Source organism: Phaenicophaeus curvirostris, chromosome 13, assembly GCF_032191515.1.
Source record: "Phaenicophaeus curvirostris isolate KB17595 chromosome 13, BPBGC_Pcur_1.0, whole genome shotgun sequence".
In the NCBI taxonomy this organism is placed as follows: Eukaryota; Metazoa; Chordata; class Aves; order Cuculiformes; family Cuculidae; genus Phaenicophaeus; species Phaenicophaeus curvirostris.
The window spans coordinates 5,542,059-5,598,769 of record NC_091404.1 but is presented as its reverse complement, the minus strand read 5'-3'; the positions used below and the strand labels follow the sequence as shown (position 1 = coordinate 5,598,769).

General features: G+C 43.3%; 2 protein-coding genes and 1 long non-coding RNA gene across 9 annotated transcripts; 2 read left to right on the top strand and 1 right to left on the bottom strand.

Annotated features, from left to right (window-relative positions):
• Window positions 1–326: 326 nt before the first annotated feature.
• On the top strand, window positions 327–40,243 carry VBP1 (VHL binding protein 1). 6 transcript variants are annotated; one of them, XM_069867716.1, is made up of 26 exons: window positions 328–658; window positions 7,502–7,644; window positions 10,273–10,348; window positions 11,194–11,296; window positions 11,487–11,580; window positions 11,677–11,788; window positions 12,820–12,926; window positions 13,471–13,512; window positions 17,274–17,359; window positions 18,429–18,552; window positions 19,077–19,213; window positions 19,498–19,601; window positions 20,437–20,583; window positions 21,043–21,102; window positions 21,195–21,305; window positions 22,177–22,293; window positions 22,381–22,411; window positions 22,871–22,991; window positions 24,899–24,922; window positions 25,047–25,103; window positions 25,421–25,528; window positions 35,245–35,369; window positions 35,915–35,981; window positions 36,445–36,543; window positions 38,294–38,432; window positions 39,034–40,243. In XM_069867716.1, the coding sequence occupies exons 1-26, from the start codon at window positions 526–528 to the stop codon at window positions 39,102–39,104; spliced, it is 2,538 nt and encodes an 845-aa protein (XP_069723817.1). In that variant the 5' UTR covers window positions 328–525; the 3' UTR covers window positions 39,105–40,243. The 6 variants fall into 6 exon arrangements, with proteins under 6 accessions (XP_069723812.1, XP_069723817.1, XP_069723813.1 ...); XM_069867711.1 differs by lacking the exons at window positions 35,245–35,369; window positions 35,915–35,981; window positions 36,445–36,543; window positions 38,294–38,432; window positions 39,034–40,243 and adding an exon at window positions 25,922–30,340 and having other exon boundaries at window positions 327–658; XM_069867712.1 differs by lacking the exons at window positions 24,899–24,922; window positions 35,245–35,369; window positions 35,915–35,981; ... (1 more) ...; window positions 38,294–38,432; window positions 39,034–40,243 and adding an exon at window positions 25,922–30,340 and having other exon boundaries at window positions 330–658.
• A 1,238-nt stretch (window positions 40,244–41,481) lies between these two features.
• Window positions 41,482–50,696, bottom strand: RAB39B (RAB39B, member RAS oncogene family). Its single transcript, XM_069867717.1, has 2 exons — window positions 50,436–50,696; window positions 41,482–45,009 (listed from the first exon to the last, which is right to left on the bottom strand). The coding sequence occupies exons 1-2, from the start codon at window positions 50,648–50,650 to the stop codon at window positions 44,583–44,585; spliced, it is 642 nt and encodes a 213-aa protein (XP_069723818.1). The 5' UTR covers window positions 50,651–50,696; the 3' UTR covers window positions 41,482–44,582.
• A 181-nt stretch (window positions 50,697–50,877) lies between these two features.
• On the top strand, window positions 50,878–52,622 carry LOC138726307 (uncharacterized). 2 transcript variants are annotated; one of them, XR_011338412.1, is made up of 3 exons: window positions 50,878–51,023; window positions 51,978–52,140; window positions 52,318–52,622. It is a non-coding gene; the product is annotated as an uncharacterized lncRNA (long non-coding RNA). The 2 variants fall into 2 exon arrangements; XR_011338413.1 differs by having other exon boundaries at window positions 52,315–52,622.
• The last annotated feature ends 4,089 nt before the right edge of the window (window positions 52,623–56,711 follow it).

Genomic DNA, 56,711 nt, shown 5'->3' with positions numbered 1-56,711 from the left:
TCCCTTCCAACCCGAATTATTCTATGATTCTATGACTCTGTGACTCCAGAGCTGGACCCAGGACTCCAGATGGGGTCTCGGAGCAGGAGGTTTGATGCGTGGTTCAGCAGCGCACAGGTGCGCTTGGTCTCGATGTCCCCAAAGCCCTTTCCCACCCGAGCCGCTCCACCGCCCACCCCACGCTCGCCTCCGCCATTCCCGCCACGCGCCGCGCGCCCCCGGGGCGGGGCGGGGCGGGGCGGGCGCGCGCGCGCGGGGCGGGCGGTCACGTGACGCCGCGGCGGCCGCCGCCATTTTGTCTGGGAGCATTAAATGTGAAAGGGAAAGCCGGGAGCGCGGCCGGCGGGAGGGCAGCGCCTGAGGGGAGCAGCGGGCTCAGCGCTCGTCTCTCTCCCCCGCCCCCCCCCCCCCGCCGCTTTCCGTCGAGACCCGGTCGGCAGCGGAGGGGTGGTCGGGCGCCGTTGTGTCCCCCCACTCCGGGGAGGCCGCGCTCGCCCCCGGCCGCGGGGGGAGCCGCCAGCGCCGATGATGTCGGGGCAGTCGATCACGGACCGCATCGCGGCGGCGCAGCACAGCGTCACCGGCTCGGCCGTCGCCAAGGCTGTGTGCAAGGCGACCACCCACGAGGTGATGGGCCCCAAGAAGAAGCACCTGGACTGTGAGTGGGACCCCGGGGCTGCGGGAGAATTGGGGGGGAGGAGAAGCGCCCGGCGACGTCGCTTAAAGCCGGGTGAACCCGCCTGGGTTGCTCTCCAAAACTTCTTTTACGAGTGGAAGGAGTGAGCTTTGTAACGCCCAGCCTGGTGAGCTCTTCCCGGTGAGAGCAGCTTGGCTGGCGCGCTCTGTGTGCCATGGGGCTTTTTAATAGGCACCTGGGTAAAGGTAGGTTAAGTGGTGTGAGCCAGAAGGTAGGTTTTTAATCCGTCCTTCTGCTGGAGCGCAGCCGTATGAACGTTTCTAGCATTTCCCGGGTTATCATAGGTTTCTGTCTTGCAGCTTTTGAAACGAGGTAAAAAGACTTGGAAGTAAGGTGAAGGGAAAGGTGCAGGAGAACCAATAAATCTCCAGAATGGGAGTATGTTGCCACTGATACGTTAAAACTCCTTTCTGTATATCGGAAAGCTACCCTTGATACCCGCAAAAATATCAGTGGTGTTGCTTTGCTTCAGGTTTTAGTAACTGGATGGCGAGTGAAGTTACTGTTTGATTGCTCAGAAGTGCTTCAGACTTTGTACGTTGTGTGTGTTTCCACAGAGTGAAAGATGTGAAGCTTTGCGCTGGTTTCCTCAAAGTCAGGGGAGCAGGGTGGTGGTTTTGCAGACAAGTTGGTGGTATTGAAGGGAGTCTGCTGTCCCAGCTTTAGGGAGCAGTTTACTCGGTTACGTCGTTTGATGATAGTTTAGCACTCTGGTGCTGTGCCATTCGTCCAATACAGATTTATTGTGTGAGAGCTTTTGACGTGGATCAAAGAGTTAAAACCAACTAAATATTTGTCTTGGATAAATAAATATCTTGTTGAATAAATGGCAGTGTAACAGGAAGCCAGAAAGCTGCAACAGTTTGCTCAATAGTTTGAAAGCTTCCAGAGCTTAAAAGATGTAGTATATTGTTTGAAAACATCCTTAAAGTAGTGTCATCGACTAGAAGTTACTGCCACAAAATAAGAAAATGGAAACCTGGAAAAACTTGATTTGAGAACAACCTAAACAGAGATTGCCTTTTGACTGTCAAATTCCTTTGAATGTCTCTTGATACAAACATGTTCAAAGCTGTCAGGCTCCTGAAGGTCCCCTTCTGTGCCAGACGAGTTCTGTGTTTTGGGGTATTTCACTTTTTCAGACTTTGGTCTAGGATAAACATAAAGCTTAAAAGCTTTTTATTTTCACTTGGTAGCTGAAATAGAGGAGTACTTTGAGTTGGGAAAGAAAAATGTGAAATATGGTACAAGGGGTTTAAAAAAATCCCCATCAGCATGCTCTTCATTGAATATGCCCAAGCGCTGCTTTTCATACACCCGCAAACCTTTATGTGGCTCTTCTTATTTTGTCACTTCTGCTGAAAGCTTAATTGTATTAAATACAAGCATACTTGTTAAATACAAGATACTCGTTTAAGTACTGTAATCTCTGGAAAAATTACACAATGTGTTTTCAAAGATACAGTGCAAGTACTTTACAACTTAAGTAAATTGTGAAGGAAAACGTAGCTTGGATTTAATGCAACATTGCTAGTTGTACCTTGGTCACTATGTGTGTGTGGTTAAAAATGCTACATCACCTGGTCTTACTTGTGATTTCTGCTGAAGATAACGTTTCACCAAGAATGTGGTTTTGGGAGTTGCTGTAGTAGTATCAGGGATTGTGGAGGAGTATCAGTTTGTGCAATCTGTTCAGGTGGATTCTTGAAATCTCTGTATTGCCAAATTTTCTCAGCAAGAAAATATTACAGTATGGATATTTACAGGAAGATGTTACGCATGCAGTGTGTGAATTGATATTTAAGAGCTTTGGTTTTTGTCTGCTTATGAACAGTGAGTATTAAAATCATATCCGCTCTTGAAGAGCAAAAAAAAACCCCACACAGACAAAAAAAGAACCCAACACAACCTACACAATATCAATGGGAATACTTGGTGGTTTTTTCCTCTTAAAATAGGTCACAATGTCCTAAATAAGTCAGCAGATCTATTTCTGTTGTATTTTGTAATATTTTAGGATAACATAAAATGCCATGCCGAGGCTGATCTTTTCCCTCAGTGGAGCACCTGAAGATCCTTGTCCCCAGCATAGGTTCTCTCACTTCCTCTCAGCCTCCTGAACGTGAGTTGCAGTGGAGTGGGGCTGGATGCTGCTTTTGGTGACATATCTGTTCTTGGCTCGTTACTGAAAGGTCACAGTAAAAAAAAAAAAGAATAAATGCAGTCTGTAGCCAAGCTGATAACTGGTAAAATAGAATCATAGAATCATAGAATAACCAGGTTGGAAGAGACCCACTGGATCATAGACTTGTGTATAGGCCAAAGTTTAAAACCAAAAATCCCTACATTAATTGCATCTTGAACTTTTAAATGACCACAGTAATAAAGGTGAAACCAAATCCTGTTTAACTTGAATCCAGCCTGCTTAAGAAGCACAGGGGAGAGAAAAGGGGTTAATGTTACTCATCCGAACTTAAAACTCCTGTAAATGTACAAGCTTCAGAATTCTTATAAGAAACAATAATTCAGGTGCTGTAAAATTGTATTACGTGGCAGAATTAGGCTTTTGAGCCTTTTACTTCAGGAGAAGGTTCCAGTCTCCAACAGATCATCACAAACTTTGTTTTACCAATCACATCACATTATGACTATCACAGTTTTGGATTGGTTTTGTATTGGACTGTTCTTTTGGCAGCTAGAGCTCATGAGTGTCGGGTGAATGTGGATGCAGTGTGGTTATTGCAGAGAGATGTGAGTTGTGATACAGTATGAAGAAATAGTCTTGAACTCTTCCACAGGCACTAAGGTGACTGTCCTCAGTTGGAAGCTTTTTATTAATCAGTAGGGATTTGCAATATAGTAATTGAGGAAATTGGACTTGAGAAATACATATAGTTAACGTTTTTGTAATCTATAAATGTGGATTTTATCTAGAAATTGCTTAAAGCTTTTAAAAACTTTTTTTAGGCTATCATGTATCTTTGTTTAGTGGAGGGAGTAGGACAGTAGCTGAATTGCTTTGCTTCTGGTAAAGTAATTTTAGTCCAGATTTTAGCTATTATGTAAATTACTAAGTTTGTGATCAGGTCTGTGCTATAAGAGCATACCCATGAAAATATTTGTATCGATCAGGTGCTAACTTTAATCTTCCAGCAAGAATGTTGCATTCCTTAGGCCACCTTGAGAAAGTTTGTGAAATGACTCTTATGTTTTATAGGTTTGTAATCCATAGTTAATGGTGCAACTTCCAAAAATAAAATTTAATTTTTGTTTTACAAGACTGCTAAGATTCAGGAAAATGGTCTTAGTTCTTATGCCTGTCTTAGAGCAGTTTCAGTCTTGTGAGAAGATGGGAACACAAATACTTAACTGTTATGGTTGTCTAAGTTATATATTTGCAATTCCCTTGGACTAGACGTTCTTGAATCAAGAAAATGATGACTTTCTTGTTACTTGAAAGTTGAAAAGTGTCAGGTTTTTGATGTTGCCTGGCTGAGAATTTTCCAAAAACTTCGGGGGGAAAAAATATAAAGATATCTGGATTTAGGCATGCTGTTCTCTAAAGAGCAGTATGGTTTCATAGATGATGTGCCAGTTATTCAGATGAACTGTTCAAGAGAAATCCTCAGTAGTTTTTTAAGCAGTAAGATTTCCAGAGCTCTTCCAGGCTGCTCAAACCCCCTGTGGTACTTTTCTGGTTTAAAGCTGGGTTTTATTGGTGTTTTGTTTTTTTGGGTTTTTTTTTTTAGCATGTGTGATGTTAACGTGTTTTTAAATTCCATTCTAGAATTAGCACTGCAGTTTCACTTGCAGTTGAAATGATTCCTGTGGGTAACTGGCAGAATGCTTTGAGTTGTAAAGTGTTTATATAAGTAATTTGATAAGAAAGTGAGCTTTGCTTACCCTACACATTTCATTCCAGTTTCTGCTGCCAACATCCATGTTACAGCTGCCCTGCTGTTGGCCTCTCAGGTGCATGCATTCCTTTTTCCACCTTTGCTGCCAGATGTAACAGATCCATGCTGTTGTTTTGATGTATGTATTCGTATTACAGACTTAGCATCATTCCTTTAATGATTCTTGCTTTTTTTAGCTGTGTATCTGAGTTGCTGGAATACAAATGTGATTCTGATTTTATACTAGTAGTAATAAAATAAAAGAACTGTCTTGAGTAGCCTTTTTAAAGAGTGTATTTTAAACTTAGGGTTTTGCAATGCACTCTTAGGAAAGTCCATTTTGGGCCTAAAAAATGCACTGAGGTTTTTTTTTTTTTATCCCTGCTGTTCATTGATAATTTAGTATTTTAGAGGTGTTTCCTTTACCTAAGCATGTGTTCTTCAGTATTGGCAACTGTGGCATATGTGTTTGTGCATTCAAAGAGATCCTGAAACCAAAGGCCTCAGTCGTGCTAAGTGCCCTTAATAAAAACTCTCTTCAGTGGAGCCCGTGTATATCGTCTTCAGCACACGTCCGAAGTGCATGGCAATTGCAGCTCGCTCAGGTCTTCTTATCTTGACCACAGCTTGAATTATGAGTAATCCTGCCTATGTGAATTATTTCCTTCTAAAATAGTCAGTCTCTCATCTTACAGAAGCAACTAGCATGTGCTGGAGAACCTTGTTAGCACTTTTACAAAATTACTGGAACTGCACTTTTCAATCGCGTGGAACCAGACTCGTGGAATAAAACAACAGCATATAAACTTCTCAAGCATGCCAGAGTTCTGTCAACTTCTACTGTTACTGTTGCTTGGCAGAAGAATTCTTTTAGTCTTGTGTGCCATAGCAGAAGGCTTTTGAAGGTAGACATCTGGATAGGTTTTTGTGGTAGTAAAGCTTTCTAATGGCAGGATAAGCCAAAGTGTTTTCTATGGATGTGTGGCTTAAGGATGAGGCGGTCAGTTACAGCATTCAATATAGCTGCTAATGGTAGGATTTCTGTAACACTGTGCTGGAGTAGCACTGTAAGAACATATTTGTTATCAGTCTTAGACATAAGTATATGCAAGGGATCTCCCAGGTTCTCAGCATCACCTTAGAGTCTACTGTAGTGGAATGTCTGCTGGTAGACCTTAGCTTGAGGGTAAGTGACAAGATTGAAGTATCTTCAGAGGATGCTGTCAAAATACAAATGAAATTAGCTTTGCTACTTTGACTTGGGAGCAGAAAGTCTTTGGTTTTAACTTGGATCTTGCCTTCCAGTTCATTTGTTGCTTAATGAGCACACTTAATATTAAATCTTCAGTGAAAGTTTTGACTTGCTTCGTGATCATGTGAAGGAAAAGGACTTTGTGCAGAAATAATATTTTTTATAGGCTGTGTGGACTTTGACCTCGGCAGATCAATGGAATTTCTTTATCTGCTTCCTAGTAGTAATGCTATAAGTATTGCTCTGTATAAAATTTGTGGAGTTTTTTTGATTTTGTTTTTTATAAACTGATAATAGGTCCTCTGACAGTTCTGTTACATTTCTGTCCTGGTTACAGATACTTCAGTTAAGTGAAAAATACTGAGCATAATATAGCAGCAGTGTTTTTATTATGCTTGCTTATAAATTGGTTGGATTTAGGAAGATGTATTTGCCTTAATGTCTTTAAAGAGAATTATTTGAAAATGTCATAACGAAGTTCTCGTTCAGTTGAGGAGGCCATTGAATAAAAACAATCAGTTTTTCACTGTGTACAAATTCTGGAACTGGGGCTTGCTTCATTTTGCGAGGCATCAGTTGTCTGTAAACTGTTTGGAGTTGTAGAAATTTTAAAGTGCTTCTTAATTTGACGCAGCATCTGATGATGATACAGCTGTGAGTGGTGAGCAATATCTATCAAATGACTTGGGTTCCCAGCTTCCCAAGTGTCTGTCCTTCTTTGGGTGCATGCATTAAAAAACCACACAGGCAATAGCAGTAGTGCTGCTCTGCAGCCAACTGGCTGCTTGCAGGCTTGGCTTAAATAAGAGGCCACAAAGGAAGGTTTTCAAACTAGATGTTTTTGCTGGCCTTTCCCAATCCTTAAGGTGTACTTTGATCACACCTGAGGAGAATTCAGCTCAGAGGGAATAAATGTCTAATGTGTATGTCTTGAGGGATTTAGAATAGTCCTGGATTCAGTTCCTTGCTCTCCTCTCAGCAAGAGCCTTCACTAGCATTCTCCGGCAGGCTTTTTTCCCATGTATCTGCTGCAGCCAGGTCTAGCTCTGGACCAGTACTCAGGCTGAGACTTGAAGCTTGCCTGTCTCTGACCTCCGAAGTTAATGTTCTACTACTGAGTTTATAATCTGTAGATGCAAATTCTTGCTCTTAATTCTTAGGGAAGAGAGGCTTATTGCAGGTTTGTAGCATCTCATTTGCTATCATGTGTGTCGGTACTCAGGCTTAGGTCGGAGTTGCAGGGTATGTGTTGCCTGTTGATTTCTTGAGGTATGCAAGTCTTGGCTTATCCTTGCTTCTCTGATTTTCATTTTTTTATTGATAGATGAGTGGCTTCAGGCATCGAGCATCTAGAAAGTCTACGCTGGCTTTCAGACAACAGTTTAGTTATAGAATTCATACTGGAGCAGGTTATTTATTGGTGAGATATTGGGACTTCATGAAATTATTGAAGTGCATTTGAAGTTCGTAGTGTCTTTCAGTAAAATGCAGCGAATATGAGCAAAGAACATAAAATAGCTCAATTAGTTCTTAAGGAGCTGAAGTTAATGATTTCAGTATGAATTCTCAATGTAAAAACATAAAAAGACGTGATGATCCTCTTTGAACATACACCTCATTGTAATGCTTGGGGTTTTTTTTTCTTCTTTAATTTAGATCTAATACAGTGCACAAATGAAATGAATGTGAATATTCCACAGCTGGCAGACATGCTCTTTGAGAGAACTGCAAACAGTAGCTGGGTTGTAGTGTTCAAAGCTCTAATTACAACACACCACCTCATGATGTATGGAAACGAGGTAAGGCATGATTAGTTCTATTAAAGCCTCAATGTTTTTAAAATTGTCCCAATCTGGGAAGCGCTTGATATATACTTGAGTTTTTCAAAACTCTGTTTTTCCTCTGCTGGTGTCTATGAAGTACTTCTCCAGAGAAGAAAATATTCTTATGTTATTTCAATACCAAAATGTATCAGTATTTGCAGTTTAATTGCAGGAATCTGGGCTGGGCTGTGAGGCAGTGGGTTATTCTTCTAGAATAAAGATTTGAAAAACTTCTGATGAGCCTTACTTCATTTGGCGTTTATCAGTAAGAGCACAGCAAAAGTCTTGTTAGCATTATATGAATGTGCAGCCCACCTATTAACAGATAAGCATACTTACTAAAGAGGGGAGGAATAAGAAGACTGGAGTATTTCATCTTGCATATCATCTAATGGGCTAAGTCTTTGTATGTTGTTGCCATTATCATTCTTCCAAAAAAGGTTTCTATTGCATTTAGTTCTCTTAAACTATTTCACTGCTATTTACGAAAAGCTGCCCAGATGATAACATGGCATCAGGAGTGGTGCCTCTCTTGCATAAATCCTTCTGTTAAAAACTAAACTTGGTCTTGGTCAGGTGACGGTTTAGTCCTGAGCTTGTGTAGTCATTCTAGTAAATGACAGTTGACTACTGGTAATACTGAAGTGATGATTCTTAAACATACTGCTTCCTGCCATTAAACTGCTCTGAAAACTTAGTGTTCCACCCTCTCTAAAGCTCTGTGAACTTAATTGAAATTACCTATAAAACACTGTGCTCTTTGTTAGTGCTTCCCCAAGTTACTTCTGTGTTTAAGTTGTAGTTTAAACAGATGATAGACTGAAATTAAAGAATAAGAAGTAAAATTCACTGATTGGAATTCAGTGTGACGATAAACTGAATGCTGTAAATCAGTTTGTATATTTTTATTCTCTCTTCTTCCAGTACAGTTCATATCTACATTCTGAAACTTGAAGGAATAAAAAAGCAGAAAACTGAACCATAAGAAAAGAGAAGTCAAAACTTAAGAGTTGCGGGCTACCAGTCAGTGTCTGTTTGCCCATGCAGTGTTTTCTAGTGGCAAAAGAGTTAAATTTCTGTCTGTACCAAAACTGCTCCTCAGCTTTGAATGGGTGCATTTTACACTTGAGACTAGTTCCTTTATACCTGCTGAAATAATGTGGCTGGAACACTAGTTCTGTTCAGGTGGAACATGAATGCACTTCTCACTCTCCTAATACTTGAAGAAGCCTTTTTCTTAAACTGTTAGAAGTCAAGCACTTGATTTTTTTTTTATATTTTTTTTTTTACTTTAAGTGAAAGTAAATGCCTGTTTCTTGTGATGAAGTTTTGGTTCAAACAGGTTAAAACCCCTCTCACCTGTGTTGTGCAGTGCAAGACCCCTGACATCTGGAGGTGAGATTTAGCCTTGGCCCTTTTAAAATGAGATTCAGAACGGTAGCTGATTTTGAAATGTGTAGACACCTTTTGAATATCACTGATCGTGTTCCAACTGTTTTTCTTCTCTATCTCTGAGTGCAGTACTAAGACGTACAAAGACCAGATAAAGCGACTGGAAAACAGAATAAGAAGTGAACAGTGCTGTTGGTAGTCCAGCTGCGTGTTGTAGACTTGTGTGAACTCCATAGCTATAGGCTGAGAACACACATGGAGTTATTGATGAGTTGGTACGTGACAAGTTAGGGAATCATTTGGGCCCATTGGAAGGTGAAAATACTGCTTCCAGTTTAAGAAGTGGTTGAGAAAAGAATTTTTCCATTGCTGAAAAGCATGTTAGTTTTGCAGAGAATGGTACTCTGAACGTGGCAGGCAGGTGGATTCCCACCACAAAGGTGGAAGGAACACGCCCATGTGCTGTGGCAGCAGAGGGATTTGGATGAAAGATGTAAGAAGTCCCTTAAGCTGATCATAGTCCTCTCTTATGGACTGAAATACAAACAAAGTGGCAAGAAAGCCAAGAAGTCACAATCATAGCACATCTTTGTGGAGCGGTGGCAGAGAAACTTTTGAAACTACCTTACTATCTGGATGTGTTTGTCTCTTGCACTGTTTATGGAACCAGATATTATTTGTCCAAACTTAAAAGCTGTATAATGCAGTGATCTAACTAAACATTTATGTAAAAATACATGTATTATATATCTAATTGTAACCAGTGCTGCTGCTCACCACAGTTCCAGAACCATTATTGTTACAAAGCCTAAAAGTAATTAGCAACTAAGCCTATCTCCCACTTCTACAGCAGCAGCAGGGCTACACAAACCTTGGGAGCTTGGATAATGCGAGTGGTATTTGTTTTGCGTTTGCTAGCTTGTCTGTTCTAAACTAAGTTAACCTAAGCAACTTCATCTAGGATTGTTAGTCTTTTTTTCACAGGCAGTAATGTCTTTCTGTTTAGTTTAAATTTATATTTTTGCCAAATCAAGTTCTAGATTTTGAAGGCCTTGTTAATGAGTAGTTTGGAGTTTTCCTTTACTTTTTTCCCTTTTCGCTAATCTCTCTTGTTGATAGAGGTTACTAGATACAGTTAAAAGGTAACTAGCTTTCTTCTACTATGTTGAAATGTATTGACTCTCACAATGTTCTGAACTTCTTTACCCACAGCGCTTTATCCAGTATCTTGCATCACGAAACACTTTGTTCAATCTAAATAACTACCTGGACAAAAGTGCCATGCAGGGTAAGGATCTTTGACTAAGGGGAATAATTACAAGGTTTTTTTAATCCGTGATAGTGCCTGTGTCAGTGTGCTTTAGCAGACAAATTACATTTAAATGAAAAGATATTATGATTATATTGCATGAGGTGCCAAATAACCAAGAATGTAGGCACAAGCAAAGTGAGATTGAGTTACCTAGGGGAGTGCTAGAAACTTGTCTGTAATGTGCGCATCATGTGCATGCACAGCTGTAAATTTTAAAGTGAGCTCTTAACACTGCCTAGAATAAACCTGATTAATGTTAGCACAGTAACCTATGTTTGCCATTGCATTTAGTGTCTTAGGAGTAAACCTGAATGTTAAGGTGCATTGGATGGTAACTGGGATGTGCTGTATAAATTGTGAGAACTCCTTTAAATCTTGGAGAAGTCTTTTAAGTACTTGTCACTGATAGAAAACATTTTGGGGGTTTTATGTAGCTTTTGAGGCATTGCAGGTAAGTTACCGAAGTCTTTAGTATTTTGTTAGAAATAGATTTTGTAGTTAAATTTCGAAAAAATCTTAAGAGCTGCTTGGTTACTGCTTGATATTTTTATGCTTGGTTCTTGCCCGATATTTTAATGTGTTTAGGTGTTTATTCTCATAATTGCAATGAATGTTTTCTTAATAGGATTAAGTTAGGAAAAAACTGTAACATTACATCTGGAAGTGAAAGATAGTGAACCTTAAGACTGGGAAGTACCTATGAAGGGCTTTTAGTGCAAGTTGATGTAAAATAAATGGACTAATAGGAGAATAGTTCTTAAAGAATTGGAGAGAGACTGTTCCCATTCAAAACATCTGATTTATACATGCTTAACTTTTAGGCTATGATATGTCTACCTTCATTAGGCGATACAGCAGATACTTGAATGAAAAAGCACTTTCATATCGACTTGTAGCAGTTGACTTCACCAAAATGAAAAGAGGGTAAGACTGTTACTGGTTCTTTTTGTTTGGTGTTTCATATTGCAGGGATTGGGGGTAGGGATATCACTTGTTCTTGAGACTATCATAGCTTACTGTTAGTTTTGGCACTTTGAAGCAATGTAGCTTTGTTGAAACAGTGTAATATACTGTGGTCTCTTGGTAACTTGTAAACATGTCTCCTGCTCTGTAGGATAGATGGAGTTATGAGAACCATGAATGCTGAAAAGCTGCTGAAAACCCTTCCAATCATACAGAACCAACTCGATGCACTCCTTGATTTTGATGTAAGTGCTTTGAGATTGGTGTTAGGTCACTTTCTCATTTTTGAGTTTCATTATTTTATTAAATACTAATTTACTTTCTCATTGCTTCCTACACAGGCAAATCCAAATGAACTAACAAATGGTGTTATAAATGCTGCCTTTATGCTCCTCTTTAAAGATTCCATTAGGCTTTTTGCAGCATACAATGAAGGGATTATTAATCTTTTAGGTATGTGAGAATTTCTTTTAGTTTTTGAACTTTTGTGGAAGTTACTGGGAGTAATAAAAAATGTAGACAATTTCTGACTGCAGTTTCCTAGTAAATTGCCTACTCTGTTACCATTAAAATAAGTCTTTCTTACTTTCAGTGGCTGCTAGCATAGGCTTAAACGTATGTTCCTGCCTAGAAGAACACATCTTGAAACAGAAATTGAGATGAGGGGGTGAGATTAAAACAAAGATACCGTAAATGTGCAGTGGGTAACCTTTGCAATTGGACTGTAGAAGTATTTGTGAGGTATCTGGCATTTTGAGTATTTAGCGTGGTCTCAGTATGACTGACTTCTGGTTTGCCAGACTGTTCACCTTTACCTGGTACCTGAATCTGTATGAGCCTGGCAGATTATATGTAGAGTTTTTTTTGTTCAAGTGGGTTGAACTCTTAACAAAGCTTTGTAATGACTATTCAAGCAAACGTCTGAATGAAAGCATCTAATTCATTTGTTCTGTTAATCCATTAGTTTTCACTTGGTGAAAGAGCTATATAGAGGAAAACCATAAAAAGTGAAGGATGTGGTTGGTACTTCTTTTGGTAGGGCAGTTCATGTACCTCTTCAGTAGCCATTTTGATGTCTTTTGGATATTAAGCCCATTTACAAACATCAAAACGTAATGTTAGTGTCTAAAAATGTGAATACATACCAGGCATATATTCAAACGGTAACTTGCCTCATTGCGAGCTAATAAGCTTCTTGAAATTATTCCCCTAAATACCTAATTTAATGATTGCAGTGATTCACCTCCATGCTTAATAAAGCTTTTCGTTATAGCCTAATGTACTGAAATAGAGAAAATAAATGTGAAAAAAATTGAGTGACGTCACAAATGTTGTTGGGTATTTGTGTAGACTCTAAAACTCTGAGCAACTTTGAGTTACTCCTGCCCTCTCTCTGAAGCTTGTCTTAAATTAATGTTGTTAATACTGTGTCAGCTTTTGCTGGGAAGGGTATTATCTTACAAGAGTTTCATTTGCATCCTCAGAAAGATATTTTGATATGAAGAAGAACCAGTGCAAAGAAGGCTTGGATATTTACAAAAAATTTCTAGCCAGAATGACCAAATTGTCAGAATTCCTCAAAGTAGCAGAGGTAAATAAATCTACATCTGTGGAAAGGGTATCACTTAGCTGTCTCTACTGGTACAGTAGTCTATATTCATAACAACTTCACAGACAGGTTAATGTTTGCTTAACTTCCTTATACAAGAAGTATTCTACACATGAGGTGTTTTAAAGATTGTATGCAGTCGTTAATAGGAATGAGTGTCTGTTTTATTAGACAGACAACATAGTAAACTTTCTGAAGTGTTATAAATTTAATGACTAGTCCAAAGTATATGAACTGAATGTAGTTCCAGTGAGCCTTGTGGGTGTTTCTAGTGCTCCCAGTTAGCTTTTATACATGAAAAAGTTAGGCTTGGATGAAAGTTGAGTTTGCTTTGAGATGCAATTTAATGCAGTCTTGAGTTCCAAGGTGTGTTCCTAGTGAAACTTGTACCGGTTCAGAAAGTTATGAATATCCCTTTTGAGTATATTAGTTTCTGTGTAGCATTCAGACATCAATGGCTTTTATTTTCATTGCCACTGCATGTAGTAATGTACTTTGTTTTTCTTTCTGTTTTTTGTAAACACAGCAAGTTGGAATTGACCAGGGTGACATTCCAGATCTTACTCAGGTTAGTGTACACATCATTTATTGGCCTGATTATTTCTGGGTTTAAAGTTGGGGTTTCATGAGTGGATTCTCTGCTATGTAGTTATATATGGGAAATCTCTGGTGACTCTTCCAGTGGGTTAAATGTACTCGGTACATTTGCAGCTCTTGATAAGGTTTTTCAATTGCTTAAAGCAGTAAAACCCACAAATAATATTTTTCAGGAACTTCTGGGTTTTGTCACAGAGGATTCACTGACATGTAAGCCACAAGCATCTTGCCATGCTTTGAGGAAAACCTTCCTCTTCACTGTCACTACTTCCAACATAAACAAAGATCACAGTTAGCTTATTCAATCAAGGATTTCATCTTTCCCCTGAGATCGATTTAGATTTGTTGTTTCTGTGTCAGCACTTAATATTGGCTTTGGTATTACTCAGTAGTATGAAGGACACATGCAATACAGCTGGAACATTTAGTTTAAGATGTGGAATGTAGGGGAACACCTAGTGAGGATAAATTAAGGGGAAGAAAGGAGGTGAAAAAGAGAGATTGAGCAGGTGAACAGAAAACACTGGTGGTCCACACAATTACACGAAATCTTCACTAATTCCTTCAGTTCACAGGAACATTGTATTTCTAACCTAGGTGCACCCCAACAGGACAGAGGTATTTGATATTCTTCCTGTAGCTCAGGGTCATCTGGTGGGTAGAATGAATGGCAGTTTGTCAGGCAGTGAACTGGAGTGCCTTTTGAGATCTAGAGTACTCAAACTATTTATGTGGAGTTAGTGGAAAGTAGTTAATGTAATGTGTAAACAGTCACATCTAATCCTACACTACCTTCATGAAATTAAATTTCATGGATTAATGGGGTAAAAAATATCTGCTGTGAAGATTTGTCTAAACTTCATCACTGTTTCTTTAAAAAAAACTACAAACTTCCATTGTCATTGGTGTTTGTTACTGCCTACAGTGTGATTTCCATCTGAAATCATATATGTTTCAAAGTACAAATCTAATACTTACTCCCAGCAATTAATTTAACCCATTTAAGAACTTCTGTGGCTTTGTGGTAGGAAAGAAATAGGGCTGTAACCAGCAGGGTAAGAGCATGTAATGAGTGAAAACAGTAGTTTGATGTTTTCTATTGGTGTTTGATCTTAGCATCTTACTCTTCTGATTAGTACTGTGGTATTCAGCTGGTCTGTATTATGCTAATGAAATTATCCTCCAGTCTGAAGTTATACTTCACTGGCTTTGTGTGCACTTGTCCAGTTAATTGGGTCATTATAAGGCTCTTCAAAGCAGGGCTCTTTTTGATTTACTGTGAAGAGGGGATTTAACTTCATTTTGTTGCTTTTTATATCTGAATTTTTCAGTGAGCAAAATGCTTTATCTACTGTTCTCACAACTTCTTGTTTTGTAATAGCTCAGCTATTTTGCTTTAAGTGCACTTAAACATGAAAGGCAACTATGAACTGTGGTGGTGGATGTCAGTATCCTGTGTATTTGGGCAATTTCAGTGCCCCTGTTAAGCATTCTGCTTCCAAAGTAATTTCCATGGCACTTAATAAGAGTCAAATAATTGCACAGCATTTTAGTGCCACATTAAAGGAATTCAATAAATTTCTTGCTGCTTGGCTTTCACAGAAACGTAATTTTCAGCATGCCTGTCCTTCTGACAAGTCTTGATGGGATCATGTCTTTTGTTTCTGTTCTGGTCTGCAATATTTAATTTTTTTCCAAATACTTTGTTTACGTTTCTGGTGTACATTGTGTTCTGGGATATGTGCTCTTCAGTTTCCTGAAGCTGTTCCTGACAACAATGGTTTTATCTCTTTAGAGGTTTATTATTACTGCTACTGTATAACCATTTTCCTTCCTTGATTCTAATGTTCACACTACTGCCTCTTTTTTTGCCAGTTCCTACAGAGAAGCTATTTTCCTTTGTAGGTGCCCTGTTTCGCAATGAAGTTGCTTACTTTCTCTTTATAGTGTTACTGTATTTCATGAGTGCAGCTGGGTCCCTCTTCTCTGTACAGATGTTAGTCTGTCAGATACTTTTCCAGAAAAGAATTTCAGAGCTTTCTCCCTTAGGGTTTAGCTGTCAAGTTTGAACTCGGAATTTATTCCTGACCTGTTGCTGAGGTACCTACACTGTTTTAGCTTACCTAGCTCTATTTATAGACAGAAGTATGAACTCAGGCCTTAGCTTCAAGCCAGGCAATTTTATAGGATTATTCTAATTGCTTTTCTTCACATGTCTTGTAGCTTGAGTTGGCCTTCATTGAACGTGGGAAGCTAGGATTGTGCTTGGTATTTCTGAGGGGAACTTGCCAAAGTCTAGAGTGATTAATATTTTTCCTCTTTCTGGGAAATACTTAGGTCTAGCTTTTGGTAAAGGCTAGCAAGGGCAAGCTTGTTTTTCTTCCAAATGGTGTCTGTCATGTCTGTTCTACCTACTGAAAGCTGGCAAGTGGCAATAGAGGCTTAATGTCTCTGAAACCCTGCCAGATTAGGACGACTTTGCTGGCAAAGGGATTAAAACTTTACAGGTCTATTCCCTTCATCTGGATCTGCAGTAGGATTATTTCTCTTGTTTTATGGGTTGTGAACTATGTAGTTAAGAGTCAAGAGAGCAATGTTGCTGGAATAGCAAGGCAATGAGCTCATCTAAAAGTGTCAGCCTAATTTACTTGCTGGAGATTGTTTTTATGGGGTCATTTGGAGAAATCTTAATTTGTATGAAGACTGTATAATCAAGATGATTTCAAATTTAATTTTTATGGAAGAAATATTTCTATAATGGGTACATGTCTGTGGCAGAAAGAAGGCAGGTGATGCTTGGCACTTTCTCGTTTTCCGTAGGAGCCAAAACAGCTCTAGTGTGCCTCGCTCTCTAGATTTTAATCTTGCTCAGTCTCAATCCTGGGTACTGAATAATGACATGGCTGTGCTCTCAAGGGTATTGGTAAGCTTATAAGCATTGGTCAGCTAAACCTTATTTAGGTTTCAAGTTTTAGGTGATGTGTCTGACTTCCTGCTGGATTTAAGTGGCAAGAAGCCTGGCTTTTGCAATCTTCTTTATGGCTTTAAAAAATAGCTTAATGTTCTTCTCATGACTAATTCACCTGGTGTAATTCACCTGGTGGGTGAATCCACTGAGAAACAACTTTATTTGGAGTGATGTTTCTTGGTTTTGATGTTTTAGGCTACCAAAGGCTTTGGAATAATTGAATTGGCTTGTTGTGTAGTCACATGTTGAATAGCTACTTGGTCTGCGGTAGTGCTGTTGAGATCAGATTGGATGCGACTGCTTTTTAAATCAAACCTAATATTCTGCTGTAGTCAAGGGTTTCTAATGCAAGTCTTTGACTGTAAGTATTTTGAGAAGCAATTGGGGTGGGAGAGGATAGAAAATGCAGAAGTTTCTTTTTGGTACTTCTTCAAGTTTAAGGGTGTAGTGTTTAATCAGCTGTAATTATTGGATCAATCTTAACATAGCAAATACTCTTGCCAAAAATAAGGATGTAGCTTGTGTACACAGAAGCATACCTACTCTGGGGTGGTCCTTATTTCATGTCTCTGTGGTGCTGCTGCTTCTAAAGAACCACAGCTGTGTAGATGGAATCTGGTGTGCAGGATGGCAACAAAGCCCAAAGGCATAATTGTTGATGTGTGGAGTTTTGTTTGTTATTAGTGAAATGGATAAGGAGACTGATCTGTGTACTAAACAATATGTTGATTAAAAGCAGTGTTTTATAAATACTTTGACTTTAGGCACCAAGCAGCTTGCTTGAAGCACTGGAACAGCATTTGGCCTCTGTGGAGGGAAAGAAAACAAAAGAAGTCTCTGCTGCCAGCAGGTGAGCACCCAGTGAATTACAAGGATGCTGATACTTAGGATTTGTCATATTCATAATGAGAATTTTCAGGATGCAGTCATTTGGTGTTAAACTTGAATTTATCCACTTGCAAATGTATCTTTCTAGAAGTATAAATGAAGCAGCTAGTGAGTAGGATGGCAGGCTAGTCATATTTGAAATCTAGGTATGTCTGTGTCTCTGCCAGGCTTACTGTGCTGTAATAAGCCACTGAGCTGAGACCTGTGTATTGTTCTGTTAAGCTTTTACTTGTCTGAAATCCTCCAGCTTTTAAGATTTCTCAACTGTCTGGGGGTTTGAGGCTCTTTACCCAAAACAGGATGGTTTTTATCTTTGTGGTCAATTATCTACCTCTCAGACCATGAATTTATATTAACATGCTTATAAAAGTTCTTCAGTCCCTTCTTAGAACAGCCAAGCCAGCTGAGATGCTTTATGCTGACAGGAATTGTTACTCTGTCAAGGATGGGATTAATGTGTGAACAGTACTTCTAACTGAAGAGCTGCAGATTTCTGGCACAGGCATTCTTTCCCAGAACTTTGGTAATTATTGATAAATGCATCAGCGTAAGCTATGTTCCTGAGCTGCCATCTTGGTCCTCCAATATTTTTTTCCTCCAAATATCTGAGGATTCACTACCATGATATTGTGATAAAAAGCATACTGTACAGGGAATAACTTCTATGCTTTGTTTGCTGTTGTATGTATAATGTGTACAGGCAAGCTTTCTGTGCCTCTGCCAGCTGAATGCAGTAGAAATCCGGTCTAGACTATGTGAAGTTAAAGAAAAAAGGCAACTGGTATATTCTGCACTTTCCAGTTCTTACACGCTGATGCCTGAGGGAGTAATCCTGTGTACTTATGCCACTTTTTCACCAAACTCCATTATTGGGGTGTCTGCTTTTGTGTACCAGAGAACAATGGCAGGAAAGAAGGGAGCAGAGAGGGAATGACAGAACTAGATAAAAGACACTCAGTGATTAAACTCTAAGTGATGTATATGTGACTGTATTTCTTAATTAAACTTTTTAAAATTATGACTGTTTTTAGAGCTAGTGCCCTATCCAGTGCGGTTTCGACACTTGCCAACACAGGAATGTCATTTAGCAGGATGGATGAGAAGGAAAAGCAGCAAGCACTGGAGGAGGAACAAGCTAGACTGCAGGCACTTAAGGTACCATGTTTGTCGCGAGTTTGTATGCTGAGATTTAATTGTTTTTTTAATAAAATGGATGTAGGTGAAAACCAGGATTGGCTTAAAACAGTGCGTGGTGGGGGAATTCTCATCTTGAAAAGCAAAGGCATGATTCTGTAGGATGCAGGTGTGGTGGCTGCCAGTATATGGTGACCCTTCTATGAGGAGTATGATTTGAATAACAGACAGCAGATATAAATAGCTTACATTCTTCCTTACAAGAGGTGGTTATTTATCTCAGATTTTCATTTGAGGGGTGGGGAAGCTTGCCAGCTCACTTGACATTTTGTTTGAGGAGTGACAGTAGTGTAGAGCATAAACCTGTGCTGTATAAACACAGTAGATAAATCCCTCATTATTTCTAGATACAACCCTAAAACTAACTATGTAAACTAGATTTTTATTTGTTAGTTTAAGACTAAAATTTCTTCTTGGAAAAGGTTTTCAGGATTGAATGGTTAATAAATAAATAAAACTGAAATGCAAACTATCTCCTCTTTCAGGAACAGCGATTAAGAGAGATTTCTGTAGTATCGAATTCCACCTCCTCATCAGCATCCCCAAGCACCTTATCAGGGAAAAGTGTGAATACCACTGTAGCTGCTGACATTTTTGCTGTACCAGCACCCACAACAAATAGGTGAGAAATGCTTGCTTTGCTTTCTGACTGTGTTGGCCTGTAGTTCCACAGTCAACTGCTCCAAGGTACTTCTCGGGTAGTTTTCAACAGTAGCCTTTTACTGATGATTTCCTGATGCGCTCACAGGAATTTTGCTATCAGTTAATAAGTGCTTAATTACTAGTTTTGTTTTGTATCACTATTATTCATGAGGTACTAGTCAACAAGAGAAAGCGAGATTGGTATTCCAACTCAAAAATGCAATGTGTATTACATATCTTCATGTTTCTCTCTCTCTCATTTAGTATGCCCAACCTTTCTAGTGATCTTTTTGATCTTCAGCCCGCATTTGTTCCAACTGTGCAAAGTACTCCTGCAATATCAACATCAGCAAACAGTGCTTGGGGAGGTGAGCAGATACAGTTATTTGACTGCTTAAGTGATGGGTCAATTCCTAGAATGCCAGAATACGGTACAGATTTGTACGTAAGGTTTAAGGTGTAAATTCAATTTAATTACCGGTCATCCAAACGTTCCTGTCTCTGAGATAATGTAAAATAAGTTATCTGAAAGGTCTGACGAACTGGTACAGAAAAGTTTCTTTTTAGCATATAGCATTAGTGTCAATGTGCAGTGATGGAATGAATGGGTTACTCAATGAACACAACTAAAAGTAAAAGTTTAAAAATGCTGTGAAATAGAAACTAATCAGTTATAACTAAAAAGGTACTGGACTAGTATTTCCATTCTACGAAGTGATATTTAATACACCTTTCACTTGGTGAAAGGTGTCTTCAGAGTTCTTCTAACAAAGCTGTCATTCCCAATTTCTTGGGACCCTCACCCATCTTTCCAAGGAAAATCAGGATAGATGTCAAAGAAATGCCTTAAATGCTGAAATAAGGCAATGTTAACACCATTGTAAGTGTTGGTACTTTAATAGGTGGAATTGATACTGTTATATGCTATTTAAAGTTAGATTATTAGCATCTAAATTTTTTCATTGATAAATCTCTTATTCTTCCCCTGCTACTCAATGGCAATACTAGAATTATTTTCCCTCGAGAAAGATCTATTAAGATTTTCATCTGAAACTAAGAATTTGTATCTGTAGTGGGCTGATCGTTAGTTTGAATATTCAGTTTGATTTTTGTCTAGAGATTCTCATGTTCAATCACTTCAGTCTGTTTTTCTTTTCCATTATTTGTGCTCTCTATTCTTTCCTTCACTTCTGTGTCTGAAAGGTCCTTTCTCGTCCTCAAATGGTTGTGTTGGTTCTCCACCTCATCTGGACATCTTTGACATGAAGCCAGTTGAAGAAGCTGTAAAATCTACCACCCCTTTCATCAATTCTACTTTTTCCTCCAAACAAACAGTGGAACTGTTTAGTGGTAAAAACAAACAAACCAACCCACGTAATCTCTTTGCAACTGGAGATAATGGTGCTAAACTGGGCCATGTAGTCTTCGTGGTTTGCACCAATCTTCACTTTTTAGTAACAAGTCAAAATGGTGCATTAAGTCCAGATGTAGTAAACGAAAGGTTTCCTTAAAGTTTTACTTCTACAGTTAAAATAACTCATATGACTCCCCAGTGTAGACATCTTAAGGCTTGCAGTGTTGCTGGAATTTTTGCTGACTTCTTTCAAACTGCAACCTCCTTTCTCTTTTGCAATGGGGAATACAGGTGTTACTTGAGCTTTTAAAGTTTGTTAAATAACACCCCTGCCCCCCAGCCCCCCATTTTTAAACTACTAAAAAAATAATTTTTAACTGCAGACTTAATTTTGGGGGCCCCTTTTCCTTTTTCTCTTAAACTGATCTTATTTTCTTATCTCTCTTTTTACAAAGATGACTTTAGTGGTCATAAGCCTACATATGCTTCTGTGTATCATCCTCTGACTGTTGATGGTAACTTGATTTTTTTTTTTTTTAAAACTTTGATTTCACTGTAATGAGTGCTATTACTCCATGAGTGTATTTGATTACGCTTTTTTTTTCAGGTTTTCCTCTTCATTCAGCTCCTCCAACTACCACCTCTGCAACAATTACTGTGGATTTTGATGCTGTTTTTGGAGGAAAATCTACAGCACCAGAGTACAAGACTGCAAGCGGTAAAAGCTAGCTTATGGCTAACTTACCCCCTACAGGCAACAGTTGCTTAACAACTTAGTGTAATTGCTTGTTGTAGTTCAAAATTTAATAACTTAATACATTTGTGAACTGATTATAAGGCTGATAACTACTATTGAACTGATTGCCTGTTATTTACTTTACAATTAGCTTTGACTAATATGTCTAATAACTGTTCCTCTCTTTTTGGGGAAATAAACTTTGAACGTGACCCACTGGATATCTCCTAATGGGTAAGCTTATGTTAGTCTGTTGTCAATGCTTATGACTTCAGTGTTTTCCTTTTATATATTATGAGGAGTTCCCTTTAACCTCATTGAGAGGTGTTCTACTTAAATATTTTTGGATTTTTTTTTTATGTGTTGTTTGAAGAGTAGCTGAGTTAGTTCCAGTCTTTCTCTTGGTTGGTGCTCTTTTGCTGTATATTCAAAGTTTTAATGAAAATATGGCAAATAAAGTCTTGTTTATGTTCAGGGTACTAGAAGCATCCTGAAATGACTGCTATCTTGTGTTACAAGAAACTTTCAAAATTGTCTCTAACAGCCTTCCTTCTTCGGTTCTAGGGGCGTTTCCTCTTAATTTAAAAATACCATTACTTACTTCTAAAGTAAAATTAAAGATTCTGCTGGATTTGATAGGTACAATATAGTATTCCATAAAAAATAATAAGTTAAAGTAGGCTTCTGTCTAAGCCTTAAATGCTTCCAGCATGTTGAACCTCCATGTACAAATACTCAAAGTACTTAGTGTTCTATAAAGAAAATCACTCCCAGGCCTATAGATGTCTCTTATTTAATAAAATGATTGCTTTAAGTTGCTTTTATGTTCTTTGTCTAGCTTTTAACTTTCTAGATGAAGTATTGCGACCCACAGTACCACCACAAAGTCAAAGAGCCACTTCAGGCAATCAGCAAAGCGGAAAAATTTTGGGAAATGACCTTGATTCTTCTCTTGCCAATCTAGTGGGAAGTAAGTGGTGAAGCTTTTTAAATTTAACTTTCCAATTTGTTGCTGAAAACAAAACAATGGGATTTCATCTGTTTCTTCCACCCTCAGATCTTGGCTTTGGAGGAACTCCATCAAAAAAGTAAGTGTGTATATATATATACTTATGTTCTGACTGGACTGTTTGGTAGTCTCTGGCACAGTTTACTAGCACTAACATGGCATGAGTCTCAACTCTTGAAAATAATCTGGTACCAAGAACAGCATTGAAAGAGTGAGTTTGTGGTCAGTCACCGTAACAGTCAGCCTTAACTTTTGAAATAATCCACTTTTATGAAGCACCATAAAAGATCTTGCAGTTACAGAAAACTCCAGTTAGTCATTATGCTGTACAGTGCAATAGTGATGGCTTACTTTTAACACAAAACAGAACCTCCAGGCTTCTTGCTTACTGGAACACTAGTTACTGAAATCGAGTGATTCTTTCAGCCATAGATTGCAGCTAGTGTGCATGTAGTAAAGGCATGTTTGGGTTTTCCTTTATGATGTTGTTACTCCAGCAGTTGAGTCTCTGAAAACTAATACCACAGTTCCCTTTTAGATCAGATATGCAGTGGACTCAGCCTACAGAGAAAAAACTTACTGGTGGAACAAACTGGCAAGCAAAAACAAGCACATCAACCACGTGGAACCCTACTCCCTTACCCACTATTCCACATATGGTAATTTCTGTACTCTTGAAATTGGGCTTCATTCTAGCAAATGCTACTTTCCTGCTTGAATTGCCTTTAAAAGAATAGCAGAGGCTGTTTGGGACAAGACTGCGGGCAGGGGAATGCTTGTAGAATCACTTATCACTCTGAGTTAGAGATTTTAATATGCTTTGTCTCCTTGTCTCCCCTCACTGTAAAACTGGTCAATTAAAGACTTAATTCTATCAGTCTTTCTCAGTTCATAAGTTCTTTTTGAATAGAAACCAAGACAACAAACCAGAAAATTTCTGATGTGCGTGTTTGAGATGCCCCCTCCTCCCCCTTCCATGTGCACCATTAAGAATGTTTCAAGGGCAAAACTGTGGTTCTTTCTAGTTTTTGCTCCTGTTTTGGTGTTATCACATGAAACACTGCTGTAGCCCTTGCAAGACACCTTAATTATCAGGTCAAGCAGCACTTTGGCTTTTGATAATGCTCAACAGCAACTCTGTATTTTTAACACAGTGCAAAGTACTAAGTGGAAGTCTTACAATTATTTAAATGAATAATTTTCATTTGTTGGAGGGATATTTGCTGGCAAATGATTTTCCCTGTGCTTTTAGAAGAGATTTTTTCAAGTATCTTCTATTTATATATATTCAGAAGTGATTTGTATGAAATATAGTTGTCTCAAAGGGAAGTGGAATGTTCATATTATTTATTTGTACACCTAAAGTAACTGCTGCATATGCTGTGAATTTTGGACTGTTGTCTGACTTTATTTTCCAATAAGAATAGCTTTGCCTGTAATGCTTATTTTCCTCATCTTAGTAATTTCATTCAAAATTATCGAAGTTGAGTAGAACACTAAATCTAGTATTGGACTCAAAACCAGAACTCAAAAATTCACATGAGAAGATGTCCCCATTGTATAACAATGTTTTGTGAGACTACTGAGATGGTAAAATATTTTTATCCTCTCTTGGTGCTCTAAAACACGTGTAGAGTGCTGATGCATTTCTATTTTTGAAAGACAGAGGGCACCTTAGCACTCACTGTTCACTGGATTTGCATTGTGTGCATTTGCTTCCTAATGCTTGTTTAATAGTTTCTGCTCTAAGCATTCAGCAGCTTTATGCCAGATATCTGTGCATTCATTTGCTTGGAATTAGTCATTAATGATGCAAAGAACTGGCTCGGCTATAAGCATCTTTAAAACCAGTGGCCTCCTATTGGAAAGACCTAACTGTCTTGGCTTGGTCTGTGGCGTTCAAGAGTACTACTCCTCCAATTTGTGTAGAGTTTGCATACTCTTTCATAGTCAAGTATTTTAACTAGTGCTCCATTTTTAATATAATTAGTACTACTTAACAATGCATGATAATATGAAATGCATGCGACATTGTGCCTGTGAACATAATTTGATATGAGCTATCACCAGCTTAATTAGTGATACTCTTCATTAGTTTTCCACGTTATTCGTGTGTTAGCAGTGTTTACCAGACCACGTGTCTGTTGATGTTTGTTTCTTATGCTGAATGGTCACTGGCTTCCTCCACCTTTTTTCTACCGCTTCCTTACATGTAATGGGATGAAGAAGGAATATTGCATGACATGCTGCCTTAAAGCTCCTCACATACATGTCTGCGGAAGCAATGTGGTCAAATCTGGCTAGATTTAGTAAAATACCTGTTTTTGCAGTAAGTCTCACTAGTGACAGCTTTCTAGGCAGGGAGTCTATCCAAGTTAGCCAGCAGAGTTACTGCTTTTACACTTCTTGCACTTTTTTTTTCTGCCTACTTTAATTGTTCTAATAAATTAGTTACCACAACTGTCCCTGACTATGCTTATTGGACTTGAATCCATCCTTTGGTTAGCATTTCCAGTTCTAATAGCTCTTAAATAATTTTCTGTCCTTACTCCTTTTGCTGTGCCAGAATGGAGTACACTATCCTGGATATGTAAGTAAATTTCTTGCAAATACATTGGTTATTTTAAGTATTCAAAGATGTATTTTTCAGTTTTGTATACATTACTAATATACATGTGCGTATCCAAAATACATTAAACTTTTCTTGATTGCAGGTACCTGCTCCTATCACATACCCATTGACCACACCTCAAGTGCCTGTATATGGAATGGTAAGCAACTTGTATTCTGGAAAAACCTAATTGTCTCCTCCAGTGGGTTTCATGACAGGCATTACTATGCTCAATAATCACTTACATTTATTGTATCGTAAGTTTGGTAGTGTGTGAAGTGTGGTAGCTCTTCCAATGCAAAGCATCAAAGAGATTACTCTAGACTTTATCCAGCAATATTTTTAAAAGCTTCACCTTTACTGCATGTGTTTGTGTGCATGTTTATATGCTTATTTTCTACTGTACTTACAGTGTGAAAAGATGTGTCTTCTGAAATTATATATACCTGTCTTATGGGGGTTTTGTTTTTCTAACAGGTACCTCCTCAGATTGGAGCTGCTCCTTTGATGGCACCCCAGTCAATGATGTATACACAGCCTGGTCTAAGACCAACAAATCCTTTTGCACCTGTTTCTGAAACTCAGGTGAGCTCTTTTCTGTCATCTTGAGATCACATTGAGAATTTATTCTTGGTGAAAGCAACTAAATATTTTATAAAGGGCTGCTAATTTAGACTTCCTATGATATCAGCTGGCTACTAGTTTCAGTTAACTGACTGGAGCAGCATTGAAAGCTTTCTGAAGGATTAGGTGGTGGGGAAATGAAAAAAGCATGGATAAAAGATCATTCAAATTGAAGAAACAGTGTACTGTCATCCATGTTGGTCTTGATGCTCTTTGGGGATTTCTTTTTTTAAAGTTCCAAAATGCATAGTCTTAATTCGCAAGTAACAAGGCAGTCAATAGATTCCCAATTCTAAAAGACTGTAAAACCATGTGTTATGCAAGTGGCATTAATGCGTAATCTCTGTTTCACAGATACAATTTATGTAGAGCCGCCAAAGCAGCAAGATGCGAGAACAACCAAATACTGGTTAAAAAAAAAAAGACAAGGCTGAATTTCAGTCTTTCTGCGACGTATTCCTGAACAGGGCAGCCATTTCTTCCCTGTGTAATACAATATTATTTTGGATTGCAATGCTTTAGAGATTCTTGTTTATAACAGTCACTGCAGCGTGAATGATGTTTTTTCACTGAATTTTTTTTTTTAAATGCTCAGCAGAAAACTGTATTTTATTGAGGTTGACTCAGAAGGTGCAAGCTGGTTTATCATCTTCAAAGCTGAGAAGAAGGGCTTACTACGCAATTGCTCTACAACCTTATTCATCAGTGGATACCTTGGGAAGTTAATTGAGGATATCAAAGCTATTTATTTTCTTCATAAATTCTGTGGCTGTTTTAATCAAGAGACAACATGAACGAAGTTGAGCAATAAAATTTTTATGTGCTCTAATAAATATTCTGATAGAGCAACACTTGCATTATGGTAAAGCCAATATTGTGTGAAATCAGACAGCTTTTTCAAGTTAGAATAGCTTATAGTAATTTGCAAACTTTATAATGTGAGTTTGAAATGCTGTGAATCAACAAGATATATACATATTACCTATACATATATATATATAAAAATATATATAGTGAAGACAACGAATTGCTCCACTGCTGTGTCAGTCTTACATGGCTGGTTGAAGGAGCCAGGCTGCGATATGGGCTGACAGTCTGTGATGGAGTAAAGAAAAAAACTATGCTGCTGAACAGCATGAGCAGCTTCTAGGAGGTGACTGGAGCTGCGCTGCTGTTGAGTGATCTTCTCTGCAGAGAAAATCCTTCATAACTGAAGAAAGAACTAGCATTGGAGTAAGCAATGTAGGTATCCCCAAGAGCAGCAGATTGGAGCAATTGGAAAAAAAAATGTTGCTAACTGCAAAAGAGGCAAGAGATCCAATTGTTTTGAAAGTCCATTAGGTCAAAAGAAGCAAACCTTGCAATTGTGCTGACACTTGCGAACTGGCAATTATTGGAATTATCCAGCTGTAGAGAGTAGCTTGCGCTGCTTTTCTGAAATAAGAACCTAGTTGTAAACCATGTATAAGTAATTACTTTTAAATGTGTAAATATATGCAAACTTTTAGATAACATTGTATTTAATGCTGCAGTAATTTTTCTTCTGTAGTAATTTCAAGGTAAAAATGCAACGTTGAGAGATCTAGACTCTTTTTGAGAGGAAAATCTTTTAAATCAACTAATTTATGAAGTATGTTATTCATGATGGGTCAGATGTCTACAGACTTCTGGCATGTCTTTTGTATTTAATCATATTCCTCCAGAACTGAAATCGGCTATGAAAATGCCTTATCTTGTACTTTTCCATGTCTGATAAAAAGTGATAGCATTAAAAAAAGCTTATAACAAGTAAATGGGACTAGGAGCAACGTTTCTTCTAGAAGTTTTGTGGCAGAATACAATGAAAAGTTATCTTGTAAATGACTTCTATTAATGATTAATATTAAAGCTGAGTTTTCAAAAAATGAAGTTTTCTATTGTTAAAATAAATAGCCCTCCAGAGTAGACTCTTGAGGAGTCTGTAACTGCAGAAATATCTGACTCCCAGTATAAATGCAAATAGGCCTGAGAACCTTGTCAAACTGTCCTGCAGAGAACTCCTAAAACATAGCACTTTTCCTCATAGTGGGAACAAGCCTTCTCTTTTTCTAAAAGAGTGCAAAAGTACTATCTCTTAACCCCATGTACATATTTTTGCCAAGTGAAGCAACTAAAAAGAAACAAAAAAAGAACAAAGAACCCTGCCCTTGGAATCTGTAATCACTATCGTGCTGGGAAATTAACCTGGCAGAAATTTAAGACTTGGAGTTTCAGAATGTGTATTGATTTTAAAGTAACTTTGGACCAGTATATAAAAATTTAAGTTTGAATTACAGAAGGCTTCAAGCTTTAATCCGTCTTTACTGGGTTGAACAATTGTCCAGTTTTAAGCCAATGAGTTCTTCAGTGCCTATAGTTACCCTCACATGATGGGGAATAGAGGCCAGAATGGGTTATTGTGTTATGGGGACTGTTTATTTAAGAAATGGTGAATTCCACTGAGTTATTCAGCACTGAAAAAAATCTTGAGTTCAAACTAGACCAGTACATGGTAGTAATAAATGTCTGGGCATTAATTACAGAGCTGAGAGTGCTATAGAAGCAGGTAGCTTCTAGCACTGTAAGCTGTTAGGTCTTTCTCATTCAGAGCTGTTTAAGTAATAAATCAGTTATTTTAATAAAATATGCAAATAAATGCCTGGCAAACAGTATATATTTGTTAACTTTATTGCAGAGCATTCTGAATATCTGGAATGTACTTTGCTCAGAAGTGGATTTAGTACTAGGTATAGTTTGCACTACCGCTAATCTGTTCTTGATTATTTTTTTTTATGGTTCTTTGGAATGCTTTCTTGTAGCAAAGCTGTCTGATACCAATTTATTTAGTATTTAAAAAGGAGAAACAGCCACAAAGTACATCCTAAAAACTTTATAACCTACCTTTATTTTAGTCTTGTTCAGAATGTTTGATATGTTAAAACATGGCTTTTGGATTTATCTTTATGAAGAAAAGATTGCTTTACACACTTCTGCACAAGAGCGCACAGGACTGCTTTTTGCCAGCCTCTTCTTTGTGCACATACTGGAACCCATGAAATGGCTGAGCATTGTGGTTTAAATAACATCAGAAATAAAAAAAACCAAGGACTTAGCATGTTGGCAAGGCTTGTATGGCTCAGAACTTTTTCTCCAAAAAAAACAACAAACCACTTTCAAGGCTAAGGTGGTTCTTGAGGGTGATGGCCACCTGGTAGTTGTGATGAGTGAAACTCTGAAGAGAGATGTACATAAATGGGACTTCCCCTTTTGTTTCCTTCCAACTTGTTTGATCAGAATCCTTTTCTGAATAGAACTTCAGGAAGCAGTTAACTAAGATGTCACTCCATGTTTGTCTGAACAAGGAGGAAGACTTCAAGTATTCTGTGTGCTTTGTGTTATACTTTAGTGAGTCATTCAGGCTGAACTGTTGGGGTTCATGCTGCTGCAGGGAGGCTGTATTTTGCAGGATATACCGTAAGATAACTTCTGGGGGAATTTGGAGAGGTCAGTTGTGTTAGGCCTGTTGGACTTGAAAGCGTACCTCTTTTTAAGTAACTGGGGTTTTCTAATACTCTCTAGATAAAGTCCAACTTTGCCTCCAAGAAGTTATTGCATTGAATTTTTCCTAATTTTGGGCATGTCCGCTAGAGAAGTCTGTTCTGTGCACATAGTGGCAGAATACTTGTAAGTAAAAATAACAAATGGACTTTTGTTTAAAAAAAAAACAAAACCACACACACACCCCAGAAAAACCCAGACCCTAGCAACAAAACCCCTTCTGCCTACAGGGTTGAGTACAGGTTATATCCCCCTCTGGGTTTTTTGGTGTGTGGCAGGGAGGGTGGGGCTACTATTAGAATAGCAGGCACTGTGGATCGGTGCTGAATTTGTACATAAAAAGGAAAACTTTGTTTGGGGTAGTTTGTATTATAAGGACAACATCTAAAGGCACTGTGTATTGGTCATTTATTTCCATTTAAAAGATTATATTTTTGAGCAATGGAAACTGTACGTGTTATCATTTATACTTAGTACTGATAGCCAGGGGTATAGCAACCCTGTCGCTGTTACTCTGGAGCTGTATCTCACTTGTTGATAAAAACATCGCAGCATCACTACTTTATGTGGAGTCTCATGATCATTTATTTAAAGAGATTGTAGTAACTGGTACAGTTACAGTGGGAATTGTAACACCCAATCTTTCAGTAGGTTTCAAACATGTATCTTTATGATTAAGTTTTAATCCTTTACCAAATCTTTGGCTGGAATTTAATCTTGGAGCAATGACAGAATAGGTGCTGGAACAGATTTCCCTCACCCCAGCCCCCCCTTTACATTATTTATTTAATAGGTCTTGTTTTGTATGTTATGTTTTTTCCCCAGAACAGGTTTGTGCCTTTTATTGGGTATTTATTTAAAAGGAGCTACTCTAATTTAGGTCGTTGGGGCTTTTTTTCAGATGTATTCTTGTACAGCTCTTCCTTTACGTGTGTTCCTTCATTTTATAAGAATACAGAATGTGTGGAAAATATGCTACCACAAACTGGAAAAAAACTTTTGAGGGTTTATGTTCTATGAATTAATAATTTTTTAAAAAGAAGCCGAAGCACAAGACTGGCTGTGTTGATATTTTAATTGTGGAACTTCACAATTTGTTAGTACACAAACTGTTTGTTTTTTAAAAACTGCTCATACTCAGTTATTTGATGAAAGAAGTTTTGGAAAAAAATAATAAACTTTAGCACATGCAAGGAATGGGTGTGTGACTGTTCTTTGGCTTGGGGCTTCTTTTGGGTTCTCGGGATCATAGAATCACCAGGTTGGAAAAGACCTACTGGATCATCGTGTCCAACCATTCCTATCAAACACTAAACCATGTCCCTCAGCACCTCGTCCACTGGTGCCCTAAACACCTCCAGGGAAGGTGACTCAACCACCTCCCTGGGCAGCCTGTTTCAGCGCCCAATGACCCTTTCTGTGAAAAATTTTTTCCTAATGTCCAGCCTGAACCTCCCCTGGTGGAGCTTGAGGCCATTCCTTCTTCTCCTGTTGCTTGGGAGAAGAGCCCAGCTCCCTTCTCTCCACAACCTCCTTTCAGGGAGTTGGAGAGAGCAATGAGGTCTCCCCTCAGCCTCCTCTTCTCCAGGCTAAACACCCCCAGCTCTCTCAGCCGTTCCTCATAAGGCCTGTTCTCCAGCCCCTTCACCAGCTTCGTTGCTCTTCTCTGGACTCGCTCCAGAGCCTCAACATCCTTCTTGTGGTGAGGGGCCCAGAACTGAACACAGGATTCGAGGAGCGGTCTCACCAGTGCCGAGTCCAGAGGGAGAAGAACCTCCCTGGACCTGCTGGTCACGCCGTTTCTGATCCAAGCCAAGATGCCATTGGCCTTCTTGGCCACCTGGGCCACTGCTGGCTCATGTTCAGGCGCTGTCAACCAACACCCCCAGGTCCCTCTCCTCCAGGCGGTTTCCAGCCAGACTTCTCCTAGTCTGGAGCTGCTCAGGGTTGTTGTGCCCCAAGTGCAGGACCCGGCGCTTGGCCTTGTTGAACCTCATGCCCTTGGTCTCAGCCCAGCGCTCGTAGCAGCACCAGCGACAACTCAGCCCGGTTCTCTCCCGCTGCTGCAGTTACAGCCGCCGCAGTGTTTAGTTCCACGCAGTTTACAAGTTACACTTAGACGTTCTCTTTCGGTCCACTTTTCCTCTGGGAAGCAGCCTCCCCCTCTCCAGCCTCCCCGCGGTTTCCCCCCCGGCTCCGCGCTGGGCAGAGCCCCCTCCCCCGGTGTCCCGGCAGCCCCTGGGGGCGGCGTCGCGCGCTGATGACGCAAAGACGCACGGCTCGGGCCGCGCGCGCACCCCCGGTTCTCCAAGATGGCGGCGGCCACCAGCGGCGGGGCGGGGTGCGGCGAGGCGGCGGCGGCGGCGGGCGGGAAGCGCGGCCCCCTCGGCATCCCCGAGGCCGTCTTCGTGGTGAGCGGCGGCGAGCCCGGCGGCGCGGCGGGGGCGGCCGAGGGGGGGGCCGCGCTCCGGGCCCCGCGGGGCCGCACCTGCGGCGGGGCCGCGGCCTCGGCGGGGTCTGGGCCGCGGGGCTGAGCGGGAGCCGCTGGGGCGGGGTCTGGGGGGCAGAGAGGGGGAGGCCGGGGGGCAGAGCGAGGAGGAGCTGGAGGACAGAGTGGGGGGAGCTGGGGGGGAGCCGGGGGGCTGCCGGGGGACCGGGTAGCTCTGGTCTCTTCTCCGCCCCCGCCCCGGGTTTGTCCCCGAGGGCCCAGCGTGGGAGATCCTGAAAATGCCGGCAAATCATCTTCCTTAGATTCGTTTTTAAGTTCTAGCAAGCGAGCCTCCTTTATCAGGGCTGGGCAGCACGAGGGAGTGATCTCCATCGATCGTGTGCAGTGAGACAGAAGCTGGGACCAAATGGATTTCTCACGTACATGCATATGGATAAATTTTCCCAAAAATGTTATGCATATTCTGTTGTTTTCAAGGGCTAATTTTAATGTTATTATGAACTTCACAGTAGTCAAAATTCTTGCTGTTTTCATAGTATTATTGAATCACTAGGTTGGAAAAGACCTCTTAGATTATTGAGTCCAACCATTCCTATCTGCTGCTAAACCATGAATTTGGAGCTGGCACTAGTGCTGCGTGACCTTGCGTTTGAGGTAGGGAAACACTACAAACAGGTGATTATAGACGAAGAGATGTGTTCAGCACAGATCATACTGAACACAAGACATTATCATCTCCAAAAGAACAAAAAGTGTAACAGTGTCTGAAAAAACACTATTTGAAAAGAAAAAACACTCTACAAAACACATACCAGAGGAACTTTCTGTCTAACTTTCAAAAAATACAGTTACTTGGATGGAAGCTTAATTCTAGCTGAAGTCATAATATTCCACTACTCGTAATAGTAAATACTTCTTGTATTGGGGCAGCCCTGTGCTGCAGCACTTCTCTTCCCTGCAGTCTGGCTTGTGCCCCGGGCTGGGGCTGTCACAGCCCTGAGGGTTTGTGCAGGGCGCGTTGCTTTTTTTAGGTTCTGTCCTGGCCAGGTTAAGTATTAGCACGCTTCACAGCAAACTCCTGTCGCCGTTGCAAGCATTGCCGTGTCATTTCACTGGCCGGCTCACATGCCAACAAAGAGCATGTGATGAGTGAAACCCCCCGTGGTGCATCCTAAGTCATGGTTCCTTGCTGTGGGTCCTACTGCCTGGAGCTTGCTGCTGGTTGAAAAGAAGAATCTGTTGACTTAGAGTGATAAAAGTCAAAATTATCTGTTATTCACTTTCTGCTGTAAGCCAGCTCTTGGTGTGCCATTTTGATTGCTACTTTGTTTTCTTTTACCGCCCAGCATTGATCAGGCTGGCTCTACCTGGCTAGTGTCATCTTGAAACGTCAGCTGTCTGCCCTGAATGCTTTGTTTACGGGGCTGCTTTATTACTGAGATTTTCTTGGACTCTGAAAATCTGTATAGCTCAGATCTGTCTTAATATTTGCACCAGAGCTGTTTGGGCTGATCAAGTGTGACTGCCCTTATAGAAGTTATTTGATGTGACTTGCATTTTGGTATTTCTAGGTGTAGTACCTGTAGTACCTGTATCACCTGGTGTGTTTTGCTGGTGTATAGGTCCTGAACAAATGGGTGCAGTATGTTTGCCTTCAGAGCAGCCAGATCCTACTTTTTCTTCAAGATTCTTTAACAGTTATTGGGATCTGGCAAATCCTACTGAATGTAAAACCATTTCTGCCTGCAGCTTGCTTCCTTCCACCCCTTTATGTGAGTCTTAATGTGGAGGCAGGGGAAAAGAAATGGCTTCAGCTGCCCTCCAAGATCTCCATCATTGTGACAGAGGAGAGCTTGTGGTCTGAGCTGACTCTTACAGTGGAGGTGGCCACCGTGAAAGGGGACAGGAGATAACCAGCCTCAGTGAGCATTTCAAGGGTGTCTGTCTCATCCCTACTTTTCATGCTGGTAGCTATTGGTGCAGTTCATGTCTGGGTCCGTGTTGTTCCCTTCTCATGCTCACGTCTGAATTATCTCACGTGCTGTGCCTTGAAAGCTGGGAGAGCCCTGAGGGTTCCGGCTTAGTTCTGTGCTTCTGTTCAGTTCTTTGTAACCCCATGTCTGGATCTAAAACCCACTGAAATTTCCTAATTCTCAGTTCTGGGAGGTGCTCTGTTCAAATACAGACATCTCTGCGGAAGAGACCCTTGATGGTCATCTTAAAGCACTCACATGGAGATGCTTCTTGTCTGTCCGTACAAACAGATGTTGGCTGTGGCAGAAGTGGGCAGGCAGTGTGTTGGGTAAGTTCTTGCCCTCCTGCTTGTTTCTGTCTTGGGTGATTTACCTGAGCAGAACACCTTCCACAAGAGGGAGTTTTCATTTCAGAACATCCTCAGGCCTCACCTCTACAAGACTTGACTGAATCTAATCCTTGGGGTTTTTTTGGTTAGAAAGTCTCAGTCAGCTCCATCAGAAGTCAGGAATGCGTCTTGCTCTGTTGTTGATGAGGTAGGTTAAGGCATTCCTCTGGCAGACAGTCTGAAACGCAGCCCTTTGATTTCTGCTGCACCACCTGGGTCATGCTGCCTGTTGAAGTCTTGCAGAATTCATCTTTCTACTGCAGATTTTCTTACTGATGAAGGTAAGCGACCTCTTGCCAGGTTCAGTAATTTCATACTGAGTTTCTTCAGCCAAGAGAGCTTAGGAGTTGTAATGAGGGAAACCAGCTATGTCTGATATTCCTTTAATAATGTATTATAGTCTTCTTCTGATATGAAACTACTGAAACGGAAACACCTAGTTGAAAAGGAGAAGCTGAAGAGGCCTACGGGAGTCTTCCAGCATATGTTACAGACCTGTCTAGACAAATAAGGACAAAATTGCCACAGTGGATGAGTGTTGTCATCGAACTGTGCATAGGTGAATGTTGTCAAAGTCAAAAACATGTGACTAATGTCTGGCACAATGTGCCTTTCACAAGGCTGAGAACATTGCTCTCAGGCAGGTGAAGTCTGAAGGAGGCACTTGCAGAGGTCAGCATCCTTGCCTGCTCAGGCCTGTCTTCTCCGGCTGCTTTTCCAGTTGGTGGTAGGACTGGCTGGGATTGTTCTCTGGAGCTTTCCGTGGCTTCCTCCTGACTATAGAAGGAGCTTTGGAAGACAAGCTGTTTACTCCCATAAAGCTTGTCTAAGCAGATACCACAGTTTTCCTCGCTTTGCCTCTTCCTCTGCCACAACATGCTTGACCAGGCCATGATTCTTCTCCTTCATCAGTCTTATCCTAAACAGGACATAATCTGATTAGCCGAGAAGCATTATCCCTGCTTTACAGATAGAAATCCAAAGTTTAGCCATGGACTGAGGGCATCCGTCCCTGTTAGGTGTCAGTTGGCATCAGGCAGGACTAAGAAGGTACTTGCAAATATGATGGAATAATCCTTTCACCTATCCTGTCGCTCCCTATGAAAAAAGTGGGAAGGGAGAATGTGACCAAGAAAGAAAACAAAATGATTTTGTACTTCACTCCAGAAAATAAGTTTATTTACACATAAAAGCCCCTGCAGACTTAGCTGCAGTAAGATGATAGCTTGACTGTGTCTAGGATTTCTGTTAAGCTCTTCTAACACTGAGGGTTTCTTTCTCCCCTTAAAGGAAGATGTAGATTCTTTTATGAAACAGCCTGGAAATGAGACAGCAGATGTAGTTCTAAAGAAGTTGGATGAGCAGTATCAGAAGTATAAATTTTTGGAACTTAATCTTGCTCAAAAGAAAAGGAGGTAAGTCATAAATTTTGCAGAATTTGGAAATGTTTAGCACAGTTCTATTTAAATATCCCATGTAGTAAAAACTTGATGGTAGGAGAGCTAGTATTTGCAGAGCGCTCAAGAAAGACCAGCTTTTTTGTTTCTCTCCTTTTTCTAAGAATTACATGGAAAAGAATTTGCAGTGTTGTTGAATTGGTCCTTAGCCTTTAAGACCACAAAATACAGCTCTAGTCTCTTGTAAATAAGACAGTCTAGTGTAAGTAAGAGTACGTTTTTGTCAAATGACGACTGTATCAAGCCTGTAACTTTTGGTTTAGTTATCTCACCTCTCTGCAGTAGCTTCATCTTAATGTGAGGCTTGATACATGTGAGGCAATGACAGGTGCAGCTGTCGCTGAGATGCTTTTACATGCTGGATCTTTCAAATCTGCATTTGGAAAGCTCTTAGGATTGTCAGGTTTTTAAATGGAGGTTAGATTGTATAGTAAAATTGATCACTTGTTTAGGAAACTTTTGTCTCTGTAAAATAATAAATTATGACTGTTGTTAATTCACAGGCTAAAAAGTCAGATTCCTGAAATTAAACAGACATTAGAAATTTTAAAACACATGCAGAAGAAAAAGGTAAACTATTTTGAATATCTAATGAGTATGAGAAAAGCTAACTACCTTTCCACCCTAACAGAACACATTGCAAGAAATGTTTTGGAGAGCACACTTAATATGCCTTTATAAATAACAGAATTGTTTTTAAAGGTATGTAGTACTTTCTGAAAGCTAGTTCAAAACAAGTTAATGTTCGTGATGCAAGCTTCACTTTTAATAGTGTATAGATTGCAGCTAAGCTTTGACTTCATCTCTGTTCTTTATGCAGAGTTTTCTATCATTTTTAAATGTATCTTTTTAAAATGTTATATTCTTAGAGCTCTGACTTGAATGTTGAAGTAAAATTATGTAACTTCCACCACAGTCAATACTGTATCAATGACAAAAAGCAGAAAAGTGTGCTCTTTACTCTTAAGTTTTATGTCTTTGACATAAGTTTCCAGTGAAAATAGCAATTCTAAGTTTTTTCATTTGCCTTAAGGACTCCACAAATCCAATGGAAACCAGATTTTTATTGGCAGATAATCTCTACTGCAAAGCTTCAGTTCCTCCTACAGATAAAGTTTGTTTGTGGTTGGGGGTAAGTAAAACGGGCCTTTCTCTGGAACTGTTTAAATAGCTTGTAAAAGGCTTTTGAGTGACAGTGTTCATTGCTGTCTCAGCTGTACTTCTAGTGGCCAAGGGCATAATTCTATTTGTGTGTTCATAGTGGAGCTGTGCCCTGCCAGTGGTAAAAGGCAGGCGAATCTAATGAGACACTTTCAGTGCATTAGTGAAGGTCCTGTGTTCGATTTCATTTGGTGCCTGAACAATAAGACTTCAGAGAATTGTAATTTTGCTGGGTTGTTCTTTCCAAAAAGCATTTTTGTGAATGTTTTCCTTATAGGTTCTATCACTTTATGGTTCAGATTACCATCCAGCGTTGCCTGGGATTGGAATGTGCCCAACAAAATAACATAGTTTGGCAACTAGCTTCTCATCTTCTCTATTATTTATATTTAGCATCTCACTTTTCATCTTCATGTGTGTTTTTAGGGAAAGATGGGATTTCTGTTACTTGCAGGTACCTGCCAGCATCTAGAGTAGAATTTGTGCTAAGGGCTGGTGGGATCAGAGCTCAAACCACAGATTTCTGAGTACTTAGGCAATATCAGGTTGGGATATTTTGTATTCAGAGACTTCCTTATATATGGAGATAGACTGCTAGTGTTTAGAGACCTCTAAATCTTCCATGTTCCCAAATCCCCGTGTTGGCTGCCAAACAAACCCCCTTGGTTAGGACAGAAACATTGTAGACACACACAGCATCTGGATGGATCAGGCAGTTACTCCCAACCTTTCCCACTTATTTTCTGTCATTAAAAGATAAGATTTTTCTGATACCTGTTGCTTCCAGGAGACTATCTTCAGAGTTCACAAACATTGACTTTCTAGAGCTTCCCAGGTTTATTCCATAATAGAATATCAGAGAAGATTCATCCTATTGGTGGTTCGTACAGAAAATCTCTAACGCAATGCCACAAGCAGTTTATTATGTCTAGGTGTTCTGGGCCTTCTGCCTTGATCCTCCTTGTTGCTTGCAGTCTCCCTGCTGAGCTGTGCATATTACTACTATTGGGGAAACAATGTCTTTCAGCTGTTTTAGAAGAGGAATGGCTAATCCCATTCTTGCAGCTCTGTAGTGTTCCCTGGGATCCTGTCCAGTTAGCAGCACGTGGCTCTGCTCACTGCACGCCTCTCGAATGGCCCAAAGTCTCACTGGTGCATCATCACTTGATCCTGCTCTTTTATCTCTTCCTGCAGTAGCTCCTTACTGAAATAAAGGTTTCTAGATTAAAAATCACCACAGTGTAGGACGGGGCTTTGGGACGTATTGTATGTTTACAGTGATACTTCGTATTAACGGCCAGTGCCATGAGGCTGTTTGTCAGTTCCACATGGACATCCTGAGGTTAATCTTGAATGCAACAAAAACTGTTTCTAGAGTTGTGTGGCACTTGAGAGGTGCTGCCAAGAAACGAGAAGTCTCCCTCTTTCCAAATCTGGTGAAGATGAGATACTGGTATTGAAGAGGCTGAACGCAGCCTACAGGGAGAGAAAACCCTTGTTGCTCAGCTATAGGAAGAGAACTTTTTTTAAGTCACTAGATCAGTTCCTGAAGTGGGGGAGGCCTCAGGTGGGTTCTGGCATTGCTCGTCCCAAAACTTGTTGTCTTGGCCTGTCAGGACAGCCTTTTGCTAGTGAGATAAGTTGTAAGCAACAGCCTGAAATAAGCTTGCTGTGGCTTATATGCAATGCAAGAGTAAAAGCTTTTTCACTTTATTTTTCAGGCCAATGTGATGCTTGAATATGATATTGATGAAGCTCAGGCTCTGTTAGAGAAGAATTTGTCAACAGCCACAAGGAACCTTGATCTTCTAGAGGAAGACCTGGATTTTCTTAGAGATCAGTTCACCACTACAGAAGTCAGTATCCTTTTTTCATTATTTGCAGGGGAAGAGGTGTGTGTGAAATCTTGGGTACAGGTAATTTCCCATTTCCTGACACGTTTGTGTTTTGGACTGGCTGCACTCTAGGAGCTTAACCTGTTCTCGCAGTGGCACAGGGTATTGTGTTTCCAGCGCTGAGCTGAGAGGGACTGGGTTAGATCCAGCAAAGTCTGTGTTTGTGATTGGGTCTGTGAAACCTGCCGTGGTGGCTGCCGAGCTAGACTGTGAGCGAGCCAGGAGTGAGGGTTAAGGTATCTTGATGCTGCAGGAATTTACGGATGCCTGAAGCAGGCAAATACAATAGATACAGGCAGGTTGACTGGAATCAGCTATAAATAAAACTAGAAGTGTGTTTCACTGTAATGTCTTTTTGGAGGTTTATACATACCTGGTATTAATGCTGCAGCTAATTAGCAGCGTCCCTCTGTGCTGAGGATTTGCACCAAGTCAGCTCTTTCATTGAATGCTTTCTGTACTGACTGTTACAAGTAAGTGAAGTGTGGCCAACTGTGTAACCTGCTTTTCTTTCTTTTTTTTCCTTTTGGAATGCATGAGCTATTTCCTTAATTGCACACCCTCAGATATGGCTAGAGTTTATAATTGGGATGTAAAGAGAAGAAACAAGCAAGACCCTTCCAAAAACAAAGCATAGTTTTGCCAAGTTTAAATGTGGTTTCGATTTCCAAATATTTTTTATTTAAACACCCCCAAGTTCGTTCTTAAGGGACTGAGTTACTTTAAGCATTTCAGTAAATGGCAAAATATATAAAAACTAATGGTGAGCACCATTTTATTTATTTGTAAACTCAAAATTCGGTTTCATGCATGCTTCATGGAATTAATTCTTTGAAAAGGCACCACACAGTCCAGCAGAGGACATAGTATTTTGATCAGACCGGTCTGTTATAAACAAATTTCTACCTGAAAACTTGTGTGAAGCGCTGAGGGGCGTGTGTGAAATGAAGTCTGTATTGTTAGCAGGGCAAGGTGATGCAGGGGTTTGCTTCTTCATCTCTGTAGAGCTGATGGAGTCCACTCAGGCTGGGAAGACACACAGCTGTAATGATCTGGGAGACACAAAATACAGTGAAGTCTTGGATTGCGTTTCAGTCAGTTAATTGGCAGCATGGATCTGCGAGCATTCCTGGATATCCACTTTGGATAACTCATTTTTAACAGCGAGCGGTTAGTCAGCTGCCTGCTCCTGAACTCTCGGCACTTGAGATAACAACAGTTTGTGACTTGTCTTCAGAGAGGAGAGGTAAAGGGAGTAAACAGCACAAGCTATGTCACGGCTGCAGATGATCTCACCCCGTTCTTTCATACATGTGCCCACACTGCTTATTTTTGCAAATGGGTGGAACAAGGACACCAAAATGCCAACAGCCTGTAAACAAGAAGCCCCTATTTACGATCCCTTAGAGAAGATGTCCAGGTCAAATGTCTTAACACGCTCAGCCTCCCAGGCGGGGAAACCTGTATTAGCTGGGGACAGATTACTTGACGCATGGCTCCTGGGGTTAACACTTGGAACCTTTGCTTTGGTTCTTATGAAGCCTTGCAAGATTGTTGCCTTTTACCTCTGCAGTTTCTTTCTCAAATGAAATGCTCGGTGGTGATGTCAGTGGCTAAAATATTCACATTCTGTGACTGAGAATACAGGTTTCACTGCAAAACAGATGCAAATGTTAACTGTTTGATCTTCATGTAAGAAACAATATACCTGTAAATTTTTTTGTACTTTTATTTCATGATATTAAAATAGTTAAACTAAACAGTTGTGGCAAACCACACCTGGTTTTGTGCACCTTTCTTTGTGGGAGAAAGACAGGAATGTGGGGCGAGGTTTTTTCTGGCATTTCCCTCCCTTGACTAGGGGCAGGAGGGTGAGAAAAGTTGAAGCAGCAGAGGGGACGTGTGGCTGCTGAACGCTGGCTGGAATGAAGGGAGTGTGAGCCAGCACGTCTGAGTTTGTGAACACAGGCGAGTGATGAGCCAGCTGTGTGGCTGTGAAAGGGTAAGAGCTGCAGCTATGGGGATAAAACAGACCAACCCTTCCTACCCGTCACAACTAAGTACCCGGGCCTGGCTCATCCGTACAGTGGGGAGCTGTTTGTTCCAGTGTCTTTGGCTGTAGCAGAGAAACGTTTGGATCTCATGGATTATTTGATGAGCAGGTATCTGCCCGCTGCTACACTAGGCTGAGCATGGGGTTGCTCGGGCTGCTTCCCTCCATTCTAAGAGCATCAGCACTGAGAGGAAAGGCAGCTGCGCACACGTCCTGATTTCTCTTGCAGTTTTCAGCGTGGATTAATGAGATCCCAACAGGCTAAAGCGCGCTCCCCCCTCCCTCTGGCGGGTCCGAAGGCAGCAATCGCCCGTCTTTGTTGTGCACAATGAAATGACGAGTTAGCATTTCAGCACGAGCAAAATGAGAGCTGTGTGCAACGGGCAGTGACCTAATGCTGGGTACCGGGGCGGGTGACAGCATTCCAGCTGGAACAGCGCAGTAGGTTCCAAAGGTATCTGGCTCCGGGGGATGGGAGACTGTGGCCTTCCTAATTCTGCGTTTGGGGGTGTGTTTGATTGTTTGACGCCAAGTAAATAAAACCAAACCAAAACTCATAGAAAAGAACTTGGCTTCCCTGTCACTGATCCTTGGGTGGTGGTGTCTGTCCTTTGCCCTTCGGTCTTTGTGACTCTCAGAGGCGCAGAGGGTCAGTTTGCAGCAGTTTGTAGCTGCGGAGCAAGGCCGCTCAGAGGGGCCGCGGTTGGGTTTAGCAGCTGCTGCAGGGAGGGCTTGGGTTGGACCCTTTGGTTGGTCTGTTCTGCCCCTGCTTTCTCAGCAAGGCAAGTGGTTTGACGATCTAAGCAGTGGGTGTGCAGAGGACACCACAGCGGGTGCTGTTGCTATTGTTGGGTCCAGGTCAGGCTCTTGGTTACGGCTCAGGTATAGAGGTGGTGCAGGTAGGAGGCTGCTTACTGATAAAAGAATGGAGAGGGGGAAGGAAAATAAAAAGCCACCAGAGTTTCTTTACAAGTTTTGAATTTCACATTATCACATAGGAACCGTTTTGCTAAATACAAGCATATTTCCAGTCACGTACAGACAGCTAAATACAGCATTATTTTCACAGTTCGTTACAGTGCATAACAGAAAGCGAGGAAAGTGTATAGTATGCCTTTATTCTGGAGGTTCTGAGCAGTTCAGTCTAACATGCAGATTGTTTTTAACATGTGGGAGAGACCACAGAAAGTTAGCTTTTTCTTTCTTTTATTTTTTTTCCTTTTTGTTCTAGAGTAAAAGAGCTCCTGGCCTTTGTTCTGTGAAAGGAATCACCTTCTGACATCTCTAAATCCCTCTCGCACTAGAAGTCAAAGCTTTAAAACCAGTTGTTAGAAAAGAATTCTTAGCATATCCTATAAGTAAGTTCTTCATCTTAGAAAAAACATTCCAAATTTTGTACAGCTGAATCTACATTTCCTATAGTTTAATAAGCTGCCTAGAAAATGCAAGGAATTAGAAAAAGATGTAGATAACGTTTTCTCTATCATTTAGTATAGCCATTTATTACCTCTAAGTAGTTAAGACATTTTCTTCTGTACTGTTCCTCTTTAGAAGTACGACACTTATATTTTTGAATTGAAGATCTATTCTGAAGGCCTGAATGCAGACACTTGGGCTGTCTGGACTTTCTCTCTGGGAGCAGTAACGGGGAATGTCCAATGCTCATTAAATAAAATACTGGTTGTGTGGTGAAAAGTGATCTTTCCCCTGCTGGCCGGGTTCCTGCACAGAGAATTACTGAATTTTACTATTGCCAAACCACCGTTTGCCCCCGAGCACAGCTGCCACCCTCAGCCGGGCAACTCAAAGCAAACCTCATGGCTGGGGGACCCTGATGGACCGAAGCGGTGGCTGGCTGGACTTCCCATGCTAAAAATGAAAAGCCTGACCCTTTTGTGCTTGTTTGTCCTTGTCTTTGTGAATATACAACTAACAGACCTGGTCCGAATAAGCCTTGCGCACTCCACTGGCATCAGCCCATGAGAGCCCATGGCAGTCAAGCTCCCACAGCACTCCCTTAATCCCTCTTCTTACCTAGAAAGAGACTTTGTAGAGGGATATTTCTTTATAAATAGTCTTCAGGGCACTCAACAGCCACTGAATCTCCCTGGGCTCTAGCACAAGGGTTTGGTAGGTTTACACATATTCCAGGGCGCTCTGGGGTTGGCAGTTGCAAGCCCACTGACCGCTGTCACCCCTCCCTTCCTCATATTTGCTAGCACTGCCCTCCCAGCAGCGCTCCCCTGCGGAGCCCAGGGACTGAAACTGTTCCTACAACACTGACAATAAAAACGTCCATTTTCAGGGGTTTGTTTGTTGGGTTGTTTTTTTTTTTTTAACATGGAAACCACAGGGGTATTTTCTATTTCATACAGCTGCAAACTGTGAGTGGGTTCAAAGGAAGAAACAGTTGAACTCAACAGCAATCAAGACCCACGCTTTCATAGATGGGGTGGCCGAAAAAAGCTGCAACAGGTATTTCATTCTCTACTTAGAGGCCTAAAATCAAACACTAGATGCTGCCTGCATTTTTTTTTACCTAGTCTCTCCCTCCTGCCCATTAGCAATTTGGTGTATAAAGTTTGCAAACTTGAGGAAAAAAATGGTCACTGTAGTTTTGGTTGTTTGCCTCTTTTTATTAGATTGAACTTCCCTAGTTTGCTACAGAAGCACCTGCCGCACTTCAAAAGCTGAAGCTGAAACTTAGAGGAAGCAAAGCTCAAGTGGTGAATGGTATTCCCAGGAAGCATCCACCTATACAGCTTTTGTAACACGGCTGCCATCCCAAGATGCCCAACCTCAGATGGATCCTCTTTTGTCTAATTAAGCATGGAGGAAAGCAAATGTTACTCTTGAGCTTGTCTTGTGGCTTTCCCTTCCCCCTGCTCAGACCCTTTTGTTGTGCGCTCCTCCTTCCCAGTGCTGGCTTCTTCTTCCAGAGATGCCAAGAAAGAAAATGACATGTGAATAGCAGAAAGTACTGATGGAAGCTGTTGCTTTCCATGCAATTTAACTTCTTTAAAAGCAAATCTCACCTTTTAGGATGTCTAATGCACCTGAGTTAAGCTTTTCAAGTTTTTTATTTTGTTGGGTTTGTTTTTTCCACCCCCCTTCCTTTCCATCCTTTCCATTTGTCCTGGTCACCTGGCTGCAAAGACACCCAAAAGGCCAGACAGGAATGTTGGTGTGTCCTACCTGGCTGCAATACCCCTGCCTTGAGATATAACACGTGAGGACATGGTTCCCTCTTCATGCTCTTGATTACTTAACTCTGCTGGAAAGCCCTGAACTCGGGGCAGTTTTGAGGTACTCACCTAGGCAGTAAATGCATAAAAATGCATTCAATAATTACTACTGGAGCAGGAGCTTTGAATCCCAGTTCAGCACAGCAAGAAAAGCACTGTTGGAGGGGGAATAATTTAAATTTTAATTACCAGACAAATAAATAACTACTATTTTCCTCTTTAAATGCCATGGAACATTCTTTGCTATCGAACTAGGTTCAAGAAAATATGAAAGAAAATTCAGAACAGTGCATACCATGTCAGTAAACTCCCTTTGGAGTTGGCCTTATGAGACAATGGTATCTGAGCTGCCTTTACACCTTCCTGGTAATAAACAGCTGATGCAAACGAAGACGCCCTCTTTCTTTCTCTCTGTCTGCCCATTTGTCATGCTACTGAAATATCCACACTCAGGCTTCAATCCCCAGCACGGAGCTCTGGATTTACTGGAAAGAGGACATGTACAGTACTGGCATGTGCCAGCCCATTCAGCTCCTTGTATACTCCCTCCTGTCTCCTGCAGACCCTCATTTCTGCTTCCCGTCTCCTTATAACATCTACATGCACCCTCACTCACTCTCCGTTAGGTTTGTAGCCCCCAGTTCTCAAAGGTGATTTGGAACAGAACATTTCTTTCTGGGGTCTGTTCTGGTGTCCAAAACAATGTCGGAGGCTGTTCACAATGGGAGCGTTTGCTCTCCCTTCTGTCACACTGAGTTCACTTAGTAAAGTATGTTTGGTTAGTAGAGTTCATCACCATTTGCCTCACTAGAAGAGCTCAGCACAAGCATCGCCTATCTGATTTCACCACTTCTTCTGAAGAGTGCACTACGTTTGGGACAAACCCGCTCTTTACCCCTTCCCATCCTTCCTGGATTGAAATGTCCCCCCTTTTAACAAGCTCATATATATCTCGAGTCAGGTCAGTGAAGGCCTTCTCCACGTTAATGGCATCCCGAGCCGAGGTCTCAATGTACTTCATACCATATGCAGCAGCCAGTTTCTCGGCCTCGTGCCTGGTGACTTGCCGCTGTGTGTCAAGGTCACACTTGTGACCTACCAAAACAAAGACGATCTGGTATGGCTGCACATGCACCTTGGTCTCTTCTAGCCACTCGTGGACGTTCTGAAAGGACCTGCGGTTTGTAATGTCAAAGAGGAGGAGTCCGCCAACTGAGTTCCTGTAGTAGGCTCTGGTGATGGACCTGGAAACAAATGAGCCACAACAAAAGTAAAAGTTAGAGCTGTTTGGGAAGACGGGCAGAGCGACTTTCAAGTGGGGTTTTGTTTGTTTGTTTCTCCTGATTTTATTTTTCTTAAGTCAAATATACCCTTCTGAACCTACTTCTTTAAGACACAGCCCCACCTTGTCAACCGGGCAGGATACAGGGCAGGGAAGGCCATTCAGGCAATGTCACAGCATTTTTGGCTTGTGCTTGGTAGAGCTTGTCATTCAAAAAGGACTAATCTTGGCTTAAGGACTTCATCCCTGGGTAACTAACAGCCCCAGTAATTCATTACAGCTCTGTTTAAAATCTCGCTACCATCTTTGGTCTCTGTTCTCTATTACGGATCTCTCCATGCCCTTTGCTCTCAGCCTCAAGCCTCGTCCTCCACCATGTAAGTTCTCTGAACAACTTGTCTAACCCAGTTGTAGAAGCACCGTGTCCTGGTTTCAGCTGGGACAGAGGTGGTTTTCTTCCTAGCAGCTGGTATGGTTCTGTGTTTAGGAATCAGTATGAAAATAACATTGACAACACACTGATGTTTTATTTGTTGCTAAGCACACACTAAGTTAAGGATTTTTCAGCTTCTCCTGCTCTGTCAGCAAGACGGCTGGGGGTTCACAAGAAGCTGGGAGAGGACACAGCCAGGACAGCTGACCCTGAGTGTCCCAAGGGATATCCCACTCCATACAATGCCTGCTCAGCATAAAAAGCTGGGGAAAGTTGGCCAGGGGTAGGAATTGCTGCTTGGCAATAGGCTGGGTATCAGTCAGCGGGTGATGAGCAACTGCACTGTGCATCACAGGCTTTGTATATTCTTTTACCATCATCATTATTATTAGTCTCTCTTCCTTTGCTGTCCTAATAAACCGTCTTTATCTCAACCCAGGAGAGTTGTTTCCGATCCTCTTCCCCATCCTGCTAGGGGTGGGGAGGGAGCGAGTGGCTGAGTAGCACTGAATTGCCCTGGGGTTAAACCACACCAGCCTGTAACAAATCAAAGGATTTATCTGAAACAGAACACCCGCTCTCCGACAGACACATAAAAGAAGCCTACGAGTCGAAAGGCAGGACGTGGCACTGCAAGCTTCTCTGCACACATCCAGGGCCTCAGCACAGGGACATCCACCAACCCCAGTGCTTTCTCCCGCTACAGCTCACACACTAATGGGAGCGGCCGGTCTGACCTCCTGAGCAGCAGCAAAATGATACAACCGCTTCCTCAGGGAATCTGCATTACTGTTGGTCTTGCTCCTGCCAAATACTGACAACATTAAACAGTAACTAAAAAGACTCCTGAACTGTGGGCTGTGAAATGGAGCGTGTCTCCCACAACTCTTCTGAGCAAGGGCAGACTTCAACGCCGCCAGAAGCAGCACATGAAATCAGCTAACACAGAGCAAAGTTGAGACCTCGAGGCTGAGCGAAGCCACGGTCAATGACTACTACAGGTGGGAACACCAAGAAACTGTAAAACGATGGTGGTTCTCCAGAGTAATGGATTCATCCTGAATCCAGAAGAAATGACTGATTTCTGGCCCTAGAGGAATTCCTACTGGGGCCTGAACTTTCCTTGCTGGAAAGATGTAAGCACTGCTGCAATTTTACCTTGGGGCAAGTCAGGTTTTGGACATGCAAGACAGTTGTGAGGGGTTATTTGGTCCTGTAATGTGCATATCTAGCGAAACTTCCTCAAGAAAGGATGAAATGGAGGTCTCAAGGATCGCTTTGCCAACAGACATGCAGCGATGAGTGAAAATCCACAGCCAAAACTGAAGAAAGCCAGAAGAGGGGGAAAAAAAGATAGCTGGCTGTATTTGGATAATTTCTCCTCTCCCAATTATCTGGCTGAGGAACAACAGTAGCTCTGCACATTTGGCGCTGAGGGAATTAGAGCTGCCTTTTGCTCTCTAGCCAGCTGCAAACAGATATTGGCGCTCTGCATTCACCCCCACGCTGTCACAAGCATTTCTGCGTCTCCCTTGTGCTCAGCACACCAGCCCTGTCTCCGCCTGCCAACATCAACAATGCCTCAGGTACTTCTGAAAGACATGACAGGATCTAAGCTGAACGCTGCTTTGAGGTAAAACTAGGTGAAGGTCTCAGTGCCTTTCCTTAAAGACTTTTCCGCAGCCTGTTTTCCTTACTGACCTGCAAGAAGCAGACTATATTGTACTTAACTCCCTTCCAAGACTCCTGCTTTCCCTCTTCCTGCCATGCTCACACAGAGCAGCACAGGGATTTTCATCTGTTTTGGTCAAGTCCTAACATAAAGGTGATGCCTCAGCCTGGGAACCCTCCCCTGCTCTTTACCCGTGGTGAGGACTCTTGCACCCAGGGCCTGCAGCCGTTTGTTTGAGGGAGAGCTGCTGGCTGGAAGGAAACAGCTCTTCTGTAGGTGGTGGGACACAGTTCCAGAGAGCTGCACATGCTTTTGCTTTTGTTAGCATTACACAACATCATGTTTCAGACAAGGAAATCTCAGTATCTGAGCAACCAGATGGGCAAAACCTAATGGACCTGGGAAGAATCGGATCCTGCTTGTCTACATCTCCAAAGCAGCCTCAACGCTGCCCCAGGCAGCGTGATTTGGGGTTTGATCTGGCAAAACAGAATGGCACATGCTTAGCTGTAATTGAAGCCTTGACTGCACAGAAATTGCTTCTAATTTATGAGGCAAAAGAGCTCACGATGGGGGTCAGGAAGAGCAGAAATGTAGCACAGCTGCAGACCAGAGAATGTCGAGGAGGTGTCTTCAAAATAACTACAGTGGTTTCTTCCTTGTGGGGCAGCTGTTAAACTATGCAAAGCAGACTGGAAATGCTCAAAGCTGAGAACTTGGTGAAAAAGCAGAGCTCATGCTTACTAATTCCCTTCTGAAATTCCCTGTGCCACGACAAAATAAGTTCAAGGGTTCTGGAGAGCATCTGTGTCATCGTGCCTCCTGCCTATGCCCACGAGTCTGAGAGGCTTCAGCTTACTCCAGTAACAGCTACATCTTGCCTTTCGCCAGGAAAAACAGCTTGCAGGAGGAGCCCAAGAGCTGCCGTCTTTAGGGGGCACAATTTGTCAGGGGGCTAATGGTGACTTGAAAGGGGTAAATAAAAAACAGACATTTTGTCTGATTTTTTTTATATTTCAGAATGCATCACAAAAGCACTTGGGTTTACTCAGTTCCTTCTATTTTTTCACCCTGGAAATTTAAGTTTGTGCTTTGGCAAGGGCATTTCAAAGCTGCACGATGTGGGGTTTTTATGTCACTCCCTGTTCCTGCCCCCTTACACTCTTCCTGCCTTGGAACTGCTGCCCATCGCAGCGCAGCCTGCCCTTGCGCTGAAGGTCGCCCACTCATCACGCTTACAACCTGAGCACCCGGCCGGGTCAACCCCCAGCACTAAGGATAAGCAGCCTCCAGGGCTCCAAACTTCCTAATGCGTAAAAGAAAGGAAACTGAAGCCTTCCAACAGCTTCTGCTCTTCACAGCAAAGGCAGAAGCAGGTGACGGCACCCAGGCGTGTTTTCTACAGACCTGAGCCTGAGATCCAAAGCTGGAAGCTGATGCAACTGCAAGCTAAAGCACCTCCTCTCTCAGCAGAATAAAGCGCCAGCTCCTCGCTCTGAAAGGCTGCAAGGCAGCAGAAGAAAAACCCGTCAGTGTGTAAGGACCGATTCCTGCACAACATGGGGCGGACGCCAGCACCACAGCTGCCAAGGGAGTTGGGGAGAGGGGTGGGGTAGGGGTGGTTTCATCTATCAAATGATACCAAAACACTCCTCAGGTGAGTCATTACAGCACAGAAGTAGAAGCTATGTGAAGCTGCACAGAGATGTGGAGCTAGGAAAGCGCTCCCAGGGGGAGCAGGATGAAAGAATGGACGAGGGTTAAAGATGCATGGAAAAACGTACACAAACAGGAGGCAGGGAGTCGAGCACACGCTCCCACCCTTTCCAAACAAGCACTGTCTGAGCAGCACTTGTCCCCATGACCACATCAGCCTCCTGTTTAGATGGGGCTGAGCTTGCTCCAGCCACACAAGTGCTGTTTTTAACCATACAGTTCTGCGGGAAACTCTCAGTAGGGTCTCACATGCTGCCTTTATTTTCCCTCGAGTCTTTGTTACTATTGCTTAACCCGAAATTGTTTGCGCCCACGCAGCGCTCGGCCTGGCACGCTCTGGCAGGCGCCTGCACGGCCACATCCAAGGATTCATCCTGGCCTTTCTCTGTCCTATGGAGAGCGGATCTCTGCTGTCACTGCAGAGAACCACACCACATACTCCATCGCATCCAGCGAGCCTACACGCGCGTTGAGCTATGAAACATCCTGGTTACTGCCTCTGCACCAGCGGGGAGCAGGCGCTTTCCCAGCCGAGCTGCATCCTCTGATGCACAACTCCTCCCTCGCAGTAAACATCCCCAAAGCCCAGCGCTGTGCTCGGCTCCGTCCTGCTCCACAGCAGCACAGTTGTTCCTCTACATCTCCACAGAATGGTTTGGGGTCAGAAGGGACCTTAAAGCCCACCCAGTCCATGGACACCTCCCAGGCATCCTGGTCATCTTGCACATGGGATCAAGGAATGATTTGGGTTGGAAGGGACCTTAAAGCCTACCTAGTCCATGGACACTTCCCACACATCCTGGTCATCCTGCATATGGGATCATGGAACAGTTTGGGTTGGAAGGGACCTTGAAGCCCATCCAGTTCCACCCCCTCTGCCACAGGCAGGACACCTCCCATGCATCCTGGACATCCTGCACATGGGATCATGGAACAGTTTGGGTTGGAAGGGACCTTGAAGCCCATCCAGTTCCATCCCTCCTGCCATACATCCCACAAATCCTGTTCACGGATTCATAGAATGGTTTAGGTCGCCGGGGGCCTAAGGATCAACCAGTTCCAACCTCCTGCTGTGGGGAGAGCCACGTCCCACCCACTCTGGACATCCTGCTCATAGGATCATAGAATCATAGAATCATAGAATAACCAGGTTGGAAGAGACCCACCGGATCATCGAGTCCAACCATTCCTATCAAACACTAAACCATGTCCCTCAGCACCTCGTCCACCCGTGCCTTAAACCCCTCCAGGGAAGGTGACTCAACCCCCTCCCTGGGCAGCCTCTGCCAGTGCCCAATGACCCTTTCTGTGAAGAATTTTTCCCTAATGTCCAGCCTAAATCTCCCCTGGCGGAGCTTGAGGCCATTCCCTCTCGTCCTGTCCCCCCTGTCATAGAGCGGTTTGGGTCTGAAGGGACCTTAAAGCCCACCCAGTTCCAACCCTCCCACTGGCCCAGGCTGCTCCAAGCCCCCTCCAGCCCGGCCGGAGCGGCCCAGGGATGGGGCAGCCTGGGCCAGACCCTCATCCTGAAGAATTTCCTCCCGACCCGGCCCCCCGGGGCTCTCACCGAAACCGCTCCTGCCCGGCCGTGTCCCAGATCTGCAGCTTGATCCTCTTGCCCGGCTCGATCTCCACCAGCCTGGAGAAGAAATCCACGCCCACCGTGGGGTCGGAGATCTGGGCGAAGCGGCCCTCGGTGAAGCGGCGGATGAGGCAGGACTTGCCCACGGTGGAGTCGCCGATGACGATGAGGCGGAACTGGTACAGCCAGATGGCCTCCATGCCGCCGCCTCAGCGCCCGCCCATGCCCGCGGCCCCGCGCCGCCCTCCCCGCGCCGAGCCGCCGCCGCCGCCGGGAGGGGCCCGGGGGGCGCGGAGCGGGGACGGAGCCGCAGCCGCTGTCGGAGCCGCGGGACGGGGATGGAGCCGCAGCAGCGGTGCGGGCCGGAGCCGCAGCCGGGGTGTGGGGTGGAGGTGGAGTCGGAGCCGCGGGGCGGAGCCGCCGTAGGAGCCGCGGCGCGCGGCGGAGATGGAGCCGCAGCCGGGGTGCGGGATGGAGGCGCAGCCGCCGTAGGAGCCGGGGTGCGGGGCGGAGCCGCCGCGGGAGCCGCAGCCCGGATGAGAAACGGAGGCGCTGTGGGAGCCGCGGTGCGGGGTGCGGAAAGGAGGGGCTGTGGGAGCCGCGGGGCGGAGCTGGAGCCGCAGCCGCGCTCGGAGCCGGGAGCCGTGCCGGCCGCGCTCCGCACCGCCGGGAGGGGCCGCAAACGGGACGCGGCGCTGCGGGGCGGGGGCTGGAGGGGACCTTGGGGCCGAGGGGGACACGGGGTAGAGGGGGGACACGAGGCTGAGGGGGGCTCTGGGGCTGAGGGGGACACGGAGCAAGGGGGGGACGTGGGGCTGAGGGGAGCTTTGGGGAAGAGGGCGACATGGGGTAGAGGAGGACGCGAGGCTGAGGGGAGCTCTGGGGCTGAGGAGAGCTCTGGGTCTGAGAGGAGCTTTGGGGTTGAGGGGGACATGGGGCAAGGGGGGAGCTCTGGGGCAGAGGGAGCTTTGGGGGAGAGGGGAGCTCTGGGGACATGGGAGCTCCAGGGCAGAGGGGACCTTCAAGGCAGCTCTGGGGCTGAGTAGGATATGGGGCTGAGGGGAGCTCTGAGACTGAGGACAGTTTTGGGACTGAGGGGCACACAGGGCTGAGGGGAGCCCTGGGGCTGAGGGGGACTTGGGGCAAGGGGAGCTCTGGGGACACAGGAGCTCCAGGGTGGAGGGGGGACATGGGGCTGAAGGGAGCTTCGAGGCAGCTCTGGGGCAGAAGGGAGCTCTGGGGCTGAGGGAAGCTTTGGGTCTGAGGGGGCCATGGGGCAGCGGGGAGCTCTGGGGCTGAGGAGAGTTTTGGGGCTGAGGGGGACACGGGGCAAGGGGAGCTTTGGGGACATTGGAGCTCCAGGGCAGAGGGGACCTTCGAGGCAACTCTGAGGCTGAGGAGGACTTGGGGCAGAGGAGGACATGGGGCAGAGGACAGTCGTGCCAAGCCCAGTGCCAAGGAGCAGCCCAGGGCCACCAGCAGGGCACACACCTTCCCAAGCTCTAAACCCAAGTCTCGTTTTTGCAGAGGTTCAGGCTCCTCATCGCTGTGTGGGGCGCTTTGTCCCCATTAACATCGAGTGCAGGGAGCCCAAGTGCTCCAGGCGCTTCGGGAGAGCCTCTGCCCCGCCACCCTGTGCACTGGGTCCCCTGCCCCGTGTGAGCCTTGTCTGCAAAGAGACAATAGTAAGGTATTTTACTAACAGAGTTGTGAAAGCCACCGTACCCATGTGCGCACACACACATGCATAGTACCTCTATATCTGTGTGTACAATATCAACAAGGAATAGTTTCAGATATTAAATACCCAGCAAATGAAATACTACAAATCTTACCAAACCCATTTTCCTTTGCGCCACTCAAGCAGGTTCTTGGCTCCACCGGGTGAACCACAGTGTTGAGGAACCCAAGCGGCAGCAGATGTCGTGCAGTGTCTATGTGGGTGCCATGGATTGTCAGTCCCAGTTTTGACCTGGGTGTCCCAAGTGGGTTCACCATGCGCTGTCACAGCAGCACGCGACCACACTCGCGTGGGATACAGCTCAGCTTGAGTGCGTGCCTGCTCAGTGCTTGCCAGTTTTGGTCTCTGGAAGCAAAACTGAGCACGTGTGTTTTTTTTTTTTTTTAAAAAAGGGTACTAAAATATATGTTTAAATCAAACATAAAAAAATATTGATGCTTTCTCTTCCTTAAAATTTATGAAATTGTTGGGGTTTTTTTAAATTAAGATGGTTTCGTGACAAACTCCTCCTGTGTGACTGCTGTTGAAAGAAACACATTCACAGAGAGTGTTAGATTCATTATATTCTCAAGAAAAGGACATTTATATAGGTGTGAGATAGTTGGCCAGGTTGCAAATTGGCCTAGGACATCAGAAGAGACCATTTCAAGTCTTGAGGAATTTTTTCAATATCCTTTGAAATACATCTGTAAAAGAATAACAACCCCAAAATATCCCATTTTAAAGTACCTGAGGACAGGAAAGAAAACTGATGAAGCGATCTGCACAGCAAGAGGAATAGTGCAACAGAAAAATATTAAACCTATAAATCCGAGTTAGCGGTACATTAACCAGTGATTCATTGCCAGCAATGCTGGGTATCTGCTGCACTTTACTGTGTGATTTCTGAGTATTTGATGCTCATTAGTGCAAGCCCACAACAAATTGTGGTTTCTCTTAACCGCTTTTCTCTCTTCCCCATGAGCCTGCACACGCAGCCACCCAGTTCCCTTTCTTCCATGGGTTTGCCTGCACTCAAGCAGACACAAGGCTTGAGTAACACACCCTGCAAGGCGACCATCAGTGGCATCTCCAGGAGGTAACTCAAGGCAGAAGTATCATTGGGCATATCCTGGCAATGACATAGCTATGACCAGGAGCAGATGGAGCACCCTGCTTTGCAGGGCTGTGAGGAGCCAAGGAAAGCACCGAGGGTGCCCAGCAGATGCTGCCATAGCTAGAGGAATTCCTGGAGCATCAGGGACCTGGTCTCCCCAGCAAATAAGCCCGCAGGATCCCGTGATGCAGATATTATTTTCATCTTCTCTGAACACATGCATACAGATGAACACACGCTGCGTGACTAGGCAGCCACGATATTAATTAGCAGCAACTGAGAAGGTAGGAGAAAATGAGATCCTGGGAGAGCCTTTGTTCTGATATTGTTTTAGAAAATGGAAACTCTGGTGTCTGAAGGAGAGCGAGAGAAAGGGTAACCTAGATTTGATGCAAAAGCAGGTTCGTTGGCTGGGGACAGGACAGCAGGTGCTGATGAGAAGCCACAGGAGCGTGCGCACTGAGGGCAGCGCTTGGAGCAACCTCTGTGGGCTGTTGGCAGCCCCAGGCTAGGGGCAACCCTTCAGCGCTTCTTCCATGGGTCTGGGGACGATTCCAGAGGAGCCACTTTCTCCTCACAGCTGCTAGCACTGGCAGAGAGCTGCCTAAAAACGACCTCGAGCACCAGTGAGGGTGCTGAACCCATGATGGCAACACTGGTGGGACTCCACAAGCAGGGTCCAACCCAGCTGCTGGTGCTGCCTCGAGAGGCGGAGGGGAGCTCCCAGCACTGCTGTACAGCCCTGCACGGCATGCAGGCAAGTCTGGATGGAAGTACTTCCCAAGGGCTGCCAACGCATATATTTTTCTTAGTCAGTAAATTTATTTTAGGGCAGGAAAGCTGGGGCAAAAGGGGGCAAGGGCTGGAGAATGACTCCTTTGTTTCGTTGTGCTGCCTGTAGTCTCTGTCCCAGAGCAATTACATTCCTTGTAGTGTGAGATGATGAAGCCCTGATCAGGTGCTCAGGAGGGGCTTCTGCGAGCCCAGTTCCAATCTGTTTCAGGCTGGTGGGTGTTGAGTGCCACATGCGCTCCAAACAGCAGGAACTGCTGCCATGCAGCCCCACGTTAGGAGCCCAGCGGCAGGCAAAGCAGTCCCTGGGGCTGAGGTGGAACAGTTTCAAGGCAGCAGCTCTTCTTGGGCAGCAGCTCTCTACTGGGAAGCCCAGGCTCACTGTGGCTGGGCCAAAAACAGAGAAGGTACTGAGCCACGGCCAGACACCCCCGGACACCAGCACCACAATTCACAGAGGTCCCTCCCTCTAAATATCCCACCAGGCAGTTGTAATTCAGTTTCTCCAAATCCAGCCAGTGCCCTTTAAACCCTGTAGCTGGCAGCTGGAGGCTGAATCTATCTCCAAGTCCATGGCAGCACTAGGAGGATGAGAGTGCATCAGCACTGCACGCACCATGCAATTTTAATGCCCTTTCAGTTTCCAAGGATACGAAAAACAATCGATCAGACACAATCCCTTGCTGCGGGGCTGCCTGCACAGGAGCTGCCCGAGGCAACCCATGCCTGCGCCCCAGCCTGGGAAGGTGCAGTAATCTCATTATGCTGGTGAACCAGAGCACCCAAGCTGATAGGCCAGTGCCCACAGCCCTTGCAGGTTTTATATCTCATCCCACCTCGCGATGGAGCATCTCCTTATCACAGAATCATAGAATCATAGAGTAGTTTGGGTTGGAAGGCACCTTAAAGCCCATACAGTTCCACCCCCCTGCCATGGGCAGGGACACTTCCCACTGGATCAGGCTGCCCAAGGCCCATCCAACCCGACCTTGAACACCCCCAGGGATGGGGCAGCCACAGCTTCTCTGGGCAACCCAGGCCAGGGCCTCATCACTCTCATGGTGAAGAAATTCTTCCTACTGTCTATTCTAAATCTGCCCCTCTCCAGTTTATAGCCATTGCCCCCAGTCCTATCACTACAAGCTTTTATGAACAGTCCCTCCCCAGCTTTATTGTAGCCCCTTCAGGTACTGGAAGGTCGCTATAAGGTCTCCTCAGAGCCTTCTCTTCTCCAGGCTGAACAACCCCAATTCTCCCAGTCTGTCCTCATATGGAAGATGCTCCAGCCCTTGGATCATCCTTGTAGCCTCCTCCAGACCTGTTCCAACAGCTCCATCTCCTTATATTGAGGATTCCAGAACTGGACACAAGACCCCAGATGAGGTCTCACAAGGGAGGAATAGAGGGCCAGAATCCCCTCCCTTGCCCTGCTGGCCACGCTTCTTTCGATGCAGCCCAGGACACAATTGGCCTTCTGGGCTGCGAGCACACATCGCCGGCTCAAGTCAAGTTTCTCATCAACCAGCACCCCAAGTCCTTCTCTGCAGGGCTGCTCTCAATCACATCATCAAAAACTGTGAGTGCACGCTACCAAACAGGCCACAGACCAGTTACTGAAAACAGTTACAGGCCACACACCAGAGTGATGGGAATAATGAGAACAGGGCTGGCTAACCACACGTAGCAAACAATTTATTAGCTAGTTCCAAAAAACATCCCTGTTAAATTGGGCACATCCAGGAGATGTGACACAGAGACAGATTATGCTGTTGACAGGGACTGATTGCCCCCATAACCTGCTAGCTGATGTGTGCCACTGTAAAAGCCAGGACAGAGGGAAGGTATTAAGTGAATTAATGTTTTTTATTTATGCGATGCCCATAGTTATGCAGGGTGATGCAGACAAGCGTAAAGCCAAGGACACCACACATTGCTCGGGAACTGACAGCCCAGCTGACAGCAGGTCCTGGGAGGGTAATTTAAGACTTTGTGACGAGGTGACAGCCTTAGAGCCTCCAAAAGCAGTAGCTGGAGGGAAGCACAGGCAGGGCTGAATGCCAGGAGGCACATGGTGAAGCTTCTGTCCCACACTGGCTTTTGGCTGGGTGCAGGTGCCTTTTGTAGCACTGGATTTCTGTGGCAGACGGGCAGCCTCTGTTCCTAGGAAACTTGTCTAACCTCCCTCCCAAACACCAACCTTTCAGCAAAATGCTTCTAGGGAGCAAGAGTAATGCACAAAGGCAGATCCAAGTGAGCATGTTGGGGATCCAGGGGTGGCATCCTGCAGAGGTGCCACTGATCCCCCAGTATCACACTGGGATCAAACCAAAAGCAGTAGGAGCAGACACAGGCTTGATAAATATAAACACAGGTGAGTGATGCTTGCTGTCCCATTAATGTTCGCCCATTAATATAAGCACATTACCTAAATGTCTCTCTTACACTAGTTGTCCAGGCTCCTTCTGTAGCCAACAGAGAGAGATGCAGGGACATCTTGAGAGCAATTTATCCCACCCAGCTTGATGGGATGAACAAAGCTCCACCACCGCTGCTCTCTCCCTTGGCTGCGGAACGAGGAGGCCCAGCACAGGGCAGCCGCCCAGCCTCAGACAGCTTGAACTGCCCCATCCCC

Coding starts and splice junctions, on each gene's coding strand:
- VBP1 (XM_069867716.1), top strand. CDS start 526: ATGATGTCGGGGCAGTCGATCACGGACCGCATCGCGGCGGCGCAGCAC. Junction 10,349..11,193: donor GGACAAAAGTGCCATGCAGG/GTAAGGATCTTT, acceptor CTTAACTTTTAG/GCTATGATATGTCTACCTTC. Junction 21,103..21,194: donor TCATCCTCTGACTGTTGATG/GTAACTTGATTT, acceptor TTTTTTTTTCAG/GTTTTCCTCTTCATTCAGCT.
- RAB39B (XM_069867717.1), bottom strand. CDS start 50,650: ATGGAGGCCATCTGGCTGTACCAGTTCCGCCTCATCGTCATCGGCGAC. Junction 45,010..50,435: donor GCCGGGCAGGAGCGGTTTCG/GTGAGAGCCCCG, acceptor ATTTGTTTCCAG/GTCCATCACCAGAGCCTACT.